At 39.2% G+C, this 60948-nt stretch overlaps 1 protein-coding gene across 2 annotated transcripts; it reads right to left on the bottom strand.

Moving 5' to 3' along the window:
• Nucleotides 1-977: 977 nt before the first annotated feature.
• si:dkeyp-23e4.3 (rho GTPase-activating protein 7) lies at nucleotides 978-35325 on the bottom strand. Of its 2 annotated transcripts, none has more exons than XM_054626161.1 (17): nucleotides 35244-35325; nucleotides 25607-25678; nucleotides 25334-25415; nucleotides 24480-24543; nucleotides 23092-23726; nucleotides 22493-22706; nucleotides 21582-21962; nucleotides 19858-20201; nucleotides 18391-18567; nucleotides 14737-14896; nucleotides 14297-14495; nucleotides 13631-13844; nucleotides 10610-10724; nucleotides 8985-9221; nucleotides 7778-8007; nucleotides 7178-7351; nucleotides 978-2745 (listed from the first exon to the last, which is right to left on the bottom strand). In XM_054626161.1, the coding sequence occupies exons 1-17, from the start codon at nucleotides 35254-35256 to the stop codon at nucleotides 2637-2639; spliced, it is 3420 nt and encodes a 1139-aa protein (XP_054482136.1). In that variant the 5' UTR covers nucleotides 35257-35325; the 3' UTR covers nucleotides 978-2636. The 2 variants fall into 2 exon arrangements, with proteins under 2 accessions (XP_054482136.1, XP_054482137.1); XM_054626162.1 differs by having other exon boundaries at nucleotides 18391-18564.
• Nucleotides 35326-60948: the final 25623 nt, after the last annotated feature.

The raw sequence follows: 60948 nt of genomic DNA, 5'->3' as shown, positions 1-60948 counted from the left end.
AAAAAGTGAAAAATGGGTTGGTTATAGTATTGGTCCTTTTACTTTAAGTTTGATTCATTGTTTTTGGGCCAATTGGAAGCAGAATGACTCACATCTACCACATTTTCTTTGTTGTTACAGATACATTTCCACATCTAGCTGATGTGAAGTAACTTTATCGTCTGATTGGAGCTGTGCTTGTGTCCATGTGATGACTGTAAGTCCAACAATTTATCTTCTTTAAGCTCTGTTTTGTGAAAAGAGGCTAAAAAGATCTGCAGAGCTCCAGAGTTTGTCATGATTCTGTCATTTCAGCATTACAGGCGACTCCTTTCACATAAGAGTAATTTGATTTAAGGTTAATACTATAAAAATGTATTGAATGTGATTAAACTTTGTTTGCCTTTAACCTTTGACCTCGAGTTCATCCCAAGTTCACCTCATGGTATTTAAGCACCATATGGAAGGAACAGACTCGTACAGAAATGAAAGCTGCCTGTAGGCACTTCTGTGCTTCTGTTATTTGTAATTTGCATAAATTATCCCTCTTCCTTAAAATCCTGTTTAGACCGGGGCATGATGTCCTCGCCACAAGAAGCATTTTTACATCACGTTTTGTTGCTCGGCATCTGTCTCCCGCTCTGAGAGCCTCTGCACCCAAGTGTTCATCAGTGATTCTGCTATCAGATCTCACAGATGAATCAATAAGATATGTAAATAAGCGTTATGCAAATTAGATATACAAGTGGGTGTTGTGAAACTGAGAAAGAGGTGAGAGTCTGAGTTTTTTGGAAGTCAGCAGCGCGACCACACTGCCAGGCTTATTAATCTCTTGCGCTTCACTGGCTCAGTGTGGTACCTCATCTTCACGCTGCCTGCTGTTTCCCCCCCACCTTCCGCTGAAATTACAGTCAGTAATCTGTTTGGCACTTAGACGAGTCACAGAGGAGGAAAAAGACTAGAAAAAAAACAACAGGATACAGGTTCAGAGAGAAATAAACATTTTAATTAGGTGTTTGGCACTGATAAATCTTGATTCCACACGCACACAAACAAGAGAATATTTCTCGCAATTAAATAAGAGATTTGTATGTAGAAGTAGGATCTGTTTTGAGAATATACATTAAGTTAAATAATCAGAAATATGGCGTTTGAATGCATGTTACTTTTACACGCACACACATGCCCTAATTTATAACTATGACACTTTGAAATATATAGGACAAGCCAACTTAGAAAGTGAAGTAACGCTCAAGTGCCACATGAAATGAGACTGTACAAGCACAGAGACATGTGGACGTCACGCTCTTGACTAAGAATAAATACAGATGTTGAAATATTCAGGAAGTATGGAGGGGAAAGTTGTCTGGTTGGATATCCGTCACAGTGCCGGGATGAAAACACACAAAATGCTCGCCCCCTGGCGCGTGGCGAGGCCTTCGTCGAATCACAACATTGTCGTGTCACGCAACTGTGGCGTCGTCCTGTGGAGAGGTAGATATATATCGCTCGTCTTTGAACTGTCACACAAAGTTTGTCCTTTTATTGAATGGGTCGAAATTCACAGGTGTGGATTTTAAAAGTTAAAAACAGTCACTCAAATGGGACAAAGGGGACGTGGGTGGCAGTTTTTAAGCGATGTGCTAAAACCTTGTCACAGCTGGAACCAGCTGCTCTGGGCTGCGTTTGAAAAGAAATTGTCTTTGTGGGATTTGATTTCACCTCAACACTTCAGTTCATCTGGCGTTGGTACATGGATGATTGGTGTTTTTTTGTTTGTGAGCTTTTTTTTTTCGCCAAGAAACTGTCGGCCTGGCATCAGACTCGAGACAACCCCCCGTAGTTGAGTGACCTCACCGTTTTTCAGGGCTTTCTGTGTTTAGTTTCTCTCCTTGACATTGCTTTGTTCCTAATCGTAGGTTTAGTACAGATGCTGTCTTCCTCCCGCCTTCTCGTCATCCACTCTCTCCTCTTCCCTTCTTTCCTTTCAACTGAAGCCAAATGTCTGGTGGCTAGAAGTCTGTTTCCTGATGTTGTCTGTCCTTATTTCCTTTGTTCATCCAGACAGCTGCCGTGTGTTTCCCCTGCCTCTTTCTCTGTCTTCAGGAAAGAATAAGATGTGGAACAATAACTCAATTTGTGATTCTATTTTTCTGGATAACATGTTTTAGGCCCAAAAAATTTAGCTAGTTAAAACCACACTTGCACCTTCTCGCCCTTTAGAAGTCAAATCAGGTCTCTGCTTTTCATATTCCCATCAAAATGTCCTCTGTCAAAGCTCGCCAGGGTTCGCATTTTTTGTGAACTTGAGTGTGAAGCGTAACAGACGCAGCAGGGAGTGTAGGGGTGCTGCTGGCAAACCGCAAGGTCACTGACCAAAAAAAAAGGAAACACATACAGCAACTCTGAAGGAAGTTACATAAGAGACCGTGGTTCAAATGTTTCAGGAGAGTCCTCATAGGTCACCTTCTCTGCTTGCTGTGCTCATGGCCACAAGTTTTACTTTCAAAACTTAGAGAAAGTCTTGTGAAAACTATGCTGGTTGTCTCCTTGTTTTCCAGCATTCTGCCACGAGGAAGGGATGCAGTTCAACCAGACTACAAGTTATGGGTGAGTAACATCTGTCAGTCATCCTCAGCTTCTACATCTGCATTGACTCATATCTTGGTCTCTTTGAGGTCTGCTCTGAAGGAGTCCCTGATCGCCAGGAGACCGGAGGCCAGGAGATGTCCGCTGACTTTGCTGTGCCACTCTTGCGACCTGCCCCTGGGAGATAAAAACAAACAAGATCTTTCAGCAAAGAAAAGGTCAGTGAGAATACACATTTGAACAGAGAAAGTAACTTCAATTCCACAGCAACCTTCCAGCTTGAAGGCAGAAGTGACACGATGAGCCGAGAAGCTTATTTTCTTCTCTATTTTACTTAAATTATTTTATTTTACGTATAGATGCTCATGAAAGATTAAACTGACAAAAAGGTAATCAATACTCCCTGGTTTGTTGAGGATAATGTTTTCCATAAAGTAATTGTAGAATCTTGTATCTTGTAAAGACATCCACATGCCTACGATCTTTACGATTAAAGGATATAATGGTTAAAGGCTCTTTGGAATCAACTTAAATACATCTTAATATCCCAGTCATGAATAAACATGTCCTGTATACATTTTTAAAACACTGCAGGGAAAGAAGTACAAAATGTTTCGAATGCTAAATAGGTGTCACATTTTCCTGTACTGCAGCAATCAGCACAAAGGCATTCATATTTGATGTTTTCTGTTACTAGTTTAAATTATATCATTATGCCTCTTTAACGATGTCAGACAGAGCTGACTGAACAACATTGTAATACACAAGCTACATCCGGCTTTCTGTTTTTCTGTTTTAAGCTGACCAAACATTTCCTCTTAGAGATCCGTACCTTTTTCATAAGAGACATTTTGTCTTGTTGTAGCAGGAAAGCATTGATAATATTGACTGTGTTCCAGGTAGCATGCATTATAGCTCACACGAATGAACATTATAAATAATTTATTAACCCCAACAAAGTTTTGTTCACATTCTAGATCTGGTAGGTGCAAAAACCATAGTTAACTGTTAATTAGTACATATTTATCTACTAATAAATGCCTTATAAGGTACGTATTTATCTTTATAACACAACACAGAATGTTTACTTATGACATACTAGTTTATTTAAATTCAATAAATAAGTGTGTAATGTTATTATAAACAATTATGAGAGACGTATAAGCCTTTAATTAACATTCTTAACCTATAAACTGCTAACAAGTTTCTTAAATTCTTTCAAAAATCTCATAACAATAAACATGTTTATGATGGGATTATAAACACTTATTTATTATAAACATATAATTGTATTAAGAATCTTATACGGATTAATAAGGGCCTTATTACTTATTAAGTAACACTTATTACAGGTACCTTGATATTATTAGTAGTTATGCCAACGTACTTGATTGCACTAGTTTAACCTGCATATCATTAAAGTCAGCAATAACATCAGTACATATTTAATGGTCAGAGTAACAACCATGCTATCAATATAATTAGTTACACAAGTCAAAAAATCTGCTGTGAAAAAGGTGTGTGATGGTTCTGTTTTCACTGCTGTTTTACTCGTTCTGTCTGCTCTAAATTTAAGCCAATATATTGCTATATTCACTTGTAAAACGTGATCTAAGTGGTATTTGTTTTCCCCTTTTATTTGTCTCTTGTATTTAGTTTCCCTGCAGTTTCAAACGGACTCCAGTCCAAACAGAACACCATTGATTCTCCCTCACTGAGGCCATAACGTATTTAATTTGCTCTGGAGGCGATGGGATCTGTTTCACAGGCCCGTACTGTAAAAAGCCCCGTTGACCTTGATGCTGTGGATCTGTTGTCTCGCCTTGAAAAGTTAACAAGCACTTCAAATCAATGTCAGTGCGAGTAAGCCCAAGACAGTCTGGAACGCAACGTAGACGTTTAGCCTCAGCTCTGTCATGAGAGGAAATTAAAGGCGAGAGGAAGTGACAGACAAAAGAGAGAGAAGAGTGAAGGCGTTCATCCCTCTGGGTGTTTTCACTTCTTCCTTACATGATCACTCTTGCATAACGGGAGCATTGGCAGGCCCACGTTACTCAGACGCCTGCTGGTCGCCTTGTAAATGATCTTGGAATCAAAGCTTATTCACCTCTGCGCTGCTCTGAATAACAGTTTCAGCTAAACGCCTAAAAATGTGTGTTCACTTGATAACAGTAGCGGTTCAGCTGGTGGCCGTTTGCGTGTTAATCCACACACTCTGTTCTTTATTCAGCACATACTGGTCGGAAAATTAGAAAGAGACACAAGGCTGTGAATGTGTGCTGAGGCGATCCTTTCAGTTTGACTGTAATGGGCCGACTAAAAGCCTGCTGAGATAATCACACAGCTATAGATCAAATCTGTCATCGACCCTACTTTTTTTTTTTCTTCAGTCTCTTTCTCATGGAAGCTCGTTCCACGGGGAATAAAAACAATGGAGGAAAAACTATTCAATCAAAATTATGACTGACCTTGAAGATTTATGATCTGTAAATCAAAAAAAAAGGCTGCGATTTTGATTTACTGAGCACATTTTTTTCGAAATGATGGTACTGATTTATAATTATGAGTTTATCAAAGTTTTGACTGTCAGAGTTGTGAGACAGTCAGGGAAAAGTATGAGCTAGTATCCCATAACTTTGACAGTTGTACTAACGTTTGTATCTTATAATTCAGATGTATTCAAAGCTGTACACCACCACAGACAAAATACTGGAATACATTTTTATTATTTTAAATTAACTAGGAAGTAATAAGTATAAATACATTTTTAAACATTCTAGCAGCACAGCTCTATGGATAGCAATGTCAGTGTTTCAGTCCCGCACTTTGGTCATTATTGTTGAAATATCTCAACAACTGTAAAATAGATTGTTGTGACATTTTGTTCTGACATTCATTTCCCCGTCAGGATGAACCTTTAGAACTTTGTGATCTCTTACATTTTTCTAGAACGCCATTGGGTCAGAACTTCAATTCGTCCAATTCTTTTATTTATAATTAAATATCTCCCCTAGTGATCATAGTAACCATAATACGTGCTAATTTAGCATGTTGGCTTCGTCAATGTTAGCATGCTGGCGTTAGCATTTAGCTCAAAGCACTGTGTATTGTGTACCGCCTTGCAGAGCTGCTAGCATGGCTGTAGACTCTTGGGCTTTTTGCTTAAATAATTTGTCTAACTCTAAACTGGTCTCTGAATTTTGACTAACTGTGAGTTTAAAAAATAAGCGCAGCATCATGTCGTAATGACAGACATGTAGGATGATTGTATTCCGCTAAACAAAGTGAGTTTAAGTGAGAATCAGTGTGTTTTTTGTTAGGTATAAACCTCCACAGTAGTCTGTTATCAGCTTTTCATCTCCCCCCCTCTGGCTCCCTGTGTTCTCAGCTATATTAAATCTGTGCAGAGGAAACTCTGTCTGTGCTCATAACTGAACTGACCAAATCTGCAATTGCCTCCTCCTGCAGCCTGGGCTGTTATAAAAAAAAAAAAGAATAAACAACAACTATAGTGCAGTTTAATGGCATAGATGCTATGAGCCGGGCCCTCTGAGAGAGAGACGCTACCACCTGTTTTGTGTCGCACAGAGCTCCATTTCATTTAATCAACTGAGACAAATGGAGTTGCAGGGCTCCGCCGAGAGTCAAATTGATCATGTAAGCAGCAGAAAATCTGCAGCAACTTAGTTTCAAAGGGCATGAATCATGAGAAGGAGGCTGTTCGTCCTCCTCATGCGCTGCACCTACAGGGAGGTTGTGATTGTGCTGCAGATAGATGTTGGCAGAGGTCAAAAACACAGAACGGGCTCAATTAAGACGGATGAGATGAACTAAGTGCTCTCTCAAGATATTTCTTTTAATAGACTTCTCACAGCCTTAAATCCTCTCAGCCTCTTTGTAGTTCCCGCAGCTCCCTTTGCCCTTGGTTGTACTTCAGTCTCGTCTTTATTACGTAAAGGGCATTTCTGCCATTTTAAATGTGAACTAATTATCATATGAACACATGACTGGTCACAAAATCATTGCTATTTAAGAAAGAACTAACACAAAGAAATGGCTAAGTGTGTCTAATGTATGTTTTTTTTGGAACTATAATAAACGATAGACAAAATGTTTTATGACTAATTACATTGTTATGAATTAATCAACGTTTTGACTGTATAGGTCATAGTATAGATAGCATCTAGTTTTAAATTTGTAAACTGCAGAATTGTTTATTGGGTTTTTTTTCTTCAATACTCCCTTAAGCAAACAACATGATATATTTTAATTGTTCATTCAACTCTTATCGAAGCATTTCAGATTGGATCGTTAAACATGATTTAATGCAAATATTATTAATTTAAAAAAATCATACGGTTAATGGTTTAAAGGGTAATTTAAACCAACTTAGAAAAAAACAAAAAAGAAACTTGCATGGTCTGGCCCAGCAAGGGTAAATTAGAATATAATAATGTCCTCCTGTTTTTTTATTTTCATTTCAGTATAATGTGTCCACTTTCTATGAAAGCAGAACTATCTGATAACTGTTTATCTATCCTGCAGGTATCCTTTACGCATACAGAAACATCCACTGCAGCCTCAGCCTGCCTGGTCCCTGCATCCTCACCTGGTATCTGTGCGACAGAGGTGCGTCAGTCGGGTCTTCCTGGCTCCGGTGGGCTCCAGCAGGTAGAGGCAGGAGTGGACCTGGGCCCTAACCCCCTCCGACAACCCCTCAGGGTGCTCCGTAGATACAGAGGAGATGTACAGAGGGCCGGAGGATGGGTCCGCCTGCCAGGTCCTGAGAGAGTGGAGGTGAGAAGAGATAATCAGGGTGGAGAAACCACATTTGACCTGTAAATGTGATTGCTGCCAATAATCTGGTTCCAACTAGATCTTATTCTAGCTGTCCTCCGAATGCAAAACTGTGTTAAATGCAAATGGGAATAAAATAAAAAAGACAGACAAAAATATGCCATATGCACTATTTTGGCAATCCTGAGTTTCTTTCCACGGATATCAGTTCAAAACAGTTTCTGAAGCAGATTTTATAGATTTTTTTTTAATTTGGCCGTTAAATGAAACCACATATGTCCGTCGCCAACTTTACTTTAAATCAAACTGACACTTTCAGAGTATTTTTGGCTTTCACTCTCCTGTCCTCTCTTCTCTGTAGGTAGCTCAGCGGGGTTAAGGCCCAGATGTCCGTGAAGCCTTGCCTCATTACCTGAGCAGCAGATGCTCCTGTGAGAGCCGGGAGCTCAGGCCGTGGCCCTGGCCCTCGAGGAGGTAGCGGTAGACTTCAGAATCCTTGGACAAGGTCTGGATGATGGTTGCCTGGCACAGACTTCCCTCCCACAGCTCCTGCTCCCTAAGCAGCCGATGGAGCAGCTCCTTCTCGGGGACTTCCACCTCCACGGAGCCGCGCCACATCCACAGCAGGCAGCCGTCATCCATCTGCAGACGAGTGGAGGAAGAAAATTAGAACTCATTGGAGCCAACAAGACGCTTCTGTGTCAACACTGTTATAGACCACATATTATGGTGGTCTTTGATGATTTATTCTTTATTTCCTCTTTCTTATACGTAACAATTTTATGACATATTATACTACATGTTTTATGATATAATATACTTTGACTCTTGTTAATGGCATACTCTACTATTATCTTTTTTTTATCCCTTTTCACCATACTTTATAATGGCTTTTATGTTCATATTATAAAAATATAATTCTTTGACTTTTTGCGACATATAATACTATGGATTTTTTCAATTTACTATAATATGCCTTTTTTTTTAACATACTATGATTTGACTTTTTTCACATAGTTAACTATGACTTCTCCATGACTTTTACAATACTATGACTGTTTTCAACATACTTAACCATGACTTTTTTTGACATTCTATGCTCTGACTCAACATACTATATACTACATATACTATTACTTTTAAGGTCATATTATACTATGACCTATTCACAACTTTTTCGACAAACTAAACTATGGCTTTTATTGTCATACTATACAATGACTTATTCAATACTTTTTTTTCAATATTTTATATGATTTTTTTCTGACTTTTTTCGACATACTATACTATGACTTTTTTCAACGTACTATACTATGGCTTTCCTTCATCATACTTTAATATGACTTAGTGGAATTTTTCAACATTTTTCGAAATCCTATACTATGGCTTTTTACGGTCAAAGAAGACTTCTTCATGACTTTGTTTTACATTTTGTACTATGACTTTTTTTTGACATACTACACAATGACTTTTTAATGATATCAGTATGACATACTATAGTATGATTTTTTTATGATTTTTATTAAATGCTATATTAACATCCTTATGTTTAAATGATCCATTCCCTTATGTCCTTAGAGTACAATAAGGAAGTAATACATCTAACTACTTCCATTTACCTTCTTGAAGGCCAGTTCCACATGTTCTGGAGCTTGATGGCTCTCCCAGCCTCTGCTCTTCTCCCTGGCCTCCTTCAGGAGGTGCTGGGTGCTCAGCTGCAGCTTGCACCTTCTCTCCTCCTGCTCCTCCTCCCACCCACTCTGACTGGGGGACACTGGGCCTCCTCCTCCTTCAGACAGGGAGTCCTCAGTGGAGCTTGCAGTACATGAACGCTGACTGGGCCAAAACTCTGGAAGCTGCAAAGAGGAGTTTGTTATCTGTTATCATTATTTTTGATAATTCTGTCTCATAAGCTTCAAAAGTGTTTTCTAGGCAGGAATCATGAATTCCATTATAATGCCTTTTAAGACGACATTGTCTATCCTGTTACATCAGCAACACACTTTAAGTTTTACTACACGTTGATTTAAAGATAGCAACTTAGTTTGTGATAACTCCTTGGACCACTGTATCAAAGCAACATTATTCAGATAGGAACAAAGCCCAAGAATTGAGTAACTAAACCAATGCATGCTTTATTACAAATCAGTAATACAAATGAGCTTAAAGTGGAATCATGATCCCTGTAACACCCACACACACGCACTTACGAACACAAAAACAAACAAACACACACACATACACGCAAAGACTTGAACACTTTGTAATATGGCTACAATATTTAGATTCTTTGAATATATTATTTATTATTTTAAATGTATGGATGACACATTTAAAGGAAATGGATGTCAATTATATCACGACATTCACTAGTATCACCTGTGTTTGACCAGTAAACTTTGATAAGAGGTAATACATGAAACTTTCAACTAAAGCATACCCTATTTTACACAAATAAACTGGTATCTACAAAGGCAGAATGTGTAGTGAGACAGAAATGTCATGAAAAGTCATAGTATAGTATGCGATAAAACTGTTCTAGTATAATGACTGTCATATTATAGTATAAAATAAAAATACCTAGAAAGATGTAATACTTAAAAATGTCATAGAAAAATTGTCCTAGCATAGTATGCCATAACAATGTCATTAAAAATGTTGAAGTATAGTATGCCATAAAAAAGTAATTAAGAAATGTCATAGTAAAGTGTGTCAGGAAATATTGATGATATAATTTCTGCCATAAAAACATCATAAAAGATATCATAGGTCATAAAAAAAAAGTCATTGTAAAGTACGTCATAAAAATGTTATTTAAAATGTCATAGTATAATATGCCATCAAATGTCATAGAGTATTATGTCATACATTATTGAAATATGATATATATATATATTTCATATTTCATGAAAAAATTAAAATAGTATGCTTTAACAATGTCCTAGCATCATTTGTTGTAAAAATAACATTAAAAAGTGTCATAGCATATAATATGCCATGACCATGTCAAAAAATGTCACAGTAAAGTATGCCTTAAAGATGTCATATAAAAGGTCATGCCATAAAATTCCATTAAAAAAATATGTGTCATATGTCATAAGTAACTGTTTACTCATATCTCAAATTTTAAAATCCACATTATGATATAAAAATTCATAAGAAAATCATAGGTTGTAATAACAAAATGTATAATAAAGTGTCATAAATATATATATATATATATGTATTTATATCATTTTTGTACCTGGAAGAGTCTCTGTGCCTCGGTGATCATGTTGGCCAGGCCCTGGGTGGCAGCCAGGTTCTCACTCAGGTCCCTCTGATCGGGGCGCCCCAGGCTGTACTTCCTATGACTCGACCTGCAGCAACAACAGGAACAAAAGGGTCAATGTCACTTTTATTATTAGATAAAGGCAGCCAGCGTCCTAAAATACAATCTCTACTAAAGTAGAGAGCAAAGTATTTTTGGTGAGATTATAATGAGCCTGATTTTGATTTTGTGCACAACAGGATGAGATACACCATTGTGCCTTTAAACACCGACAGTAAGGAACCACCAATGTTTAGTGAGAGCCTCACTGCCACTGTGTTTCTTTTATTTCTTTACAGATTTGGAAACACTGACAGAAAATGGGAAGAGGGTGTGAAACATGTGACATGCTGCCATCACAGCAGTCAGTCGGCAGTTTGAACAGGCAGCAGACAGGAATCAGCAGAACAGCGTCAGGATAACTGCAACTGACAGATTCAGGTTATTTGGGAAATCTTACTAAACAAGAAGTTGTTTTCCTTGATTTTATTTGATATGAAGTTTCATCTTTTATGTTTTTTTAGTTTTTGATGACGAAGAAAAAGTGAGAAAGACGAGCGTTTTGTCACACCGAACAGCACCGACTCTCTTCAGCGCTGCAAAACGGAGAAATTAGACACGTACACTGACAACAAGCCGAGCTGGTAGGACGAGAAGTTAGACCATTAAAAAAGTACATATCTCAGTAGGAGTGGTGAGGTCTGTCAAGCACAAACATGAAGAAAAAGACGCAGAGATGAGATTTAATAGATCTGTAGGAGAACAGCTGGGAGCAGCACAACAATTTCCAGAGTTATTGTTCCCATCACAACGTGTGACATGATTTCTGACAGCCTGGGACTTTGGCTTCCAGGAGACAGGAGGAACAAAGTGCTGATTTTGTCATTTTGCCATTTCCATCTACTGTCCCGTCAGCCTGAAGGGAGGCAAAGAGCCTAGATGGAAAAAGGAAGAGGTGGAGCTGTTGGGAAGGGAGGAAAGTACAGGAGGAAGGAGTTAGGGAAAGGAGAGTGAATACAAGAAAGAGAAGAGGAAACAATGTGGAGGAGGTGATATGAGGGGGAGATCAGGGAAGGAAAGTGTGGATCAAAGAGACAATATCAAGGTGGAGGGAGAATAGAAGGATGACAGGAAGAAAAACAAAGATGAGGCTAGAGGGAAACAAGATGGAATGGACAAAATAAAAGAAGAGTCAGTATGAATAGGAAGGAGGAAAGGTTGGACATAAAATAAATGTATCTACTAACAACTATTGTGTGTGTATAAAAGCCTTATTTATCTTCTTCCTCTGTGCCAAAGAGCTCCATTGTTTCAAACTGTCCCAAAAGCGATTAAAAACACATCAAGGTGTAACATTTTTGTACTGGATGGCATGTTTATTCATTACCATATGAATACACACTGTAGTTTATTTAGACTCATTCAAACATACAACGGCCTGCTGACCAAAATACTAACTGGAGCATGAAATGTGTAGCTAAAAACAATACCCAATAAATGCAACTTCCTCCTGTTTGTTTGATAGAAACCACAGTGATCAGAGTCTTTAAGAAATTACTGATCATTCTCAAAAATGAAACTGTATATTTGTGAGTTTTCAAGTTTTTCATCTTCAGTAGAAACCAATACGCTTGTAGCTGAGTGCCACAGACAGGAAGTCAGAGAGTAATGGGAAACAGACCAACAAGTTGTTGGGTTTGTTCTTTTCTTGGGACTTATGATTACTTTATTGTATCCCATGGAAAAAATGGAAATTGCCTCATCAAGACCAGACTTCACAATGAACCACACATGTGCTTGAAATAAAAAACAAAACAAAAAAACAACCAGCCCAGTAATCACAAACTTCCCTCTTTTGAGCGCTCCAGAAATGGAAGCAAACGTCCCAAAACACAATTCAGACCATAAATGACACGCAAACATGTCTTACTTCACATGTTTACAAGCAAACCCACAATCTGTAATAATATACAAAAACCTGCAGTTATCTGACTGCCTCCGTTCCTTTCTGTCCTTTTCAGGCCTAATCCTTGTGTCTATCTCAACTGTGTTCAAATGTCTGTTTCCACTGATTTAAAAGAATGTATTCATGCATAAATACAGTGAGCACACTTCTGCAGTTCAAACTCAGATGTATGGTCTGCAGACTGATGAATCATCAACTGCATAGCCATTATCATTCTCAACAGTCTCATTAACTCTCTCTGTCAACTCTCTTTCTTTTACTTTACCATTTCTAACTCCCTGCCAAGCAGGATTCTCAGCTAAAAAGCAGATAGAAAACATCCGTCATATCTGGGAAAGAAGTTGAGGCCAGATGGAAATTGTTGGAGGTTATGTAATGTGCTCTCTCTGTGTAAACTATGCTGACAGCTTTTCATTACTGAGAAAAAGTGGAAGTGTAACAGCTGGATCTGATCCAGAGGCGATGTCATCGGTGAGAACTGAAAACTTTGTAAACATGACGTCTAATGAAGCCACAAAGGGAGGAAGAAAAACATGGCACCTCAAAGGCAACCTGCCGTGGGTAACAGCCAACGCACACGTTCAGACACACATGCATGCATTAACCAAAAGGTGAAGTCAGAATCTGAGGCTAAAGGAGAGGCTGAGATTTAACAGTGAACCACGATAAAGTCACAGCCTGAAGCAAAAACTAAGTATAGTAAAGTTGTAACAAAGTGAGACAGAATTTAGTCATTTATTGTGCAGTCATGTGTTGGACTTCGTTGTTGAATAACTATTTATTTTGGTGATTTTGCATGTTTTAACTTGATAAGACTGTAATCTATACATTATATGACATTCTTCTATATGTTTTTAGATTGGTATCCCATCTTTCAGACAGCATTATATAAAACATCTTTAGACATTTTAATAAATAAAACAGTAAGAATTGGTCATTTTTTCTGTTTTGTTTGTCAGAACAGTCTGAGTGATGTGTTCTCAGCTCACCTGGGTGTGTTGGCGTCTCTCTTCAGGGTGTTGAGGTGGAAAAGCGACGGCGCCAGGCAAACTGCAATGTTGGTCGGAGTCATTTGGTTCTCGTCCACGCAGTCCACCACGTCCCGCAGGAAGAACAGCAGCGTCCGCAGCGCCATCCTGTTCTCGTCAGGAAGCAGCAAGATGGCCGCCTGAGCTGCAATCAGCTGCTGATCCTTTGGAAAATCTGCAAGAAGAAAGGTAACCTGTTAATATTGTAATAATGCAGTTTACATGGTTTTGAACTTGGAGCTTAAAGAAAAGAATAAAGCCAACTCCATGTTCACTGTTATGGATTGTTTTGCTCCTGCAAGACTAAAATCTCTATAAATTCAGATTCATCCATTATTCATTTTCATCAGTAAATGAATTAGAAAACTGATGGTACTTTTTGGAAAATACACAACATGGTTAGTGGTTAAAATGGGTAAAACCACTGGTATGGTCCAGAATTGAACAGTTTAAGTTTCAAGATCCGCAAATATTAGTTTATCCAGAATGAATTGAGTGACCTAACGTTGGCGTGTCAATGTGTCAGCTACTATAATAAAATGTGTTAGCATTTTAACCTGCTAATGCTGTGTACGTTAGATTGTAAATTTGCATGCGGGTCACATGATGACAGTCATAACTTCTCACATTGGTAAATGTGGAGGAAGGACTCGCAGAGTTTGCTGGTGAAGATGGGTTCCGGCAGGTCTCTGAAGTATTGCTTCACCATGTCGGCCACGTCGAAGGCCGACTGACCGTCGTATGAAACGCCATCTGGGTCAGACTCCACCAGCTCACGGAGGTACTGGATACGAGACTTCACCCCTGACTTACGGAAAAGACCAACCTGAGAGAGAACACAATACAAATAAAAACATTTAATCAAAAGCAAAAAATGTTGAAGTATCAATTAGCACAACGCGATAATACTATTTTAAATAATAATTGATATAATATGGTCTTTGTGTTCCCTGACTTTTTTGGACTGGATGCATCCGCCTCATAATGATTTCATTTAAACTTAGGAAGAACTACTCTGGTTTTCCCTCATGTCCACCAGTGTCTCCTAGTGTTTTTGGCTCCATTACCTGGTCCAAACACTCGGTCCTCAGGTAGACCAGTGCTCTGAGGATGCTGGGAGGAAGTGTCTCTCCTGTCTGCTGGACGCTGAGGAGCAGAGGAACCCCAAAAACCTGCCGTCCTTTCACATCCATCGCCTTAGTCTTCCTCGGCGGTTTAGGAACCGTCCTGCGGGTGACAAAGATGTCCATTAGATTCTGGAGACCTTCCATTTTTAGGAAGCAATCAAACAGCACGGACTAGTGTCGAGGGAAGAGTTATGTTATGTTTGAAAATGTATTAAAATTATTTCCGCAAATTTCCTGGGAATTTGTAATCTCAAGCAGTCAAGTGTAAAAAACACTTCTCAACTTGGCTGCGTTTGGATGTGTTTCCTTTTGAAGAAAGAGCCAAATAACATTTTTGGATTACATAAATCCCCATTGATCTCTCAAATGTGTCTGCAATTCAAATCAGCTCTGCAGGAAATAAAACATAGGCATTAAGAAACCATGGACGCTGATCAAAGAGAACGGACTTGATGAGGGACTGTGTCAAGGTTTGTTCATGTTTCTGAACTGATATGGCCACCTTTTAACCATTAATACCAATGATTGATTTGTTTGTTCTTCTCTATTGGACATTTATATTCTCCAGATGCAGGGAACCAAAAAACTCAACTGTCGGACTAAAAACTCCACAGATAGCTGCAATGTATTTTAGTTTTTAACTCTGAAACTTGCAGGGCAGAGTGCACTCTGGATAACACTGCAGTCTTGTAAAAGTAATATATAAAAAAAAAAAAAGAGATCCAAAGACCTCCAACAATCATTAATGAAATCTCTTCCCTTCTTGGTATGAAACTACATTCCGGCCCCGTAGCTTTCACCAGAGCTCAGAGTCACAAAGAGGAAAAATGATATCACACATGCACTCTAAATGCTTTTCATCTCTCTTTTCATCACGCTGTTTTTTCTTCCACATCCAACAGCGGCTCTCTGAAACAAACTGGCAATTTTGAGGGAAAGTGCCTCTGAGTATCAGCCGTCCCAATCAGCAGTTAATTGCCGTATTTTGAATCATCTAGCGCTCGCTTTGGCATCAGTGATTAAATCATTGAAATGACAAGACTTAAACTAATTGTTGAAGCCTGAAGAGATTTCTTTCCTTTTTTTTTTCTGGAGAAGTTGGCGGTTCTGTAGTGACAGAGCGTTGAGGTTTTTACTCACTGTGTGTGCATGTGTCTTTTACCGTTGAGCTGCGTTGAGTTTTAGTCCGTGATATTTTCTGATAACTAGGTTTTCTCATAAGGCAATAATTCAACATCTTGGGAAATACGCCAATTTGCTTCCTGGCAAAGAGTTAGTGAGGAGATTGGCAGACTTATTGGCAGCAGGTTTAAAAGCGTCATGGTATGTTTTAGCATTTCAAACTACTCCATTTTACAGAGATTAAAGTTGTAACAATCAAGTTGTGTCAATCTTCTCATCTAACTCTATCTAACTTCTATCTAACCAGAGTTTTCTTATGGACACTTCCGTTTCAACTTTGACTTTGTTTGTCGTTAACCTTTTAATGTGTAACCAATGAAAAGTCTGGCTGAAATTATTTGTAATTCAGCACAACTAATGCCATCTCCAAACCATCCTAAAAACTACCAGAACTCTAAACAAAGTAATATGACTCGCCTGAACTTACCATATTTAGTTGGAATGAATAAAAAAGGACGGTGTGTCTAAGATGTATTATTGTCACACAATCCAAATCCAGTTTTAGGGGAAGGAACATGAAGTTCAATTTGCGTAAGAACAAGTCATTTGCACTTCAGAGTGTGTGTTCATTTAAAACTCCCACTTTGTTGAACAAAAGGTCAACTTGATGTTTTCTTCCTTTTTCCCGTTAGAGGTCAGTTCTACTCAATTTTGCTCCCTTTTCATGTGATTTATTAAACTTTAATTGATGTCAAATGGAGCAGTTTGAAATGCTAAAACACAGCATACTGGAACTACAGGAAGCCTTGCTGATGCTTTTCAACCCGCTGTCAATGAGCGGCTGTTATTCCTTAATCTCCAATTGAACACACGTTTGATCCCGGAAAATTAAAGACGAATATCTGTGAGGAGTAATTTCAGGATGTTTTTTTTTTATTTAATGCTCATTCAACCTTAGCTTACTGAACATAACAGCCCCTTTCTATTCTTAAAAATGAATTTGTCGCAATTTTGCATGAGGGCTTATTCAAAAAACATAGTGTAGGAGGCAAAACACTGATCTCATTAAATCCATGTATGTCAATAATAAGTGCAGGGAAAACATCCAACATTTTAAACAAGAAAAGCCTTTGAGCTCAAAAGTCTGCAACTTCCTTATTAAAAGACACAGGCCTTGATTTGTTTCCCAAAACTTGTTGTTACCTCCTTTGTCAATCTGCCACTAAAGTCCCTAAGGGCTTGCCGTACTCTAACTACCTCTTTAAGAACATTACAAACACAGAATAAAAAGGACCCTTCACTACCAGAACCTGCTGTATTTCCCCTAAATGTAGCTCCTATCAAAGAAGCTTAATAACAAAGATGCCGCCTTAAAAGCTCTGCCCATGGTTTTAAATAGTATACACTTCCTGTCTCCCAAAGGGGCGTGGTCATTGCCTGTTCGCCTCTCCCCACATCCCTCCATCTCGTTTGGAAGTATTGTGAATGTTGTGTGAATGGATGAAATAGGAATAGGTTATATTCATAAAATACATTTATTTTATTTGCTATTATTAGACATTTATGCAACTAAAGAGATTGTTTTGCTGAGACAGAGAAAGATCTTGAAGAAAGTTAATTTTCAATCTGTAAAATGCCTTTTTTTTTTGGTTTCAGAATGATAGGAACATGTGTGGCTTGTGAAAAATGGGTCTAATGTTTACTTAAAAAGAATCGGCCATAATCTGTGTTCACGTTTTTCTTCTTCTCAGGACCTGCTGCGAGTCTCCTAAAGGGAAGCTGACTCTCACCGGGGTGACTCCTTTCTGAACTGTCTCTTCTATTGTGGCTCTATGTTTCGTGCTAACTTTGTGCTCGCCACCTCTGTTGGAGGGATTCGCTCAAACCAGGACTCGCTCAAAACGACCTGTTCTTAAACAATTGTTGAACTTTATTCTGTGGCGGGCAATCGCTGTTCTTTTGGCGTTTACATCGACCACCTTCTGCACATCATTATTTATGAGATAGTGAGAAAAAAAAAAAAACAGAGATTAAGTCAGAGGAAAACAAGAGTACTCTAAAATAACCCACAATGCCTGAGCAGTTAACCGAACAAAACTTCTTCCCAGGAACACAGACACAAGGTGAAGCTCACACAGTCCTCCCTGGGTTTTTTTCCGGAAAGGAGTTTATTGCTCTTGAAGTATGTTGCTGTTCTTTTTCTTTTCACGCTGATGTAAGGTTGCACCCGAGCCATGAATAATATATGAATTTTCTAAATAGGCTGCGTGAAATATTTACCCACTGCCCGCCCATCTGCCCTCGTTTCCACAGTTGTTTTCTTGAATAAGTTTCTCTGTGACGGTGTGCATGACAAAAGAATCCAGGAATACACAGCTTTGTTTCTCTCCTTCCCACAACCTCTGCTCAAACATAACATTATTTTCAAGCTATGATATCACCCCCAACCCTCAGTCCATATACACTACTCACCAGTTCCAGCCCTGCTTACTGGACGGGGAGTATTTGTCCATCAGAGCGGTGAGTTTGAGCAGGGAGAGTTTCTGCAGCAGGAGGAACTGGGACACGGACTGGCTCTCCACTCCTGGACTGGTGGGCAGGGAGGGCAGGCTCTGCTCGCTGGACCAGTGCAGCTGCCGGCTCACTCTGCTGGACACACAGCAGCAAAAAGAGAGATAAATACACACATAGACACAAACATACGCGAACACACAAGAAAAATGCCAGTTTTTAAAATATCACAATCAAGACGAATGTGAACTGATTTTGCACAAACATTCTTGAAGAATATATTTAAAATAATGTTTTTTTACTTAGATCTTATCACAGAAAATATCAACTTGTTAAATTGAAATCTCTTTTAATCGTTTTATCAGTTGTTACAGCAAATATTTTGTATATGGTGAGAAACACCAATCAGACAAAAGAAAAAAAAACTATCCATGCTTGCAGCCAAGTGAGGCTGTAACTGTTTACACACAGAAAACAAAATTGTTAAATTTGTCTGGAGGGTGGCAGCAAAGTAAAATCACAACATTAACTCAATCATCATGCTTTATCAGCTATATGGTGGCCATTTTTGATAATTTCAGCTCTACACTGTGAGACTGTCAGCTGTAGTGTGCTCATAGCAAGTTAGCATTAGCATACAAGAATGCTCATGGTGCTAGGGATACATGAACGGTCAAGGTAATCAAGATTCATCCTCTGGAGACCATGAATATCTGAGCTTTATTCATTGTAATTGATCCAATAGTTTAGTTCAACCAAAGTGCTGCACCAACAGGCATTCATATCCTTCCAGCCATGATGCAAGTGTGTGTTTGTGTGTTTAACATGCGGTGGCCACCAGCAGGATGTTTTCTAGCATGTAGAGCAGCCTTATGGGCCTGCATTGCATCTTTCATTTGTAAGTCCACCCCTTAAGGGCACAGCATCAGGTTTTCTCTACTGGGAGGACACCAAGGGTTGGCTTTTTTGCTGACTTTATTTCAACCAGTCCACCAGTGTCAGCGTCTATCAGCAAACACTGATGATGTGGCTGACTTCACATTACAGGAGAGGCCTCATAGCTTTTTATTGCTCAATATCGGAAAACAAATATGAGACAAAAACAGATATAAAAGCTGCCCTATAAAGAGGCGATCAAAACTATGCACCATGTGGTTACTGCTTTTATCTTTACTGCCTCATTGTAACTCCACTTATACACTGGTAGATGCCTGAGGGAATAAATCCCCATAACTGTCATCATCAGCGCCCTGCTGGACATAGAGGCTTCCATTTACAAATATCCAGGGCGACTTCAAGAGTTGCTTGTATTTCTTTGAACTGAATTTTGATGCTGATCAATTTTGGGTACAATATGATGTGCTCTATGAATAAACATTGCTTTAATTGCAGTTTCCATTACTTGCATTACATTTCAAACTTTCTCACCTGGATCTGGGTTGTGGTGATCCGGTCTTTGGCTCCTCTCCATTCATTGGTACCTCCTCATTGCTCTTTACCTTCTCCTCCTCCGTCTCCTCCGGATGCTGCGTCTCCAGGTGGATGTGGCTGGGGGAAGACGGGCACGGAGAGGCTGCTGATGAGCCGTGACCAGGTGAGTCCCGGGAGGAAGACGAGGACAAGGAGGAAGAAGAGGAGGAGGAACCTCTCTGAGAGTCGTCCTCGGACAGATTATCGGACCACTTGGAGACGAGTTGTTGGAGGTTGCCGATCCTCTCCAAAACGCTGTCCAGAGCAGAGAAAACATCTTCACCTGCCATCAATCGACTCACCTAAGAGAGGAAAACAATTACAAAAACATCCAAAGGAAAATTACCAAAGGAAACTTTGGACATTGCTCACCAAAACCAGTTGACAAGACACATTATACTTACTATATTAAATAAGGAACTTCACTATAATAAACTACAAAATTAAGTTTTTCAGTTACCACAGACATAGTTGTATGTCTCTTTGAGGAGAAAATAATAACCTCATGACAAAATACAGCATGATTTTATAAAAACAACAAGGAAAGTTTGAAGTATATTACTGCCATACAGCAGTTTGGAAAGGTATTACTTCATTCTCCAAGGATCATGAGTAAAAAATAACAGGTTCCATAAAAAGCCATTACCTAATGATTTGTATAGTATTTTATGTTAACTATTACTTCCATGGCTGCCATGTTTTTGTCAAAGAGGGTTCCAACTTTATTCCAAATTGCACCTCTCCTACTTTGGGTGTATTTACGTCTGAAGAAAGCTGATTTATTCAGCCGATTAGTGTATTGTTTTTAATCTAAAATGGAATTTTATACGAGCACTCACAAAATTATTTACGGCCTTATGGGAAAACTCCCTAGAGATCTTAGCTTAGAAGAATCAATATCCCCGATTGAATAACCTGTCTTTATAGACTTTCATTTGAGATTTTCTTTTCATGGCACTTTATCCATCCTTAAGTAGAGAGGCAGGGAGGTCAATGAGAGAGACATATTTTTGATATATATGAATCTGTATTTTATTCTCTTTGGAAAACCTTTACTAACGGGGACAGATTGCAGAATTTTATAGCCAAGTTACACCATATAACTATAATGTATTGTTCATGTTCCTCCCTGATAGTGACTCATCAATTACCTCACCAAGTAAAGATCTTCGTTATTATCACTCTCTGATTTGTTCTGTAATTTTTCCGTTAGATTTTTTGCTTCACAATATAGAGAATGAAACTATTAGTGAAAGAGGGGCATCACAGCTTTTGCTGCTTTTATTAACTAGCTATATTTATAGAAAATGAGCCTTGACCAATATTGTTAACAAGCCAAGACACCTGTTAATATTGCAATGTATTTGTTACATGTATTCGTAAGTAGGCATTAGATGTAATGACGACTCGGTAAAATCTGTTTTAAAGAAGGCAAACTGTCAATGCCTCTTGGACGGGATCGTCGGATTGTTTTGGAGTTTGAAGTTGCTAAAATTATCAGATGTATTTCCCCAAATTCTTCTGTTGGAAAGGGAGTTTCACACAGTTAGACGATCTGATAAATATTTTCTTTTAAACACACTAAGGCCTTAAGGTAAATGGATGCTAGGCAACCCTGTAATCCCCTGAACAAAATTCAAATATATACTTAATAACAGTGGAGTAACAGTCTTTGAACCCACCTCTGATTCCTCACCCATCCTTTCTGCATCGCTGCCACTTCCGCCACTGCAACCTTCACTTCCAGACAGATGCTGGTCGTCAGGCACGTTGTCGTAGGTACTCAGCCGATGATCCAGCACAGCGAGCGGACTAGGGACTCCTGGTACCTGGTCACCAGCGGCCAGTGATGAGGTGCCACGGTGGCCACTATGTCGCCCCCGGTAGCCGTGGAAACTCCCGGTCCTCCAGTTGACGGAGGTGTTGTCGATGATGGGGGAGAGGATGGTTTGTTTGTGTGCGAGCGAGGTGGGGAAGGTCCCAGGTTTGTGTCCGTTGGGGATCTGGAAGACCAGACTCTCAGGACTGCTGTTGTTGTTGTTGTTGATCTGGTTCCTGAAGTCCTGAGAGGGTAAACAGATGGAGGAGTGAAGGTTTAAAAAAAAAGAAAAAAGGTTGGGACAGAATAAAGTAATCAGGGAGTATAATATATCATTTATTTGATATTATTCAAAATGTCCATTTATGTAACCTACATTAAATACTAAGTTTGAGAATATTACCAAATACTGCTAGGCTTTCAAATGAATGGGTTCAAAATTGGACACAAGCTGTTTCCATTCAATGCAAACTATTAGTAGAACATGTCCTTGTGAATAAATCAAAGTTCTGGGGCCACAGTGGCGGTGGTAAATCTTGGTTAAAGCTTTTTTTATGTCATAACCCTTACGTCTTGGCCTTCAGAAACATTGAATTATGGGTTTAATATTTAACACTGTAGCAAGTGTAAGATTAAAATGAAATAGTAATAAGAATTCATATTTGTATACCTCAAAGTACCTTTTTCCATTCACAAAATTGCACTGAATCACGTGATGTGATACAATATGCTTATAAGAAAGAAATTGAAATAAAACAGTTTCTTGGGGCTGACCTCTGTTCCGGTGTGGTTCTGGTTGATCCAGGTTGTTCCACCAACGACCCCCACACCGCTGTTGGAGCGTTTGCAGTTACTCCTGACCCGGGTGACCGGGCTGGGCGTGCTGACGGTGCTGCTGCTCTCAGAGTGGCTGTTGCTGCTACTGCTGCTGATGGTTTGAGGAGACGAGGGCGAGGAAGACGTACAGCTGTTGGGTTGACCCTGCAGGCTGGAAACATTCAGGTAGACAGAACTCTACAGTTAGAGCTGCACTGGGAATGAGCTGCAGTTACTATTCTGGCACAAAAAATATTCCATCCAGAAAAAATGATCTTTTTAAGCTTAAAGAAAGGAAGTAGCCGGAAGTGGCTCTCCCTACTTCTTTTGTCAGTACACTGTTTTTTTTCTCCAATAATACATGATTTATTTATTTTTCTAACTTATTTTAACTCATTATTACCATTCCCTTCTATCATCTTTTTGGGGGATTTAGCTACAACATGGGGATCTTGTTAAAATGAGTCTTTGATCATTTTGGAACTGGTTGAACACAGTAGTAAATGTTGTGAAAAAACCTTCTGGGTTTTTGAAAGATTGCAATCCACAATCCTCACCTCGATGGGCCTTGCAGCCTCTCCATCCTCTCCTCCTCCTGGACCTGAACCGGACCGCTGATAAGGTGCCAGGCCCGTCTCTCGCTGTTACAACCACCACTGTGAGCAGAAGGGCGGAGGCCGGCCGTTCCCCTCAGCCTCAGTTTCTCCATCTTTCTCAGCAGACTGGTCCCCTTCTTCCTGGGCGGTTTATCTGGGAAGCAGCCTTGGGCATCCAGAGTCGTGGTGCATGATCCTCCACCAGATCCACCAGGGGAGGTGGGTCCATAAAACGAGGGGTCCACAAAATGCATCTTGTTGGTGGAGGAGCAGCGGGAGGAGCTCCTGCTGGTCTCCTGGTCGTCTGTGGTGCTGGCGGTAGTGCTGATGGAGGGGGTTGGTATGGTAGCAGTGTCTCTGTGGCTCTTGTGGCGTCCGTTTTGGCCCTCGCTCTCAGTGCTGCTGGAGCTGTGGATGGAGCAGACATCATGGCTGTCGCTGGAGTCACACAGTGACGCATTCTGGCATCCGCTGGCGCTCTCAGACGAGCACAGTATGTCCACCGTGGACTCAAGGCGTTGCCATCGTCGGGTCCGCCTGTCGTAGGTCCAGTTGGGGCTGATGGCACAGAAGTCTTCTTCGTCAAAGTCGTGTCCCTGGAAGATGAGGGAGGGTTCAAACGCACAGACAAGAGCGCAGAAAAATCTTGATAAGCCACACAAATATTACCCACAAATAACATTACAGTATAACAGAATATGCAATTGAACTAATATACGCATGTAGGCATGCACAACAATGTGCAAACAGATAACTCAGACAAACACAGAGGCCTGAAATTTACACAAACACAAAGATGTTTTAAATAATTTATACATCCATGAACATCATTATACATTCATGCAAACAAAGAATTAAAACATCACACATATTATATTTAGAATTTAAATTTAGTTTGATTGCTTTGAGTAAATATAGGGGACACATTTTATAAATCATGATCATCTTACGTCTCAAAAAGAGTTAGATTCTTAAAACAAGGATGAATGTACTGGATGATAGAATCAATGTCAAAGTTGTTTTTGTTAATACAGTTGGAATTTACAAAAAAAAATATAAAAAATAATAATATATATATATATATATATATATATATATATAAATTAAATAACATTTTAAATTAAATTAAATATTTGGGCATATTTATAAATTCAGCTTCTGTTTTTCTGGACTTCACTTTCAGCTAGAAAGAGGAACCGAAGGAGGAGGCCTGATCACTTTATATCAGGCAGAATCAAGAGATGCTTAATGGGAAGATTTCATGGTGTGACACTCCCCACGGCTCGGACTGCCTTGATATGAGAGGCCTGCTGTGTTCGAGTTTCTCGGTGTTTGCTCTCAACACTCACCCTTCGTTTTGATCTCCGTGGCTCCAGCCTCATATCCACACTTTTGTTTAAAGTGCTTAATCTCCTGAAAGATGGTGGAGAGATTAAAGTGGATGGTGGTTAGACTGTCAGTGTCACATAACAACAGTGACCTGCTTTACAAATTCTTTACATTTGCCAATTCACTTTTTTATACAGATGCTAACATGTTAGCAAGGGTTTATGTTTCAGAATGCAGAATCAGGAAAATAAAACTGACATTTTTATTTTATTTTTTTAAATCGAAAGAAACACCATCACTTTTTGTGACCAGAAGGCAGATAGTATAATCCCTGGACCAGCCGGAAAAATCTGAGGAAACAGCAGCACTTGCCTGTCGCTCATTTCCACCACTGTGGTGCCCTTGAGCAAGGCACTAAACCTCTAACTGATTCACTGGAGCATCTAATTGACTACAGTTTAGGATTCAGTTGTAGTTAGTTATTGTTGGCAGAATGTTCCTGCAAAACAATGTGAGACTAAACTAAACTAAACATTTCCCAGTGAAACTACCATGTTGAGTATAGTTGAAGTAATACTCAAAAGAAAAGCACGTCATAATTGCACCTGTAACTACACAGTGATGTAAACAAATACAAGTATTTAACATGTGTATGTTGGAAACACTGATTAAAACAGCAGTATAAATACAGCCTCAGACATAAAGTAACCAACCACTGAGTTCAATGAACACGTCTCTGACACACAAAAAACCCAAAACACTGTATTAACTGCTGCGTGGTTGTTTTGAATTACATTTAATTGTAAAATTATGTTCACAATATCATATCCACGCCTTATGTGGAAAGAGAAGTGCACCTCTACACCTGTGTTACCTGCAGAGTGAATCGAGGGCATCCTTATCCAGAAAGTGGTGATCACGCTTCACCCACTCAATGTCAATGGGAACCCTGCAGTCTGACACACACACACACACACACACACACACACACACACACACACACACACACACACACACACACACACACACACACACACACACACACACACACAAGATAAATGAAACACTAAGACGCTGCCTAAGACATTGTTTGTATCATCATAGTAAGGCTCTTGTGGCTGTGCGGATTACATTAACTCATATTTACCTTTGAATAGCTGCACATACTGAGGGAAGCCGGCCGCTTGCAGCCAATCGCAGGCCTCCTTGGCTTCAATCTCTGCAAACAGCGAGAAGAAAAACAGCATTTGATTCAATTAAAATCATTTCACGCTCCACACGCTTTAAGAGGGCAAATATTTGCCCTTAATCAGTCGTGTGTTTATAAAGTTAAATTACATTTGCATTTGGGTGAAAAAAAAAAAACATTGACAGGGAAAAACTAGAAGCCCATGCAGGCTATTAATTATCTGTGACTCTTGGAAGAGGCCATTTTAATTACTCTTAATTGTCTGAGTGTGGAGATGGGGGCTTCTGAGAGAGAACGAAAAGAGATTTCCCATGTTTCCCTCCTCTCTATCTTCTTCACCTCTGACTTACTTTACCCTCTGAGATGTTGCCAGTTCTCACTTGCCACCCATGAAAAAGGATTCATTTCAAAAGGTGTGTGTTTTGTCAAACATAGTTGCAATTTTTCTCATGGACATACAATTGACACTATGACCTGAGAATCTTGGTGCCAGTGTTGAGCTCTTATCATGATGTAAGAGACCTAGAAGCCCAAACATCACAGGCTTCCTATCTCTGGTTTTCAAATTCAGATTTTTTTGCTTTGATTGTGATTTTTGAAGGACTATCTGCTACATTAGCATTTGTTCAAACCTGGAAAGAACTAACAGACATGAGACCGAAGAGAAAGAAAGACAGAAACCCAAATTTCACTGGAGGATGCTATTCAGAAGGGCAGAGAGTATCCAGGTAGGCTGCTTAGTGTCTTTGTGAAGAACTGTTCAATACTCTTCTGATTTAGTTTCTTCTCCTCATATTCTTATCATTTAAAAAAGAACTGAAATATCCTGTTTTTGTTCTGACTTGAGAACTTCACACAAGTTCATCCTCCCAAGAAAAATGGCAAAATGATGCACAATAGCTGCAGAATCAATTTAGTATATTTTTATACCCTTAACATATCATTATCATTAATATTGTGATATATATTATCCCAGTCTTTTGTTTCCCAGCTTGCTCCGCTAGTCCATGTTGATGTGTATGAATGTTAGATAGTCTTGAGCAGGTGGCACCTTGCATGGTATTTATTTTCGGTATAAAATAGAAGTTGTTAATGGTGGGCGGCTATGGCATAGTGGAGAGCAAGGTAGTTCTCCAATCAGAGGGTCGGTGGTTCGATACCCGGCTTCGGCAGTCGATGTGTCCTTGGGCAAGACACTTAACCCCAAGTTGCTCCCGAAGGCTTGCCATCGGTGTGGACTGGATGTTGCATGAATGTTAGTTAGAGTCTGATGGTGGCACCTTGCATGGTAGCCTGTCATCAGTGTGTGAATGGGTGAATGATATGTAATATACTACTGATTGTAAGTCGCTTTGGATAAAAGCGTCTGCTAAATGACTGTAATGTAATGAGAAGAAACACAAATATAAACAGGCATATCATCCAATTAACCTCCTCTGCTTTTTTTCACGGGAGAGACTCTGAAGTAATGTATTAGAAAAAGACTGAGTGGAAAAGAAAACATTCTGGTGTGAAGCATGAACATGTTTTGTTGATCCAGGATGTTTACAATAAGAAGCGACAGAAATCATTTCTTTCAGTCTGTTTGCACAGCCCAGAAGAGGATTTGGATTTTTTTCTGAGAGGTCTCAAAATATTTGTCCAGCACAGCCCTCCCTGAAATGTTAAACCTGCTCCTCTGTGCACAAGAGGCCCGTTGCGTTTAGTATACCGCCAAGGGCATTTCTTGTTTTCATATTCACACAGCATGAAATATGGCCGACATTAGGCTCCACTAAAGAACAACAGCAGCAGTTTGCCCATGACTGACTAGGTCTTCAAACGCTTCTCCTCTGGTGGTTGTGTTTTTTTACTGCCTACTTATTCACTTCAGTGACACTTGAAGGGAAGGCACCTAATTCACATTTCATCTTTTGGTGAGTTTTGAAAAGTTTTTTTCTAAAATACACATGACAGGATGGAAACTTGGCGTATGAAGTGGTCTCGCTGTTCCCCCAGACACCCGAGGATCTGGAGAACAGTGCGACACAAAGCAGATGGCCCAGATTCGTAAACACTGAGGGGAAATTCAGCGAATATGGTGATCATCAATATGACAGAAGGGGAAGGCCAGAAAGACAGACAGAAGTGAACTGACTTTACGTGAGTATCAGCCAAAGAAATTAATATATAACGCTTGCACGGTAAAATACAGAGGGATTACCATAAGTATGTTTATCCTGACCCAAATGTCCTGCTTGTTAAACATCTGAGTGCAGAGCCCGCTTTCCGGCGTCACGATGGAGATGTGACATTTGAGATAGAAAAGGGATCAAGTGTGCTTGCAGAGCGGCGGTCTCACATGTCCGCGAGAGGATCTGTAAATCCAGGGATATGTGGCTCTACCAGAGTTAGAGCCCTGAACTTAGAGAGACACCAACACCAGTTTCTTGCTGCTGACATCACTCCGAGCACTGTCCCTATCCATAGCTTACACTGAAAAAAAATCACAGCCTGTCATTCTGCAACCTTGAGGGTCACAAGATAAAAGCTCTTGATGTTTAAACCAGTTTTCTACTTTAAATAGGTTTAATATTCTGCTCTAAGGCAACCGTGGCTCAGAGCTTAGAGAAGGAGCTTCTGTTGAAAATGTTTAAGGTTACAGTCCTCAAGCCTGAAGGGGAAATCTTTGTCGGGGCAGTGAATGATTATCATTTTTAGAATTATCTTGGAAGTCCTTGTGTGAAGCATTCAAGCCCCAAAAAAAACTTGAGGGCAAGTTGCGGATAGAAATGGATTGGAGCTGCATTGTAGGTAGAACTGAGATATGAATGTGTTGAAGTCAAAAGAACGAATCAGAAAGAGTCAGTGGAACCTGGATCAGAGGAGAAAGCCCCAAAACAAATGTTTGTTTTCTTTCATTTCTTACATGCTACAAGGTGTTTGGATGTTAAAGCAACACTCGGCATCTTCACAACTTGGAGGCTCAAAAAAAGGCAGCAAGACTTAAGTGAAACATTTCAACATCAAAACACAGAAACACAGGAAGCCCAGACAGGTAGACTGAACACCCTTCATACCAAAGAGAAGAGAGGAGAGGAGAAAGATCCAATGTCATCCGCATGAAGTACTAGCTCACTTCTGGGCAGGAGATCAATTTCAGACTTCAGATTTCAGACTTCAGATTTCAGACTTCAGATTTGATTCACCTCTTCTATGTGGGTAGAAAAGTGTCCAAAGTTTTGCTTTGCCATTTACACCATTTTTTACACCACCACATCATCTCTGACGTTAAAGAATACGATCTGACTTCCCTAATTTTCCTAAAACAGCTAAGCACTATATATATTTGTTTTTGCAAAAGTTATTTAAACAGGTGTAAAACAATACAACTTGTTGGGACTATTTCTAGACAAATTTGCATTTTGGTGGCATGTAGAACCAAAAAACAAGAATAAAAGCTCAGAAAAATGTACCTTGTTGATGAAAAAGTAAGTGTTTTTTTTGCTGCGTAACATCCATATTCTGCTTGAAAGTATTCATGGCAAAAATATATTGAGATGATCACAGAAAAAAAGGCCCCCAGTATGTAAAGGCCTTGTCACGTAGCTCACCTAATAACCACATTAATTATGAGTCCAGCAAGGAACAAAACACTCCACACCTGTCATAAACAAAACAATAAAACTCCATACTTCTCGATTGTTTTGTCACTGACTTTGACTGCTACATTCAGGGGCCCCTCTACTCAGCTCAGCGTTTACGTGAGTGATGCTATCTCCCGAGCTCCTGTATGACCACAGAAGGCAATGACCTCTTCCCCTTCCACATGACTCTGCCACTGAGGAAGTTGTGATTTGGTCCCTCTGGGCTCTGATAAGAGATTTGGATATGCGATTAGTGCGGCTCCGCCCTGCTAGCGCCAGGAAGCTGAACAGCGTGGATGCTGGGACGTGCTCAGGAGACCGTTTAGTGTTTGTGTTTGGTGTTAGGGTTTAAAGTTTTTCTGTCAGGGCAAAGAACTACAAAATTACTGTAGTTGGCTGCTGGCACTAGCTTCATTTTGACTAAACAGACATGAAAGTATAATCAACCTTCTCATCTATCCCTCTGTAAAAAACAAATAAGCGTATTTCCCAAAATGTCACCCTATCCCTTTATTTGGCTACATGTCTGCCATCTGACCATCGACCATTTTTCTTAGCCATTCATAAGTCCAATATTTAACTCATGTTTGAGGGCTTTCACCCCACTTTTACGCCTCACTAAACACCTGTGATGCTGTTGGGGGACAAAAGCAGTCACTGCCTCGCTTGCAGTTCAGGGAGACGCCTGAGTGTGTCTCACAGGGCTTCAGAGTGTCTCACAGGGCTTCAGAGTGTCTCACAGGGCTCAAGAGGTATGTCAGCTGTCAAAACTGCAAACAATGTTTCCCTCTACCTATCGCACGGTTTCTCTGATCGTATTCCCCTGTCAGTCAAGTCAGCAGACCAAGGGGAAGTTTAAGATGTCTGTGGTTACTGAGGGCTGAAGGAGCGCTGTGTGTGAGTGTGTGTGTGTGTGTGTGTGTGTGTGTGTGTGTGTGTGTGTGTGTGTGTGTGTGTGTGTGTGTGTGTGTGTGTGTGTGTGTGTGTAAAATACAACTTTACTGATAAACCAAAATACAACTTTACTGATAAACCAAAATACAACTTTACTGATGAACCAGGACTTGAAAAATCTGCCCCTGCCTTACATGTGTTAAAGCTTCACGCAAAATTGACTTTAATATTATACGATCAGCGATACGTTCATATCTTGTATTATGAGTTATAAAAAAAAATTCCCCTATCCTGTGATAATCCTGCTGGCATGACAGAATTTATTTTGATTATCCAGAGGAAACTTGGTTCAGAGATTTGCTAGAGGTTAAAAAAAATAAAAGTCAGCATCTTTCTAAATTATCTCACAGTATGAACTTATTATATTCTTATATTCCTTATTATATTCCTTTATTAACTTGAATCTGTGTCGACGAGCTAATACAAAAGCAAAAGGTTAATAACTGTTGTGTCAATCACACGTTTTTGCTGCTGATGGCTACAGGTATCTTGTAGCAGAAGGTTCATGTGTGGTTAATGATGTGAAATGGACGCGGTTAGCTTTGTGAAAAGTGGTGGTTAGTTTCAGGCAATAAAGCTACTTGGTTAGTACACACATCATGGTTTGGATTAAAATAAGAATGTGAAGTAATTTATAGACGTTACTTCATTAGTGAGCAGCGTCATGTCATCAGTAAAGATCAATCAGCTTTTGGTTTTACATGGAAAAAAGCATTTTACCAGTTCACAGGAATAGATCTCAGGTAAAAGCTTATGTAGCCATGTATTACCTTATTCCTGTTAAAATAAAATAAAACTCTTCCCACTCCTTTTCCTTTAAAGTTGTCATTTGTGTGTTACAGAGAAAGTTGAACTGGCATGTGAGCATCGACGGAAAACCCCTATTGCTTTTCAGTTATCGTGACAGATCAGAATAAACCAGCAGTCATTCAGTGAGAGAAATTCCACAGTTAATGTTGAAAAGTCATAAAGGCCACTATGACGGGGATCCTGACGCCTGCCTATTGTCACCACTGTGAACTAAAGAGAGGGGGGGGTTCACTTTGATGGACTCAAGAGGTCTACAGCTGCTGCAATACATCAGCGTCCGAGTCAGGTTACTGTGATAACAGCATGGATAGGATGCAACACTTTCACCTTTGTCAAGCAGAGAAGTTAGCCAAAGGTTAAATTTGTGAACGGATTAGCACCAGTCATATCTAAAGGATCACAGGTTGATTAACGGGATAGGAGAGCACTAAACACAGGCTTCTTTTGGCCTTTAGTGAGGATAGGCCATCACCCATCTCTCATATTCAGAGTCTATAAATTGTTCAGAAGTCTATGTGACATCCTTGTCTTTTCACAGCTGCTGACAGAAAGCGTCAAATAGTCTTAATATGTTGGAAACTGTGATGTGATCAGATTTCAGGTAAACTCAATAGGCTATATATTTAAATGCAAACAGCAACAAGTTACATGAGATTATATTAAATAAAATACAAGAAAAAACAACAATGACAACGCTTGCCAACTCACAAGAGGAGTTTTCAGTGTGGAATCAGTTGGCAGTTGATATTAGCGTTACAAACAACCATTCATTCTTATACATATATTACAAAGATATTTTAGTCTATGTAAACAGGGACCTTTTACACATATTTCTTGTCCCAGGGGCCAAAGTCCCCTTTGAATCAAGAGCTCCTGGACACCTGACAACATCCGTCTATGGTAAGGGTTTATAACATTAAAGATGTGGTATCAGTTTAGTCAACTTAGGGGTATTAAATATAATATGTTTCCACAGGTGGCAAGGCGGATTTCTGGCTTTTGATTTTTCACATTCATAGCTTTTGTGCTTATCCATAGTTTTTGTCTTTATTCTAGTTCAGCCCTTATTTAAGTGAAACCTTTTTGCATCTTTTCATGATATTATGCGATACAGCATTTCAGTATTGTTATTTGTATGATAATATACTCTTATACAATTTCAGACTTTCCATGAAATTTCCATCCAGCATGCACACACACAATGAATACGACTTGACTCATCCTGAGCTGGCAGGTATAGCTGCATTAGCTCATACATAGATAGGTATAATCCCACAGTATAATCATTCCTGCATGCTGTTGCCAGTCGTTGCTAACAACACTGTCTGACCTGAGCCTTCGTGCCAGTGGAAAGATGGCTTTACTAAGTTTGAATAAACACTCTCAGGTTACTGTGAAGCAAATTGGAGGAACTACAGGGGTATTTCTTAAAAACAGATATGACAAAGCGCGGCAGTGTGTCACCGGGCAGAAAACCAGCTGTCGACAAGCCAAACTAAACCACATGGAGGGATTTGCTTTTTTTCATTATTTCTTTATTTTGTGTAATCTTAGAGCACTTAACCTTCCATGTTCCTTGTCCAAAATTAGCTTTTCAGTTCACCTGCCAATGTCTGCTTAGAATTCAACCTGACAAAAAGATGTTTCCACTTGTCATATTAAATGATGTTAACTTTTTGAAAGTGTCAACCCTCCCTGTAATCAGCTCTGCTTTGTGCACAGAATCATTCTGGCATCCCAGATGAGATGAGATGTCTCTTTAACAGTAAATACAAAATGTGTACTTTCCCGAAAAAGTGTGTGTGGGGGGGGGGGGGGGGCGACGACTTTAATTGACCTGGAAAGGATTACATAGCCCAACAGAGGATGCACATGAATGAACTGCTTCACTCACTGTGGTCTGGGAAGGTTCAATGAGTCACTTTGTTGAATTTGGGCGTTGTCAGAAATGGCCAAAATTACTTTTCAGGCAATTTGGCAGCCTTTTACCACGATTTCATTCTGGCTGTACAGCAGATGACAGAGAATTATACACTTTCTAAAACCGTCCTAAACCTGAGTGGACAATTAGCTTGACTCTCACGGGCCATTTCATCAGACTACGGCAGCTACGCTGGAAAAATATAGAACTTCCACTAGATTATCCAACTAAACTGATTTAATGAATTAATCTGAGGAATAAAATAGACCACGCATTTGCAGAATCACTTCCGCTCTGTATCTACTACATCAACTTCTGGTTCGTTCACTTTTTTGGCACAGTTCAAATGGTATATAGTTAATGGACTTCTATGTTTTTACTACCTTTCTAGTCTTCTGACCACTCAAAGCTATTTACACTACATGTCATTTACCCATTCACACGCATTCATACAATGATGTTACCTTGCATGGCTACCACCTGCCCATCAAGACTATCACATTCACACACCACAGGCGATGCCTTTGGTAGCAACTTGGAGGTTAAGTGTCTTGCCTAAGGACACAACAACATGGAGTCAGGGATCAAACATCATCGTTCATACACAAGGTTTAGTCCTGGCTCATTCCGTTACGTTTGGATTTGTACAAAACTAAGCAATATTTATAAAGTTAGCAGCCAAGCAGCCAATATTTGCAACAGCGTTTTCACATCACGATTGATTCTGTCGTTTTTGCCGTCTTTTAATAAACCTTTAATGAGGGAGGAAAGTATTCAGACTTGCTTGGATATGTAGTGGGCCTTCCCACGTGTTTGTGAAGTAGTGAGTATACGACTGGATACATGTGAGCTGGATTTTACTGCACGAGTTGCGTGAGAGTTTGAAAACTGATGTTTTGATATAGTTTAGCTATTTGTTAAAAGTGGCTTGCATTTACTTCAATTCAAAAGGAGTTTTCTCCATTTCTTGATTCTCCTTTCCACTTGGAGGCATTCAAGAGTTCAAGGTAACACGGGGTGGGTATTTGATGATCAGATGTTCATTTTGAGGGTGAAGTATCATTTTAAAGATTTGTTTTGTTCATGTACTGGACACATCCATATTTCACCAGATGGTCCAGCTGCAAAGGGATTTTAATAGTCTTGGGCTAATGTGAGGCTAAGGATTAGCTTTTGATTTTAGCATAGCATATCAGCAGCTCAAAATATTGATGTAATATGCTTAAAGAGTTTAATTGGAAGATAATGACTACTGAAACTGCTGTGAACAACTCCATCACCTCAGTTTACTGTTAACTAAGGGACTTATAAATCTGAAAATTGAAGCCATAATAATATTCCTATTGCAGCACAATTTAAACATTATTGCAGCTTTCCTGGTCACTACCTGCTTCACACATTCACTGGCACACAACAGCATGGTGAGGACGTTTCTACTACAGGTTATGTAATGGAAGCGCAAATGTAAGATGATGTCACTGTTAAAAGCAGAAAGACAAAAAATAAAACCTAAAACTACAGATCAGGTCACAGATTTCAGAATAAAAGCAACCATTTTAGACTATTTTACGTACGATTATTATCATACAGGAGTACATTACTACACATACAGTACATACATATGTTTAAGATTTTGGACTCAACTTCATTTCCAAAGTTTGAATATTTTCACACTTTTCTTTGGCAGGTGGTCAATTCTCTACAACAGATCACATTTTAAAAGTAACCCACACACATTCAGAGTGAGTCCTACGCCCTTTTTGCCAGAGAAAAAGCTTTTATTCTACAAGAGTTCAAATGTGAGCTTGTGATGTTTTCAGGCCCACGGCCTTCAAACAATAAAGAACTCTCAGAGGATGCTGGAGTGCTTCAAATTCCTTTCCTGCCCCATGAATGAAGAACAACCCTGTTACTCTTTCACTAAAGCTGTTGATACATATTTACACAAAAATCTGTTGAAAACTAGCGGCAAAGCATCATTCCAATCATTCCTTATGCGCCTCATAATATGAAGTCTGTCTGCGATTAATTCAACCAACTACCAGAAGAGACTTTTATAAGTAGCCCAGGAGCCAAAGTCTGTCTAATTGAGGCTCAATCAGATCCTCATTAAAAACCACTCTTTAAGCTAATTAACCAATCATCTCCTTAATGAATGCCATCAAGCACCAATTCTCAATTGTCATCAAAAAGAAAACAGGCAGAAGTGAGTGGCTAAGATTCTCATTATCTCCCTGTCTATCATATAACTCAACATATGAGCTGCAACTGAACACATACTCACTTGTGATCAACATGCCTCTTCTTGGATGGAGGGAACTTTAACACACTTCCATGTTACCCGTGAGAATGGACGTAGAATCAGACACATATAGGTATTTAAAGAATTAAGTCCAGAGGAGAAAGTCATATATCCAGTGTTGTAATAGAGCAGTAAAGTCCAGTTTTACTGGTCATGTTGGGCATCATGTTAATGAAGTCATTGTTGAAGATTTCCCCTACCACTCCCCTTCCTTTGGCCCGGACCAGACCATCTAAACGCCAAGGGAGAGGGGGGCATCCTAAAAATAACCACGGGTAAACATTTCAGCCACATGAGGTTCAGACGCATGAACTGGAATTACTTTGAGTTACTATGACTGTACCGAAGTGGAAGACAGATAGGCAAGTCAAATAAGGAAGATAAAATCTGTACATGGAGGAATTTGCTGACCCTCCCTGAAAGGAAATGAAGGATCCCAGAGTGAGCGGTCTGCACACTTGGTAGAGGAGTGACTGCAGATTTCCACAGGACAGGAGTTGGCGTTGAGGTTGGCAATTCAAAATAAATAAATAAATTCCCTCTTAAAATACTATAATTTAAAATAGGAAATTCAGAGGAATCAAAAGTTCCACTTTGCCTCAAATGAGGTGTGCAGTGAAACTCATGATACAAGTCAATATTCTCCTTTCTCGGGCTCTGCATCACAACCCTCAGATGAGAAACTACAAAAAGAAAGTACTGAGGAAATTAACAAGGTTTTCTCCTTTCCGAGATTGCAGATTTTTTCTCGAGCTCTGATCTCTGACCTGCTCATAGCGATAATCGTTGGCGGGGGGCTTAGAGAGAAAAAAACACTTGAAATTAAATACAGACAAATGCCCTAACACGAGAAGGAGAAAAGTCCTTGCCATGCCCTAATAGGCTGTAGTTCTTCAAGGTTTCATCTTGGCTCAGTCCAAGACATACCATTAGCGTTAATGGCTTTCCATTTAACACGTAGGTGTTTGATTATGGGATTTTAAATGTGAATAACTCCCTCTGAGGAGAAGAGAGGAGAGCCGTCTGCATGATTCGCTACATTAATTCACATTGGATGGGGAGAAAGTGGGAGTATGTAAACAAGTAATGGACTTTATCACAGTCTGTTGAGAGTCATAGAGCAAGAGGAGGTAGAGCAGAAAGAGATAAATAAAGAGGAAACTTGTTTTCTACTCTTTGGCAATATTTCTGAGAAGATTTCAAAGCCCTGGAAAGTTAGTTTATATGTTGAAAAAGATTGTAAAAAACTTAGTGGGAAATATAGAATAATCATGGGTTCTTGCTTTCCATTTACTCCAAAATGTTGAAACATCTGTGATTTATGGAAATGCATTGTACATTTGGGATACTGACCTCTTCCTCTTAAGAGTGGTGGGAAAACTCTTACGGAGGAAAAGGTAGGAGATCTTTGGAAAAAGAAGAGACCTTAAACACGACAACATTTGCTATTTGCTCAAACAGCATAAGAGTGAGATGTCTTAGTTCAGTAGCAAAGCAGGAAGTAGTTTACAGGGAGTGTCTCAAAAAGTAAAAGTTCAATTTCTTTTTTAAATTTGCTTCTTTGCTTTCTGAATGTTATTGTGTTGAGTTACAAATGTGTGTATATACTGTATATATGATTTTTTTTCTCCTGAGACCGACCAATGATTATTATTTACCAGTTTTAATGTACATTTCCATGACCTCTCCTAGCTTCTGAATAACTAAGAAGAAATATACATTATAACAGAAATATATATAAAAAAAATTGAAAGAACTTTATAGCCATTATATAACTCACTACCAATAACATTTGTATTCCAACCTATTTTACTGCACTTTGACTTATTCATCTGCAAGCTTATATCAAAGGGAAAGAGAGGTCTTCTGTCTCTGGAGCCGACAAGATGTTGACTTGAGATCAGGATTAAAGCAGAGCTCAGGGCCTGACCTCTGGCTCTGCTAACAAAGAGCCTCTCTCTCACTGTATGCGAGTGTCTCTCTGCTGTGTTCAAAGGTTACACAAGACTGCATTTCCTTTTCTCAAGCAAGAGCCTCACGGGCGTCAGAGGAGGAAGAATCCAACAATACTCCCAGCGGATGGGAGTTTCTGATTGTGTGTGTGTGCAGTGTTTATATGTGGTACGTGCATGTGTGTGTGCATATGTGTGTGTGTGTTTTTGTGTTTGAGGGGGGCGGTTACAGTATGCAAGGATGTGATGTGTTGTGTTTACTCTCACAAGCTTAGCCCTGCGTGTGTGCTCTGGGGTGTGTACGTCTTTGAGTTTATTTTGTGCTTGTGAATGTGAATTTGTGTGTGTGTGTGTGTGTGTGTGTGTGTGTGTGTGTGTGTGTGTGTGTGTGTGTGTGTGTGTGTGTGTGTGTGTGTGTGTCCAATCTGAATCCAGCCTCTGAGGCTTCGAGGCTGGTATTTCCGATGCAGCAGGACAGGAAGCGGCCTGCTCTCTTGAACTGTGTCCCTCCTTTTGAAAACTGCAGCAGCCACTCTACAAGATATTTTACTAAATCAGTGCGTGTCTGTGTGTGTGTGTGTGTGTGTGTGTGTGTGTGTGTGTGTGTGTGTGTGTGTGTGTGTGTGTGTGTGTGTGTGTGTGTGTGTGTGTGTGTGTGTGTGTGTGTGAGAGAAAAGAGACAGTTTCTGTACTTACTGTACATATGTAGAGTAGTCTGGGCAATATTTTACCATCAAAAAGAGTAAAACAATTAGTCTATTAATCACTTCAAGACATTTAGCAAGTAAAAACACATTCTTTGGTTCCAGCTTCTCAAGTGTGATTTAATTTGTCGCTTTTCTTGGTTTTATTTTACTATAAAACAAATGATTTGGGCTTTTGGGCTGGGTCAGATCTGGAACGACTAGAATATTTTATTTGAGTACAAGGTAAACTAAGTAACAAGTAGTAGGTCAGTTAAAAGTCACTGCATTACATTTTTAAAAGGGAAAGCTTCAGCTGGAGGAATGATCATGAGCATTTTATCATCAACATGTTAGCTAGACCCAGAGTGGACTCGTCTTGTGAGTGTATCTGATTTGGCTCACTTAGTCTGCTCACCTGGTGGTGCACTGAACCACTGATTAAATAAGGTACAAGCAACTTCTTCATTTGTTTTAATGTTTTCTCCTATGCCGAGGTCCAATAATGCAAAACATAAACCATAATGACTTAATTCTCTATGATTAAATTGTTGACAGTTGGTGTGGATTTAATACAAGACGGATATTCATGCAGCTGTGTGATTTTTTAACTACATTTTTAGCAATCCCACCTAAAGGCTTTTACAGTACAGACAGTCAGCACCAGATTTTTTAAAAAAAAAAAGTGTTTTTTTGTTTCCTAAGCTGGCTCTTTCAGTCAAGCAGACTGGTGTTAATATGTATATCTCCATGAATTATGTGACTGCCAGCGAGACACACATTTGCACAACGGTTTGAATCAAATTATGTTTTTTTCTTACCATAAATAAGTATATAAGACTTTATTTACACATCATAGCAAATCCCCTTCTGTCTCTCGGTGTAATTCAAGAAACAGCATGAATAATACAGTTATCACTCCCCAAAAAAAACATCACAACCAAAGCTTCCTCGCAGGAATGAATGTCTTGATTAAATGCTTAAATCCTGGTTTCTTCTCTGTGGAAGTAAACATTCACTGCAGCAGATGACTCAAGCGGCAAGTGGGAGTCTGATTAGAGCTGCTCTTTATCAGCACTTATAATGATCTGAGAGTGTGAAGTAATGGGTCGTCTGCACATAGTTCATTTGGAAAGTGTCGTAAGTACAACCTCTAAAGTCAACGGTTTGATACTATAGCAGACTCTTCTTTTGCTATTTGTTTAGTCAAATTATCCTTATCTGGATACTGAAGGGAATGTGGATTTGTGGGGATAAGATTTTTGTCTCGTGTTTGTGTCTCTACAGTTTTTTTTTTTTTGTCAATGCAAGAAGAGGGTTTTTAAAATATTTTTGAGTGATTGTTAAGGTTATATTACTAAACACTGGGATGCCTTCCTGCGATATGAAACCCCACATGTTGTTTCTTCAAGTTCACAATTGTCTAAAAGTCAAACTCCCTTTATCTCTCTACAACTGTAAAACAAAATAGCAAGGAGGTCTGTAGTTCAGATATTCAGACTCTATGTCTGGAGAAAGTGATCTGATAACGTGCCTTGAATTTGACATAAGGGTGAGCCTCAAACAAAGAACTGTAAAAAGCACAACGCTGTTTTTAAAGGTAGAAACAGCATCTTTAAGGAGACAGAAAAGAAGGGCAAAATGTTTTTCTTTTGTGTCAGCACACTTTATAATGGACTCAATGGTCAGGCCTTGCAAGTGAATTCAGATAGTTTTATCCTTTACAAAAAGGAGATCTCCTTCACTCTCCTAGAGGTTATGGCTGCTGCTTCAGCATCTGGTCTCTTTGTTTCTTGATAACAGCTGTGAGTGAAGGTGCCACTTTCACTGCCAACATGATATCATCTATTTTCTTTTTTGTGAACATAAAACATTCTAAGAAAGATCTGCGGGTCACTTCAAGTTCCCCCAGTATCAATCACAAGCACATCTCAAATCTCAACTGAGTGATGCTTTTGTTATCCACTCTCAATGAAATGACTCCCTGTATTGTTAAAAGGTTTTCTGCAGAGCAGCAGTGTGGAGCTATATTCAGCTTTCATCCACTTTAACTTAATGTTTTGGTCCACACAACTCAACACAGGCAATGAATCAAAGAAACCAGCAACTGAGCAAAGTAAGTCAACTGGTGGGTGTGTCAAACCCAGGTGGATGTCAAACACCAGGATATACTGGACGTGAGCATATGAGAGCAAAGAAACTTCGACAGAGGCCAAAGGAAAGACATAAAATACATGATATCAAACTTCCCCCAAAAATCAGAAAATTCCTGTGCAGCATTGTCCAAATGTCTTTGGACATGTATCCATTTGTTGGCTCATAGAAATCCAAACCCAGTCATTTTTGCAAATCTCTAGCTAAACGTCAGTGGGCAGCTTTGGCTCAGAGGGTAGAGTGGGTCGTCATTTAATCACAAAGTTGGCAATTTGATACCTCGCTCCTCCTGTTCACATGCCAAAGGACAATTTGCAGTTGCCGGTGGTCGTGCTTCCTACCAAACAAGTTGAGCCATGTTTGCTAATGGGCAGCCAGTGAGGGTTCTCCACCTTGTTGCTGAACTAGCAGCTCCTATGTCTAAGTCAAAGGAGATAGTATAAACCTTACATTCTGTCATGGTGGTACCTGTCTGCTTTTTCTAGGATAACAGTACAGTAAGCAGGGGAAAATACTGTAGTCAGTGTGTGCAATATGCAGTGGAATTCGGTGGGCCCCCAAACCAAGTACTCCAGTGTTATTATGCTTAAGTCTTACACAGACTCAATACGCAATATAAATTATTTTATGGATGCCAGCCAAGGCCATCACCAAGGATTATATGGTTAACATTTAGGCCACTAATGCAACCACTAAATTACCAAATGAACAACCACTATGCCCTGCAGCAGAATCCACACAGCACACTGGCCTCTCTCTCTCTTACCCGTCAGTCACAGCATTTTGAGTTGCTAGTTTGAGTCTAAACATGATGTTAGAGTAGGAAAAAAAAAAAGAAATGCTTTTCAGGTAGTAGAAAGTAACGTAAAGTAAAGTTTTTCTAAACTATGCACCATTTGCATTGTGGACCATTTGCAATGATGCCATTCATGGAAGAAGGCCATATCGAAAACAACAGGGTATTTAATGCTATACACAATCAGAGGAAATATAAATAAACCAAAGTTTTGCACTTTGAACAATGAATAGTGCTGGACTTTTTTTGTAGAGGTTTTTTCCAGAGACGCACCAAAGTTTTGTTGTTGAGGCTTTCAGGGGCTCAAACCTCAATCTAGGGGTCTTGGACCTCCCTATCTGCTGTATTTCGTACACTAGTAGTACATATTATATTAGGCAATCCAAATTGGGAGAAAAATGGTAGAAAGTTGGTTTAAAAGTTTGAAGCACCAACTGGTTCACTTAACTGATAGATGAGAGCCGTTTGTTTCGAAATGCCAATTCAGCTCCATCTCCAATGTTGTTGATATAACAAGCAGAAATGTCTGTTTGGGGATTTACTTGATGGATTGCTCTTCTACTTGCCATCTTGTTATCTTCCTTCCAGAGTTCATCCTTATTTCCATGCTAAAACCTGCATATTACCATACTGTCAGCTATGTTTTCTTTTTGATGAATAGCCAGCTGCAGAAGAGTGTTTTAGGACTGGGCAGATGCAAATGTCTGCAACTGTTAATAAGTGAAGCTGTGACCAAAAGCACCGCGCTCATGACATTTCCTCAGATAATCTAAGATTAAAAGGAAATTAAGGGAAAGGAAAATAATTTAATGTGGTGAAGATAAAATCAACAATACAGAAATGGTGATTTTTCAGAATTGCTATAAGCTGCTTTTAACTTGAGAGCCCAGGATGTAATATTCTGCTGTCCACATCCTTTTTGCCATTGTGTAGTTGTTAAAATAGATATAAGGATTTGGTATAAGGACCGGGGAATGAGCTATGTACAAATCATCGTATTAAAGTATGATTAGAATATAAGCCTTGCAGCATCTCGCGTACAGTTGGACAGGCGCCTCATCCTGCTGAGTCACAGGGACGCCCCACAGCTGACCCTTCCAACTGTATTTGTTGACACACACTATAAATAAAGCGTTCTCTGTTGTTTTGTTCTGGGCAGGGGATGGAAACCCGAGGACATTGCCAAGGGTCAGCAGAGCCCCTGGCACTGTGTTCAGAGATGTTATTACCAGGCTTTCAGCACGATCATTGTTCCAAAATTCCTCTAAACACCAAGTGTGACAGTTGGCCAGTATGGCTGTAGTGTTTGACCTCCTCCTCTGAGTCCAAGTGTGGACACCGATGAGGCAAAAGAAGCTAAACCTTCAGCATCTGCAGCTCAGCTCATGGCTGTTCTCAAAAACTGAACATGAGGAAATAAAAACACACAAAAAAGCAACAGAAAAAGTCTAAAAAATGTGTCTGAAAATGTCATTCCCTTTTGAAAAAACATAATTTAAGTCTGTTGTTTATTTCCAGTGTATTTGAAAGCGCATTGGCAAACTATAAATTAACTGTAGTTTGTTATTCAGGTCAATGTCAAATGTCTGTGTGTTCCTATCAGGAAATCCTACACCAACACCAGCTTCACCACCTTCACTGCCCAGAGTCCATCAACACCTTCAACTATGTCCAACAACAGATCTAACCTTCAATGCCTCTGCCTGACATTGTTGACACTTACTGGCATTAAGCTAGTTGCTGGATGTCAGTGTTTCCAATGAAAGGAAACCCACATCGTGATAACATGAGTAGAACCAAGATGGCTGACCTCTGGAATTTCCTCGCTCTCCACTGAGTGTGTCCAATACATTTGGGTATGGTATTTATTGTGTTAGTGAATGTGTGTCATTCAGACACTCATTTCTCGGAAGACATTATCTGAGAAGAAAATGGGCGTCAAATAAACAGTAAAAGCCTGTCTGGGTGTCTCATTTCCATTTATGGTAGGGGAATGTGTTCTTAAAATGTGATGAATCCTTAAAATTTTCTGTTTGTAAGTAAATAAGGTAACAAACATTTATTTTATGACATCCCATGAGATTTTACAAAGTGGTTTTGTTGAGTGATTATTCTGTTTTCTTTTGAATTTACAACGCTAACTGACTTTAAAACTGACCATAATCTGGGAGAAAATATGCTTCCCTCAAAATATAATTGCACAGACTTTTTGAGGGGCTTTAGTAAAGAAAGGGAACCTCCTCAGTAAGGTTTAAAGAAGGTTTTAGGAATTAAAAAGATGTATTGAATTTGTTCATGTGTTGCTGCCCTCCATTAGAGTGAAGCTCTCGGTACAAATTCTACTTTTTTGTTTCTTTTAACATCAAAACTGCACTAAAATAAAAATGTGATGAACTTGGTTGAGGTTGTTACTGTGTTAACCTTTGCGTCGCAGTATGGACATCCAGTAAATGCATAACACTCTCATTATGTGTCTCTTTCAGCCTGCATTCTTAGAGGCCTCCCGTGACAACACTAGCATCCTCACCTCTGAGTCTTTGTCACAGCAGTGTGTCTGCAGCTCACTGCCGTCCTCAGGATGACACAACCTTTTAGAAACGCGCCGCTCTGATCGCCCTGTTCTGTTCGCCTGCACAGGAAATCCTTCCGTGATTAAAAGACCACTCCTGAGTAAATGCCTGTCTGCCTGTTACCCTACCCAACTGTTTGTGTCTGAAGTAACGTGACCTTCTGCTCGCCTGTCCACACCATACCGTGCATCTGTCTGTCTGTCTCCCTGCATGTTGACTTTCTTAATTCAACCTCATTCTGCTTTACTTTATAAAAGGAGCAATAGGAAAGATTTTGCTGCAAGGCAGCACAATATCTCCATCTGCAGAGGGTTGATAGGGTTTGCGGATCAATACCAGTGACTAAACAAATACTTCATCAACTGCTGAGCAAAAGCTCACTCTGTATCGGAGGAAACACTCCCTGTCTAGACACTAAATTACTTAATACTAACTCTAGAAAAGCCAGTTGATTGTGAGGGCAAATAGGTCTTAAATGAAAGGCGTAAGAAGATTTGTTTTTTTGGGGGTGTTGTTTGCTTATATATGATAATGTAAAAATCTACAAAATAAAACATTTACATTATTATTTTAAAAGCAGTTTGAGGGTAGTTGATGGTGTTGATTTCAGTATTACTATTAAATTTGACCACTTTTAGGCGAGTCAGAAGATCTGTTTGGCTCTAAATTTGACATATTTAACTCAACCAATTCAATAAAAACAATCAACAGAACAAAGACATTAAAAAATAATTTGACATTTTTTTACATTATTAAGATGGAATGGACCTTGGAAATACAACCTCAATAATTTTAACAGTCTCAATCCTCAAGTCAGCTCCGTCTCAGCCATTCATCTGTATGACGAGTTACCTAAGGAGCTGAGGATGAGCAGAGGTTGGTCTCTGGCTGCCTGAACTCTGCTTCATTTATCACTAGATTTATATTCTTCATCTGATCGTCGGTATAGCTAGGGAACCAGTATATGGTGTTAATGTGTGGGACATATAAGAGACATACTTTAATAGCTTAATCCTAACCAGGACACTTTAGTGCATGTTAACACACTCCTACAGACAGAAGTAGTCGTGAAAGTACAGTAGTTGGAATGTAACAATCTGAGGGAATGTGATGAAATTGCTGCTTTTCTGATGCTCTGGCTTACTCAAAACCAAATAATGTGTTTATCCCAGTCTGATCTCACAGAAATGGGTGAACTCTAAAAGTTCAACATAACATGTAGTTTTGCTGTCTAAACCTAAAATTAAAAAGTTTAACCTGATAAAGTAGTTTTGTTGCCTAAACCTAACGATAAAGTTAACCTGACAACATCATTTTGTTACATAAACCTGACGACTTAGTTTTGTTGCCTAAACCTGATGTTAAATAGTTAAACTGAAAGATGAGTCATGTTGCTTAAATCTAACAACATGGTTTTGTTGCCTAAACCTAATGAAGTAGTTCTGTTGCTTAACGTTCAACGATTAACGTAAAATAATTCAACCTAAAGACATAGTTTTGTATATCATTGCCTTAACAACGTTGTTTTGTTAACTAAACCTAACCTTAAATTGTTTCCATAGATACAGTAGGTTGACAGATAGTGATGACTCTGCCTACATCACCCCTTTACACACATCTGACCAATTGCTGTGTGAAGTGGGTGTGACCTCTTAAGATTCAGTTCTGCATTATATCTCACAGAAAGTCTTCTTTGGACGTTTTGAATGCTGAAAAGTTTTTTGAAAACTTTCTGGAGTAAATGACATGTTTGTGTTATCAGTTTCACTTTTGGTTCATTCAACATTGTATACTAAAATAAGAAATGGGAGATTTTTTTTTTTTGCCATCCAATATCTACAATTTAAATCAATTGAGTTGAGATTATTTTGCTCCTAGAAGACTTTCAGGCAGAAGTTGATTGTACAAATATCTAATAACAATAGATTACTGTATGCTCCAGACATTAAATATGGAGGATCCAACAAACTAAAAAAATATATTTTTTTCCCAAGATGTAGCAACTACTTCCTGCTCTTCTGGTTGAAACAACAACATGAAAGTCACATACGCAGGCTAGTCTTTCTGGAAGAGTGACTCATCTCTTTCTTACATTCTTTTTTTGTTTCCTCTCACTATCTTACTCACTCTGTTTCGCAAACTTAATTCCACTTTACATTCAACTGCCATTTTCCAATTACTTTGGTGGGGCCGACTTCTCCCACGCTGTCATCTCTTGGGGCCTATAAACCGATGATGGAAACAATGACTGATAACTGGAGAACAAGAAAAAATTAGGCCACTTCGTTATTGGTGATTCATAATCCACTTGTGAGGTGTTAATGGGGAGCCGCATTTCAGCTGCCGATGTTTAATATACACTTTCTGCAGTTGCACTAAATGTGCGGTGGGGTTTTTCGGTGAAGGGAGGGGTGTTAATGGAAGGAGTGGAGGGGCAGGTCAGACTTGGCCGTCTGCCCGGGACGAGACTTTGCTTTTTGGGTTTTCTTTAATGCTTTGAGGTGACCTGGATATTCAGCGTGTGGATAACTCTTTCACCCTCAATCTCTCTTTTCATCTCTCTCGGTTAGTCTATCCTTGAGTTTTATTTATTTTTCAGTTTTTAAATCCGTCTCCTTAATTCAGTATCACTATCTGTGTCTGATTCGTCGGCCTCTCTTTCTTTTTTGATTTCCATCTCTGTGCATCTCTCTTTTTCACCTCTTCCTCCCTTTCTCTTGTTCACTGGACTGTTAAAGGAAACGTTTGTAGCTTCCTTCTTTGTGGTGGCCGGATGCTGTAGTCAGCTTGAATTCACATTAGTTACAATGGTTTCAAATGGTGATCCAATTACACATTAAAAAAAAAGCGTCTCAAAAACATCCACAGAAACTCCCATTAGCTTGGTATTTTCCAAATCTAGCCACTTTTCAAGTCTACCACTGGTGAGTGTGATTCTAAAAATAAGTTTTTGAGGGGTATATACCTTTAGCACCGAGTTCAGTCTGGTTCAGAGGACTACAAAAAACATGAATTCAATGCTTGTATAATCCAAGCTACTCTCTTTCACGGCAAATATTGTACAGTGCAGGGCCTTTTTGTGCTGTCGTCTATCTCTATGAATCACAGGGAACATAATGAGGCGCAGTGAGACTGATGAGACCAGGCGAACCGGCAGGAGCAACGGTGGAACAGTAAAAAATACATTCATTTTTATCTTAATTGCCACGGTGAGTCAGTACCTGGGCTTTGGGGCCTTAATCCCTCTGACATTTGCCTTTAATGCCAGACTTAATAATACGGACACTCGCACACTGCTAATGGATGAATGCAGTTTGCAAATAGCAGACCTTTAAAAAGTTCAAAACTCTTAAAGGGACGAGATAATACCTTGAAAAATAAACATAATTTAGAGGTTGAATATGGTTTGATTTACATTTCCACCTTCTTTCCACAGGTCTAGACTCATTTTCAACATTCACAAAAATAAAATAGTAAATAATCCACACCGCTGAGCTTCAAGTCCTGCTTTCATGAAAGTACAATACGACACATTCAGCAATGTCAGAAGTGGTATAACAAGGCCAGATAGTTAAGATTTTTTTCCGAAACATTAGAAATAGAATAACAGCTGCTGATGAATAGTCATCAGAGGAGAATGGACTGTGACTGAAATAAAAAGGGAACAGTTTGACTTTTAGTTAGATGCTAGAAAGTGTTCTTCTAAAGCAAAGCCATCGATGACTTAGATCTTAGAATAGATAATTATAGCCTACAGTAGGTAAAGTCTGAATAGAGACCTGCATAAAGACCTTAAGGTGCTGAAATCTGGTTATAAAATTACAAAATTAAAAACAGTAAATTGACAAGCCATGATGATGATCACATTTTGAAAAGAATATTACTTTAACAATAAGCGTGTTTTATTTCTATATACTTTAATAAATTACTTTCAGTTTCATATTTAAATTCCAACTTCATTCAGATTTACTAATTTTAAGTCAAACAAGTGTGCTGTCCCCCCTGTGGAGAAGAACAGACTGTGCATGACCCACACGACAGGTCTGGATTCATAAAATGTGTTTGAACCTTAGAGAAAATTCTAAGTAGAAGCAAACTGGGGAATGCCACAATTTCTAGGAAATCACTCGAACCAGCGGCTCATGAAGAAATCTGTCCGTATGACTTCTAAACATGTTGAATGATTTCCTTTTTTCCTTAGTTACTGGCAAAGTATTTTTCTTCTGTCATGTTGAAAGCTGCTTTACAATCTCTAGCTCTTACTTCCCTCTTAACTCATCAGAAGTGTGAATCATCAGCACATCACTCAGGTTACAAACTCAACTTTCAGCGTTCAGCTTTTTTTCTGTTACCACACACACACACACACGCACAAGATTCCCTATCTAAATAATAATTATTATCCACTGACATTTAGCACAGCTTAAACAGACGGCTAGAGCTGTTCTGTGCTGTTTATCAACTGTGCCACAAATAAAGGAAAGAAAAAAAAAAGAAAAGAACTTAAGAAGTTAAAAGCCTCTGCTCCATAAAATACATCTCACTTCTATAAATCTCCATTAAATCCTCAAGTTTTGATTGCAGACAGTTAAAGACCAATATGTGCATGCACAGCGCTGATTGCAGGCAAACATTAATGTTGTTTTCCCCCTAAAGGCTGTGTCATGATTTATTTCAGACTAATCATTTGAGATCCAATAACTCCCACAATTACAGACTACCTTCATCTGTTGGAGGAGGCGACCTTGAATCACCCAAACATCTCTGTTTTTACAGTCAGTGTGAATGTGCTAAGGTCAGTTTTGCCACTTTGAGACGCTAGATTTGTCTATTGAGATTATATTTTATTTTAAACATCTTATTTCATATTGTTTGGCTCTTTTCTTTGAAATAAAAAAAATAAAATGTAACCACTTGTACGTCTTCATTAAGTTTATTGAATTACCTTTTTGGATGCAGATAGAACTAATTGTGAAACTGTAAATCTGTGGTAGACGGACATTATAACCACAGGTCCATTAGTGGTCATCAGCCAGAAGGCAGCAGACATGAACACTGGTGACTAATCAGTAAACTCTCTCCTCCTTCCTGTTGCCAGCTCTTCTCTCTCTGCTGTATTGTTTTTCCATCTCTCTCAATTCTGTCTACAGCATAGAAATTGCAGTTGAGTCATTATTTCATTAACTACACCCACAGCCACTGTGGAGGTCAGAAGCACAATTTAAATATATCGCAATCATTCAGAGCTCAGCAGGTATCAAAGGTTAGTGTGGATAATTAGTGTGCACGTATGAGTTGTTCATTACCTAGATTCAATAATGATTGCCCTTACATTACTAAATTTGAGCTTGAAATAATTGAAGTCATCCACTGATATAAAATGTTATTGCAGCAGTCAGTGGTAAACAAGTGTCATTGCTCACAGAGTGGCTTTGTTTTCAAATGGAGAACTACAGAGCTACATGTTTTACCTCAAATTTTCTCTCTCTTTTTAGACAGTTACGATGCCACAACACTTTTTGTGTCCAGCTTTAGCTGCTAGCTAAACACAACCTGTTGTCAGGGGCAACCTAAATTATCTTTCATGTACAATGCTGCATTTTTTACCATAGATTTTTACAGGATAATGTTGTTAATGTTCTCTACTGAGCAGATATCAGAAGATAGCTTTGGAAATTATGTTTGGGAAGAGTGTGGGTTTTTTATTATTGGACTGGAAATTTACATATTTTATTCAGAATAATCTTTTAGACAAAGTGAGTACTGGTGTAATGCCACCTCCTAAAGAGAGTGTTGCATTATGGGTTTTTTGTGGCTATTATGTTAATAGTTCTGCTTCGGAAGAAGAATACAATTCCAGACACGTCAAAACAAATTGAGATCTTCTTCAGACGCTTTTACTGCAGAAACAAACCGCTGACAGAATCATCTGTCAAACTGACAAGAATTACAGTTATCGACGATGATAAAAAAATGTAAATGACAGTCAAAATAAAATGCTAACTGTGACAGAAAAGAATCTTAAAGGCTGGAAAAGGGAGAGTAATCTCTGTAATACAATAATTACAATACAATTACAATTACATTTAACGAATGTATTGCTAATAAGTGTACAATTATTATCAAAAACTTGGAAACATTGGAGATATTGGCACCATGCAAACCTGTCAGTGTGCATGGTTCCAAAGTTTGTAGTGATTTTAAACATTCTGGGAAAAATATTTCTTTTAAAGCTGCCTAAATTCATTTTGTATCCATGTTGGCGCAGAAACACAGCAGGATAAGGAAAAACACACACCTCTGAATACTCATTGTCTTTAAGAGTTGTTATGGCTAACATGTTAGCAACACTACTCAGCATCATTATAAGTGACTTGGAGTCATGGCTGTGTCGATCTCACTTCCAACGTCAAATAACACAGAAGTCAACGTTGCTTTATTTGTCAAGTAACTTAGGTACTTCAGTAACGGCACTTCCATAGTTATTTTAACCCTAAACAGTGATTGTTTTCCTAAACTTAACTAAGTAGATTTGTAGCCTTAACTTAACAAAGTTGTTCAACATCTATTCCTTTACTTAAACCAAGTAGTTTTGTCTACTTCGTATATGAGCCATTTTCCCAACATTTTGCATACATTTCACATCCTTCCGTCACTGGAGACGGCAGCCAGGAGACCGATTCCCACAACAAACCTGCCTCCTTGTATAAGAAGGGTTTTGGAAAGAAGGCTTTGACGAAAAGGTCAGGCCACCTTTCGCTATTGAAAATCATTGGCTGCTAAAGATCATGACATTAAAGGTACGAGCCGAGAGGCCATAAGAGAGCGGAAGTGAGGAAGAACAGATGAGGCCGTGGTGGCAAAGATGGACGGATGGAGGGATGAGAATAGAAAGAACTAGAGCATGAGAGAGAGTACCAGAGGACAAGATGAAAAAAAGAGGACAAGGAGACAGACAGAGGCGCAGGTGGTTGACATTAAGAACAGAAAGAATCCTACAATCAGCAGAGTGGAAAAGTATTCAAATATTTTAGGTTTACTCTTTTTTTCGTTCTGCTTTTATTACTCTCCCTCATCCCCCTTTTCTCTTATTTTTCTTTTGTCGTGTGGAGTTTACAAAGTGATTCCTTCCCAAACTTTATTGACAACAAAGTAATATTAAAATACCAATTTCTCTGGTTGTTCCAGCGTCTGACATTTCAGCTTCATGGCGGAAGCTACAGATAACTATTAGGGAAAACGAAAGAGATATACTTTTTAGTTGCGCAATGGTTGTTGCTCTGCCTTTGTGCCGTAAATGGATCCTTCATTTCCTGGGAGATCTTACTCGTGGAAAACCGAGTTGCGTATTGAAAGCGAGGCTTATATGTGAGCTAAAGGCTGATGGTCTCGTTAATCTACAGCCATTACATTATGCAATCAATATACTTCATAATGATAAATAATTACAAAAAAGTTAAATTAGAGTTAAAAGGCCAGAATTCAAAATTCATCACAAGTAAAATGAGAAAAATATAACCCTTTCCAGATTTGTGTAGATTACTGACACACAGACAGAGACAACACTGAGACTTAAAAGGGGTTGAGACCGAGTCAAGACCAAGACCAAGACCAGACCATTCAGAGTCCCACACCACATCTACTCTTACGAGAAAATGTGGAACACGGAAACCAGAGGCACTCCTCGAATTGATCTAATAGATCCACATTCCCATACATAACCCCAAGAGAAAACAGATGAAGATTCTTCTTCATTCACCTCTTTTATTACCATATATATATATAATATGTGTCTGTATAAATTACATTACAGTCATTTAGCAGACGCTTTTATCCAAAGCGACTTACAATCAGTAGTATATTACATATCATTCACCCATTCACACACTGATGACAGGCTACCATGCAAGGTGCCACCATCAGACTCTAACTAACATTCATTCACATCCAGTCCACACCGATGGCAAGCCTTCGGGAGCAACTTGCCCAAGGACACATCGACTGTGTCCTTGGGCAAGACCTGAAGCCGGGTATCGAACCACCGACCCTCTGATTGGAGAACTACCTTGCTCTCCACTACCAAATGCACCATGATAAATGTCTAGATAAAATTATTAAAAGGCATTTCAGAAATGAGTTTTCTGTGTAGGTATTTCATTTGTTTTCTATGAGCAATCACAGTTATTATGTTCACAAGTAATTTAGCGATGTCCCAACCGCTGTGGTCTTGGAATAAAATCAAAGAACAAATAAAAATGCGTTCCAACACCAAGACCATTAAAAAGTTTTCTTGAAAAAAGCCTCTGAACCAAGACTGATCTCCGGAACTACAACACTAACGACAGTGCCCTCCAGAATTATTGGCACCCTTTAGTAAAAATGAGAAAAACGAGATGCGAAAGAAAATCTTTATTGTTTATCCTCATGATCTTCCATTCAAAATATTCACAAAAATGTAACCTTTAACTGAAGAAACATAATTGAAAGAAACATTAAATTCTTATAATGAAACAAATATCTTTCTCAAAAATATATGTGCCACAATTATTGGCACCCCTTCATTTAATATTTTGTGCAGCCTCCCTTTGCCAAGATAACAGTTCTGAGTCTTCTCCTATAATGCGTGATGAGGTTGGTGAACACATGGCACTGGATCTGAGACCATTCCTCCATGCAGAATCTCTCCAGATCCTTCAGATTCCAAGGTCGACGCTTGTGGACTCTCCTCTTCAGCTCATCCCACAGATTTTCTATGGGGTTTAGGTCGGGGGACTGTGATGGCCATGGCAAAACCTTTATTCTGTGGTCGGTGAACCATTTTTGTGTAGATTTTGAGGTGTTCTTCGGATCATTGTCCTGCTGGTATGTCCAACCACCTGCCATTTTAAGCTTCCTGGCAGAGGCTGTTAGGTTTTCATTTAATATCTGCTGGTATTTGATGGAGTCCATGATACCATGTATCCTAACAAGTTGTCCAGGGCCTTTGGAAGAAAAACAGCCCCACAACATCAAAGATCCGCCACCATACTTCACAGTGGGTATGAGGTGCTTTTCTGTATGGCTATCTTTCTGTCTACGCCAAACCCACCTTTGATGTTTGTTGCCAAAAAGCTCTATTTTGGTCTCATCTGATCATATAACCCGGTCCCATTGAAAGTCCCAGTAACGTTTGGCAAACTGTAGGCGCTTTAGTTTGTTGTTGATTGACAGCAGAGGCTTTTTCTGGCAACCCTCCCAAACAACTTGTGGTGATGTAGGTGGCGTCTGATGCTAGTTTTGGAGACTTTCTAACCCCAAGACTCAACTAACCTCTGCAATTCTCCAGCTGTGATCCTTGGAGATTCTTTTGCCAGTCGAACCATCCTCCTCACGGTGCGTGGGTCAATGTACACACACGTCCTCTTCCAGGCTGATTCTTAACATCTCCTGTCGCTTTAAACTTCTTAATTATTGCCCTGATAGTGGAAATGGGTATTTTCAACTGTTTAGAGATTTTCTTATATCCATTTTCTGATTTGTGCAGCTCAACAACTTTTCGTCGCACATCGTCACTGTGTTCTCGGGTCTTTCCCATAGTGATGAATGACTAAGGGAATTTGGCCTGTGTCACCTCATATTTATACCCCAGTGAAACAGGAAGTCATGGTTGACCACTTAAGAGTTCCTAATCAAACAGGTGAATTTAAAAATGTAAAATATGACTGGAATTATACTTCAGTTAGATTGTAATCATGAGATTTTCTAGGGGTGCCAATAATTGTGACACACATGTTTTGGAGAAAAATATTTATTTAATGTCAACATTCTTTTTTTCTTTCAATAATTTTACTTCAATGAAAAGGTAAGATTTTTGTGAATATTTTGAGTGAAAGACCAAGAGGATAAACAGCAAAGACATTTTTTCACAGCCTGTTTTGCTCATATTCACTAAGGGTGCCAATGATTCTGGAGGGCACTGTACTACTACATAAGGCATAATACCAGACAAGTTTTAAGTTCCATCCCGCAAACCACCCGAATCTGAATGTTGCCCATTTGCAAAGTAAAACACTGGTCATAAGATTTACAGAGCAGATGGAAGAGCAGACACAAACTATTGAATATCAGTTTAACTGTTGTTGAGGTGGACTTTTCCCTCAGCTTTGTAATCATAGAGTAAAAAGTTGAGTCTCTACAACAAGTACATGTTTTATTGGAGCAGCCAACAGTGTTTGCTGTCCTACTTCATGTGTTTTATAAAACCAGGTTTGAAAGCATGAACTGTTGAGCTACATTTTTGCCATACAAATCAATTTTCAACTCACAGTGAAATGAGGCCAATGTGCTAAAGGCTGAAGAATTAGACATACTGTATGTAGGCTAACGCTGCGTTAACAGAAACTCAGTGGAACCAAATGATTAGAGCGGCAGACAAACCCTGCAGAGCAAAAAGTGAAGAAGCCATGCTCTGAGATCTGCTCTACAGTGTGTGTGTGTGTGTGTGTGTGTGTGTGTGTGTGTGTGTGTGTGTGTGTGTGTGTGTGTGTGTGTGTGTGTGTAAAAGTGGGTCGCTTCCAGCACAAACCTGATAAAGGCTCTCAGATGTGGTCTTAGACTTAGTTTTGTGTAGTTTTCTTACAGTGTCTGTGTGTCAGTGTTGCATATATTGTCCAATGGATGTACATACAGAATAAAATAAATAAATCCACCAATTTTTCAGCAGAAAAAGGCAGAACTGGGTCACTGAATATCACATTGTTGCTTATTCAGAGTGTAACGGTAAGACACAAAGAAAGTTAAAGCGAGATAGGAGTCCCTTGCCCACTCATCAGATGATTTATTGATTTATCATTATAATTATCAGATCACTTTTTAACATTTTGTATCAGTTTTTAAAGACATGATCTAATACCGCTGACAAGGGCGTCACATCAGAGCATGCACATATACTGTATGTGGCCTAACAGAACAAGAGTCATATTCAATACATTAAGCAAATGCAACTAAACATCATTCTAGAATATTGTCCTATTAGTGATTCTGTTCTGTCATAGTGGAGAGATTAACCCCTGACCATACAGCTCACCCTCTGTTGAGCCTCATCGAAGCAAATGTTCTTTCGGAGGCCGTTCAAATGTAAAATCAATCTGGACTGACAAAAAGGCAAACTCTTGCTACAACTGCAATCACGGAGTCACCCAGTGATTGAACAAACTGTGGTTAAGGTCTTCGGGGTTAATCTGTTTACATGAACTGTGATTTAATATCCCTGTTTTCGTCGATTTTTGATTAAACAAACCACAACTAAAAAAATTGGCAAGGTTCAGTTGAAAGGTTACTGCTCTGACAGAACAGTTTGCTACTTCTATTACAAATGTGATAGTCGAAAGAATGACTAAATTGGTTGTTTCCTACACACGGTCAATCTAAATTTCTTTTAATATTCTTCAATTTTTTCCTAATCTGACCCATGTTGTTTTGTTGCCTAAAGCTAACCGAGCCATGACCACAGTATTGGCAAATCGTTATTTTCTCGGTAAGGTTGGGGGACTTTGTGTTGACATTCAAATGGATGATTAAAGCTGCCGGTAATTTAATTTCTCTAGTGCTACCACATTTTTGGCTTTTGTCTGAACAACTCCTGGATGGATTACCATGAAATTTAGTAGAGCCATTTATATCTCCAACAGGAAGAATTGTAATAACTTCTAATAACTAAACCTTCGGTCCTCTGAGTTTTCATCCAGCTCCATCATCAGGTACATTTTTTTAATTTGTCCAATACTTTATGACCTATGTGCAAAACTAATGACATCCCCATCAGCCTCAGCTGTACTTTGTCATTAGTGCTAACTAGCAATTGTTAGCATGCTAACACACTAAACTAGGAAGATAAACATTATACTTGCTTAGCGTCAGTATGTTAGCGTTGTCATTGAGAGCATGTTAGCATGCATATAGTAACATTAAGCTCAAAGCAGCTGGCCTCACAGAGCCTCTAGCAAAGAGTATGTCAATCAACAAAAATGCAAATATTGTTTTGTCATATGCGCCATTATGAATTGACGATTTAAAAAAAATGGCCCAGCAGCTGTTTAAACCATGGCACACTTGGTATCAATACAAATCGTATAGTAATGAGTGTTTACAAATTGGTATGTCATAATGCCCTTTCAACTCAGTGAAATACTAGTTAACTAGAGACAAATGTAAATATCATGAGATGGATGTTTTCATAACCAACCTGCTATGAATAACTTTAAAGTTTACCTTTAATATCTTGCCTTCTGTATGAAAGGCATGCAGTGTTTTGATGATTGCCCAAATGTGTCAGTAGAAGCTAATTAGGCTTTCTGGGAGAATATACGTAGGATCACAGTGGTGTATAATTACTGTAAACATTCACTGGTACAGATCACTGTTTCAGGAGGCTTGTTAGGGGAGATTTCATACGTTTTTGCAAACACAGATGTATATTCTCTTGATCATTTTGTGTCTGAAAGGCAAAAGGCTGGTGAAAGTTTTCAGTCTGTAAAGTGCTTTGATGTGTACCTCCAAAATATACATTGGGTTCAACAGTCTTGGCAATTAGGCCTTTAAGGAAAAGAAAATAACGAAATTCTCCCTAGGCAGTTCATATTACATTACAGTCATTTAGCAGACGCTTTTATCCAAAGCGACTTACAATCAGTAGTATATTACATATCATTCACCCATTCACACACTGATGACAGGCTACCATGCAAGGTGCCACCATCAGACTCTAACTAACATTCATGCAACATCCAGTCCACACCGATGGCAAGCCTTCAGGAGCAACTTGGGGTTAAGTGTCTTGCCCAAGGACACATCGACTGCCGAAGCCGGGTATTGAACCACCGATCCTCTGATTGGAGCTACCTTGCTCTCCACTACGCCACAGCCGCCCCCATATCATGTCGGACTTTTCAGAAAGGAAGTAAAAACTCCATTTTACTGTTCACGTGTTATTCATTGTCAACTTCCAATGCAGCCACTGTCCTTTGAACAGTTTGTTAAACTTTCTGACTCGCTAAAATGTTTGGAGAGAGATATGTTGCAGAAAACACCCGAGTGTGCAGTCTGAAGCAGGTGGAAATAACTGGCAGCACACCGTCAGCAGTTGGTGAAAATGCTGACCAACACAAAGCACTCCATCAACTAAACATTAAAGAATCAATATTGTGAAAAACATAACTGTACTGTATGAGGGGCTGGAGGATGAAGGGGGGCTGCTGCTGTGGTAGAATTTAAAATAAACCTCATCATGTTGGTGTAGATGGAGTTAATAGCATTTCGTGGTTTGACAAAGCTACACCCGACAAGCGTGAAACTGCTGCTGAATGCGATCAAAGCAGCTTTCATCAATAACTTTTTGTAATAACAATGTAAGAAATGAAAAAACATTGTGACAGTGTGAAAGGGGTCGCTCGTACTGATGAACTTACACAGAGTCATAACTTATAACTCTACAGCTCCCCTCGGCTTCACAGAGCTCTAGAGGGACTTTAAGCTCATTGTTTATCTGGCGGGCTGCCATTTTACTGTTTTGGTTCACGCTCCACGCTCTCATCAAGTCGTTTTTAGAGAACAAGCTACCTGCTCAGCTGGTAAACAAAGTTTGAGCATTTAGCAGGAGTTGGCAGAGACCAAAATCAGAGCTAAAAGCGTATTTTTGGGTAAGTTTTTCAGCTTAAAGCAGCTGCTGGCTATGGCTGGAATTGATGATGACAAAAGCAGTAGGAGTGACCTCCACATTCAGGATTTAAGGATAGTTTGTCATTTTGCAACATGAAATGCAGTCGTAGACCATTTGCTACACAGGGAACACATGACAGAACAGAACAATACCAAAACAATAGTGCATTATTATAGTGTATTTTTGGAGGAATGTAAACAGATAATATTATCATTTAGGGGTTAATTCACTATGTTCTGCCTGCTGGATTATTATGGGGAGTGTATGTCAGCAGGCATGCTGTTGCTATCTTCACAGTATTTACAGTGGTGGAATTATTTAGCACGCATAAATGTAAAACAAATAGGCTGCATAAGATATTTAATTATTTTCTTACCTAAGTATTTTTTTCAAGTTTTCCCACACTGACAGGGTTCTGTGTGTTTGTGTGTGTGTGTGTATATATATATATATATATATATAATCTTGATGCAAACTAGAGTAGAAACCACACCAATTATTGTTGCCTACATGTAAACTCAAACAATTTTCAGATTAATGAGCTGTATGATTATTGTATGTATGATTATTATGAATTGACTCGTATATAAAACATGTCTCACACTGTGTCTGTACTTGTGTGTCTGCCTCAGTAAGTCCAGTTCTCTCTTTCTCTTCCTCTCTCTGACTCTGATCATCTCACTGTTTGACTCTAACATGACACTTGGTGGCAGGAGACCGCCACTGCAACATGACGTTCTTTCTAAGCATGTGGGTGTGAGTCTGTGTTATGTAATCATGTGTGTGCATTCTGCACTAATTGCCTCAGTGCACATTAGGTTTTCTGGTGGGAGCTGACCTCTGAGATCATAGTCTGCTGCTGGTAGTTATTACCAGCCTGAGCAGGGAGAGGAGAGAGCGCTGGACTCAATACTGTAGATCATATTTTAAAGAACACAAGAGGCTCCACAAACAGTCTTTAGATTAAGGGCTTTGTTTTAAAGGTTCTGGGAAAAAAAAAAAGAAAAAAAAAAAAGTTTTTATTGTCCTCCTCAAATTTGCCTTAAATTTCTTACCATAATAATTTTAACCTGTGCTCAAATTTATTGATAGAAAATGTCAATAATACATATATGATAACTTCATGTAGCGCCTCTTAAAACACACTTTTGTAAAGTTATGGTTACAGACTCTCTTCAGCTGCTTTGACTTGCATTTTGAGTGAATTCATTTGCCGAAAAAGGAACAAAATGCAGGATAAACTAAGTTTAAGATGCATTTGACTGATAGCATTATTATTCACTGTTGTTTAAATGTTCTACACATAATGCAATAGGATCGTATTTATGACTTCTATTGGCCAAAATAATTGTGTAGTGAAATCTGATATCATAACAGCCCTAGCTTGTTGGAAGAGGGCTTTGTTTTATTATAAACGACAGTGATCTGCATCTTCTTCCAGCTGCAAAGACAACAACTTTTGGGAAATAAAATCCAGGCTTTAATCTTATCATTTAACAATCAATGTTGTATTTCCCTGGAATATTCAGAAAACTGAAAACAGTGAGACTCTGAGAGTAGAAGGTTCCCCATTTATGTTGGCTAGATGGTGAATCCTGCTGACTCTGGTGATCCTCTGACTTTTCATTTAGCGCCATCGACAAGTTTAAACTTTGAACTTGTCTAATTTGGTTTAGGACCAAATACATGCAAAACTAATGGCATTCCCATCAACCTCATATTGGTACTTGGTGGGACTTACAAGAGGAAGTTTTATTTGGTTCGAATCTAAATATAACTGAAAACCAATTAGGAAAAAAAAATGGAGAAATATGGCTATTACTATTACACATAATATCTGATTATTGCTACACAAACAAATAGTGGACAGGGTGGTTTGATTTGATCATCCACTAACTGAAAAATCACAAGGCTGAACCTTGACATTTCTTTATTTTCTTGAGACATTTAACAGTGCATTTAGCTGACTTTACCTCTGTATTTAAATTACGTGTGTCTTCATCTCCACCTCCACAAATGCTTGCAGTCAAAGAGGTGGCTATACCACAAAAAAAACATGTTTTTAGAGCATCAACTTGGATGAACACCTGCAACAAGATGTGAACAACCTCAGTTGAATCTATAGAGAGTGAAAGTAAATGGAGTCATCAGTCACTTCAGCTGAAACTCTGAGCTGGAACACTAGTTTCACTGATTCTGCTGCTGTTTTGTCCCAGAGACCTTCAATTGTGTCCCAGTGTGTCCAACGAGCACCCATTCGAATCAAATAGGTCAACTAAGGTTGAGATGCTCAGGAGAATAATAGTGACATTTGACAGCCGGCATTTTCCCGAAAAAAAAAAAGAGCTCACACTCTGAAACTAGGTAGGCTAATGCTCTAGCGTCAGTTTTAGACATGCATAGAGTGTCTTTTCAAAATAAACTTCTAACGTAGGCTTGCTTAATTTTTTACGTCTTCTTGGTTATGGAAAGACAGGTGACAACCTCTGGTTCTGAAAATTAAAGCCAATGCAGATTTATCTTAAACATGCATTCTCTCTAATGGCCATCAGGGGGCGACTCCTCTGATTGCAAAAAGAAAAGTGTATAGAAGTCTATGAGAAAATTATTCAAATTCTCACTTGATTTATTACTTCAGAAAACATTGTAAACATGAGTTTATGGTCTCAATCGCTAGTTTCAAGTCTTCTTCAATGCAGCATGATGGTCCTATTTAGAGTAAAATAGACCATAAAGTAGGGTAAGCTTTAGGGCGGGGCTACCTTGTGATTGACTGATCAAACTGAGCAGTTGTTGAAAGTCCTAAAGCAGAGCAGAGCTTTGACCTTGATGCTCTGTTAAACAGCTAATGCTTCCCATCCCAGGTGAAAAACGTTTTTGCTGCCATGTTGACTTCTTTCTGAGCTATACACACACACACACACACACACACACACACACACACACACACACACACACACACACACACACACACACACACACACACACACACACACACACACACACACAAACGAAGCGGCGTGAGCTCAGTGTTTTGCTGTGGTGCAGCTCGCCTGTATCATCACACTCGGCTGACTCTGAAATCTGATCAGGGCTGCTGGGACCCTAAATGACTGTGAGAGAGAATAGGCAGGGATCCATGTGTGTGTGTGTGTGTGTGTGTGTGTGTGTGTGTGTGTGTGTGTGTGTGTGTGTGTGTGTGTGTGTGTGTGTGTTTCAGAAAAATGAGTGAGATAGAGAAGGAGAGAAGGGAGTGCAGCCAAGCATACAGCGCAAGCATTTTTTTGTTTGTGTGTACAAGCATGTGTTATTAGGGCATGTCCATCAACAGACTGATTCTCCATGCTGTGTCTGTGTGTGTGTGTGTGTGTGTGTGTGTGTGTGTGTGTGTGTGTGTGTGTGTGTGTGTGTGTGTGTGTGTGTGTTGTGTTGTCCTATCTTTGTGAAGACCACCTTTAGTTTTAAAGCCTTTGAGTTAACTAGAAGTGTATTTATCGTTTCAACCATGAAAATTACAGCTGAATGAACTTCTCTCAGGGTATTAAAATCAACAAAAGTTCTGACAAAACATAAAAAAATGTTCAGCCTATCTCCAAATTGAGACCATCCCATGCGATGGGATCACACCAGCCGTGACAACCTGTTCTCACTGCCAACTTGCCCGATACCTCCATTTAGTAAGGCCCCCTCGGCAGTGAAGATCAATACATTGAAGCCCCCTTCAGGAACTGTATGCACCAGACTTACAACTAACACACATTCATCTAAATAGTAGATGAGTCTGGAGACGCCCACACGTCTCATGCACCCAAAAACCTCCTGCATTGCATTTGTTA

Source organism: Anoplopoma fimbria, chromosome 24 (genome assembly GCF_027596085.1).
Source record: "Anoplopoma fimbria isolate UVic2021 breed Golden Eagle Sablefish chromosome 24, Afim_UVic_2022, whole genome shotgun sequence".
Taxonomy (NCBI): Eukaryota; Metazoa; Chordata; class Actinopteri; order Perciformes; family Anoplopomatidae; genus Anoplopoma; species Anoplopoma fimbria.
The sequence above is the reverse complement of the archived record's forward strand: the minus strand, read 5'-3'. Positions and strand labels throughout refer to the sequence as shown.

Coding starts and splice junctions, on each gene's coding strand:
- si:dkeyp-23e4.3 (XM_054626161.1), bottom strand. Junction 23,727..24,479: donor CACGGAGATCAAAACGAAGG/GTGAGTGTTGAG, acceptor CTCATCTTCCAG/GGACACGACTTTGACGAAGA. Junction 21,963..22,492: donor AGAACCACACCGGAACAGAG/GTCAGCCCCAAG, acceptor TTACCCTCTCAG/GACTTCAGGAACCAGATCAA.